Below are 72,089 nucleotides of genomic sequence, written 5' to 3' on the forward strand. Positions count from 1 at the left end.
GCTGACCATTTTTGCAAATTGAACGAGTATGGTTTTAGTCTATATTCAGACAACATAAAAAAAAAAATTATGTCATCTGAAGGCCTTTTTGGCATAGTGATACCCACATAGAAGTATTAAGAACTTGAGAGAAAGTTAGATAAATGCTGAAAAGAATTTGCTATCTTTACATGAAACTGAAAATATCACCTTCAAGTGCAAGTATTGGGACCTCTTCAGCATTTATCTAATTTTCTCTTCAGTTCTTAATATTCTCTGCAGTCGTGGAGATAGTGTTTGCGTGTAGGGATTTTGACTAGATAATCAATTTTGTTTTATTCTGAACTTTATGAAGACGTGGCATTCATCATGACTTGGCATACCCTCGGTGTCATTCTATTTATAATAATAATATTCATTCATAAACTTAACTTCATATCTTGGTTTTACTTCAAACAAACACTATCATTTTTCATAAACACGTTTAAATTAATTGCTTATTGCAAACTGTGTGGTTGTTTATATCTCCTCAAAGACAATAGCCATGATACACATGTATGCTGTAAACTCACAGTCTCACACACAAACACATCTAATCTCTTATACTCTTGGTAGCACGAATCAGTGTTTGTAATTCATTGTTTCAAAATCCAACAACTACTCTCATAAACTTTTTTTTTTAATTACTTAAATGCCACCAGTTCTGTTTTGAGCAGTGATTTGCGAGCATGAACTTTTATGCTCATCTGTGAGTAGGAGATGAAAATTAAGTTAGGAAGGAATATAAAGCATAGACTTTGTTTTTCTAGTATAAACCTTAATGAATATTTTTTGATGTGATGCAGTTGAAATGACAGGAAAATGGAGGGACTTTGGGGGAGTTAACCACGGTGATGACCAAGCATCGTTGCTTAATTCCGGAAACAAACCATTGACACAAATTGTTCAGGATGACTCATTTAGGGAATTCGAATTTAGACAGTATCTGTTTGCCTGTCAATCAAAGGTATGTCAGACTGAGTCCTATAACCTTAAATTGGTTGTGCTAAAAAAGAATAAGGTCAAGACAATGATTTCATTTAAACAATTCTATCGGACAATTCATGGACTCCTTTTGCTTACTTTCAAGTATGGTGCTTGCTTTGTTGCCGAATCCATTAGTTAACTTCTGTTAAATACATTCAACTACTTGGTCAACTGTTACATGCTTCCCGCTGGTTCAAAATGTTATTCTAATATTAACATATGGTCATTGAATAATTCATTATTATAGAGGCATCTCTCTCTCTCCCTCTCTAGCAGGACAACATTCTGTGTACAATAGTCCCTACTGAAACTTGGTTCGGCTATAAGAATTTATAAATGAAATGAAGGGCCAATCTGGGATTAAGGTTATTTTATAAAACGCAGTTTAGACCATCTCCAATGGTTATGTCATTTGCCAGATGAACACTCTAACAACTACTTTTGACATATTATTTTCGTCCAACCCTCAAATTTGATGTGGAAATAATATATTCACTTGGTCGGTTAAATTTGACCGAGGCAACCTCATATGTCTCTTATTTTTTTTTATTGTTTCTCTCTCCTTCTCCCTCTTTCCTTCTCTCCCTCTCCCTCTCCCTCTCGTTCTTCCAACCCATCCAAGTCTATTCTCTCACCTTCTCTCTCTTTCCTTCTCTTCTCTCTCTCTCTCTTCTTCCTACCCATCTATGTCTATTCTCTCTCCTTCTCTCTCTTTCCCTCTCCCTCGTTTCTTCTCTTCTCTATCTTTCTTCCTACCCAGACCAAAACCTTCAGATTCCTACCCAGATCTCTTCTCACCATGAATAGACCAAAACCTCTAGCTACGTCCCCAACCTCAACACGAGTAGCTCCTTCTCACCATGGATGAGTTCAATTTCGACTAGAAAATCAGAAGAGAAAACAAACAGACCAAAACTCTCTCTCTTTCATCTTACCCATACCAAAGCAACTCATTCATGAATCCTTCTTGTATCTCTGTTTACCCAATTACGCAGAAGATGGAAACAAAACCGTGAGAGGATAAATTTTTGTCTCAGTGATTTGAAGATGGTGGGTGGTCGTGGTATGTTACAGGTAGAAAATCTCAGCATTCGATTATAGAAAGAAAGATTAATTAATGGGTGGTTGGGTGCCACTTGATTACGGAGAGAAAGAAAAGAAAGAAGATAGTGAAAGAAACAAAAGAAGCAGAGATAGAGATGAGGATGTCCCATTTTGATAAAAAATAATTCTACAAGTCAAAACAAAATAGATTGAATATAATATATTAAAATAATAAAATATTAAAATAACAAGCAATTTTGACACATTGGTTGGAGTAAGATTAGCAAAAAAAATAAAGGTTGTCATGTCACGTGTTAAAATTTGAATTTGATACAAGCCAAAAGAAATATCTTAATGGTGTAATTTAGTATGCTTGGGTGGGTTTGATATGAAAGCTGCTTATTAAAACATCTGAGCACTTCTCACAGTAGTATTATCAAGCCGGTGACAGGCAGCTTTTTGTCATTATTTATGCACCACCATCTTCACACCAAAATTTACAAGACACCCTTGAGACTGCTTTGTAGATTTAGTTCACAGTTCAGCTGATTATTGGCATAGCATGGGAAGCTCCTTTTTAAAAACTCACAGCAATCTCAAGCTCACCCTGAGTGTGTTATTATAAGACTACACTACACAAGTGATGACTAAAAGTTTTACAGTGTTATAAAAAGAAAAGTTGTTGGCCTTTTACTTAATATGAATACTCTCTGACCATCAGAAACAAACAAACTTCAAGGTGGCCAGTCTTCTGAAGCTGTTGAAAGTTTGAAACACACCTCAGTAGCGTACTGAGCCTTAAAAGCTAACTCAGTTCCACTTAAATATGAACTCTGATGTTGACCGGAGGAACCAAGATATTAAGTGCACATATGTTACTGTAAAAATCTTAACTCTTCCATATTGTCAAGGAAAAGAAGGATACTGACCCTCAATACTCCATTGCACACATTGCACATTTTAATGCTATTGACCCTCAAAATTTAGGTTTTTTTTACTCACTCCAAATAGACTTTTGCTACTTAATCCTCACTATCTTTAACTACAATTGAAATTTTAATGTAACTGACCTTTAAAATTATTCAATCAAGCCAAACAAGATACTGGTACTCAATTCTCACTAGCTTTAACTCTAATCGAAATTTCAATGCTACCGACCCTCAAAACAAGCTACTGGTACTCAATTCTCACTAGCTTTAACTACAATTGACATTTTAATGCTACTGACCTTCAAAACTATTCAATCAAGTCAAAACTTAGGTTTTACTCAAACCAAATAGGCTACTGCTACTCACTTTTCACTATGCTTAACTGCAATTGTGTAGAGGAAGATTCATGTCATTCTATCTACTTATTTATTTATTTTGTACAATTTCATCTACATTTACTCATTCACTTCACGATATTATTTATTTATTTATTTATATATAATTTATTTTTTGTAAAATATATAATGCCTACATTATATTTATATTTCAATAAGAAAAATTCAATGGAGAAATAAAAATTTAGCTTGGTTTATCTTTGCTTTGCCATCCTTAGCATAAGGTAAGTCCTCAATTTCTCAAGGCTTGGTAAGATAAGCTTATCTCGTGTATCCAAAACTGCAGCATTGATTTATATTTCTCCACTTAAATTTTCTTATATTGAAATAATATAATGTAGGCATAATTTTGTCAAAAAAAAAAAAAAAAGGTCATGAAGTGAATGAGTAAATAAGTAGATCAAATTATACAAATAAATAAATAAATAAGTAGATGGAAGGGCATGAATCTCCTTCTAATTTTTTTATTTATTATTCAAAGTAATAAATATAAAATGACAATATTACCCTTATTTTTGGATGGAAAATATTAAATTTGACAGAGGGGTGCCAATTGACAGTTTTCGCCTAGTTCAGGGGATTAATTTTTGCAATACATGTTTAGGGTGTAAATTGACAATTATTAATTACCAAGTTTATGGTGTATTTTGACAATTATGTCTTTTTTCTTTTCTTTTTTTAATTATTTAATTATTTATTTATGTATCTATACTATTATTAAGAGAAGAGGCTTTGTTAGCCAAAATCTAAAATTTTGACAGAATTGACCCTAGAAGATTAATAAACTTTGAGAATTAATTAAATCACAAAGATAATTAAGACATTTATACAAAATGTATTTTTATTGTAAAAAATATACACTCACAACCCACTTTTCTCTCACCCATTTTCTTTTCTCTGCAATAACCAACTATTTCTTTTTTATTTAAAAAATAAATAACTTGCATGTGTGGAGAAATGCTAGTTATTATTAAGACACTTTGTCAGCCAAAGTGAGTGTGAAATAACGTTAATATCCTTAAACTATGGTTTTTAAAATAGAGTCTTTAATATATGAGGGATATTGTGGTAAATAACAAAATATAAATGTAAAAAAAATTCAAAAGAAGGAAAGGATAACTTCTCATCCCACACATTTTACTATCGACAGATATAACTGCCCACATCTTACAGATGCAACCTCGTACTTTTTTTTTCCTCCAAAAAGTAAAAATAAAAATAAAAACAAAAACAAAAAATGTTTAACACATGTATCGCATGTGTCAATAAAGACTAGTTTATTTAAATAGGAGATGCCTACATGAAAGTTTAATGAAAAATGAGAAATAGGGAGTATGCATTAAGTAATTACGGGGGTGTACATAAAATTTCTTCTCATTTTTCTCTTCAAAAAAAATAAAAAGTCTCTCACATTTGATTGCAAAGTAACTATGAGCACTTAGTTGGTTAAATAATACCTATAGTGCAATGGTAATTATCACAAATGAGTTGACAATGATCGATCTTCCTCCAATGGGATCCTCTTATATTGAAACAAGAGCTACCCAACTTATTTAAGCAAATACATGCTGGTACAAAATACAATACAGCCGTTTTCACGGCCGAACATACAGTAGAATTTGGAAGTGCATACATAGTAGAATTTGGAAGTGGATACTTAATTCATATATATGGAAAAGGCCGGGGCCTGATGTTATTGGTTTGATTATACGTAGAGTTATGCAGTCGGATAGACGGGATTGACAGCAAGGTTGCACATACCCTCTGGGGCATCACTGTTTCTAAGAATCCTCATATACCCACTTTCACCCCAACCCTCCCCCCAGGAGTTCTTTATTAACCAATAGAGGGTTCCATCTTCGGTCGTCCCGTAGCCAATGGCCGTGACGGCGTGGTTGGGCTCCGTCCCACAATTGCCGGATTTATACACCCCACTGCCGTACATCTGAAAATCTTGTCCATCAGCAGTAATGCCAATCGATACTGGTTGCATGGCCACAGCCTTCTGTAGATCGTTTTCACTGCTGGAAGGGACGCTTTCAAAGCCAGTGATCTGTGCCGCATGCTCACTTTCCTTGTTAGTATCGCATGTTCCCATTTCTGTTGCCTGGTACGGGTAAGTTTCTTCACGAGCGAGTCCTCCGTTTTGTACTACGTAGGAATAGGCGGATTCTAAGTTACCACCGCCGCACCCCTTGTTCTGATGATCGCAGTCCACAAGTTGCTGCTCAGAGAGTGAGATCAATTGGCCGGTTTTTATTTTGGTTAGCCCTTCCACAGCTGCTGCTACTGTAAATGCCCAGCAAGCACCTACATGTATATGTATACAAAAGTTAGTAACAAGGATAATATTCGATCGATCAAGTAGGTTTGACGTATGCATGGTGCATGTGATTCACCTACCGCATGATTTTTGATTCTTTATGGGGGTGACAGCTTGTTGTTTCCTCCAGTCCACGCTAGTTGGAATATCAGTAGCAGCCAAGCTTTGGTAGCTAAAATTGGATGACGTTGAATTTAAGCCGGGGGGCATTTTGAATCCGGTATGATATCTCCGGAATTCTTCGTTGGTCATATCAGAAAACTTGTTGATGTTCAACTTGTAAGTCTTATTTGCTTCATTGTTGAACTTCTCCACGTATTCGACATTCTTCCTGAAGATGCCCAAACGCCTTTCCTTCTCTGCCGCATTTGGGTAAACGCGGCCGTGCTTTGCCATCCATTGCTCGTGTTTTTCAGCAAGGGAAGCTTCATACAATGAACGAGATGTGGCATGAGAAGCCAAAGTCCCCAAGGTAATGAATATGGCAATAAACACAAGGTTAATGCGTTGAAAAGCCATATATTGTTCACAATTCTAGTACCGGAGGCCGGGTACCTTTGTGACAATGGCTTGTTTTATGAAGTGATTGGCAAACAAGCTGTGAAGAAGCAAGTATTACAGTATTGCGTTTATATAGGAGAAATCTAACGTGTATAATTGGCAAGAATATATATTCAATTTGATGTTTTCGTTTCTTCTGTGGAAAATTGGCACAAATTTCTGTAGAAAAGTGGCACAAATTTCTGTATACTTCTAAATATACAGCTAAAACAAGTGAAGTCTTTTATGTGGAAAATTAGCACAAGTCCAAATTTCTGTGTTCAACTTCTAAAGAGACTTAGAACATTACGTACGCCCGCTAATCAAGTCTTGGCAACTAGTACGTGACTATCTCTATCTATTGCCCGTAATGTAAATTCGAAGTTTCTTTTCTTTTTTTGCTTTCTGTGTTCGGCTGTTCTTTCTTTTCTTTTGATTTCTCTAGTCTTGCTTGTTTTGGCAATTGACTATGTAAATCATGCTTTGCGGAGTTCATGTGTATTGGGCTGTGTCCCTTGTACTGTTGTTTGGCCATGTGCCTTGTTAATTGATGCTACCCTTTGACCCAAAAAAAAAAAAATTTAACGTACAATGGCAAATGGTTGCTATCTAATGATAACATATATGGCCGCCATAGATCAAAAAGCTTGAAATGTAAGTAAGCTGGAAGAAGAAGAAGACCTTACAGAGAGAGAAAGAACCGATACCAAGCAATAATGAGAGTCTCATTAATTACTAGCAATGGTACCCGCGCTTTGCCGCGGGATTTGTTGTTGCTAACAATTTAAGAGACAGTTTCCTATCCCTAAAATTATTGAGTTTAAATTATTGTAGTTTTCAGAACATTCTACCAAGGCATTCTATCACAACATCAAGTATTGCAGGAAGGAGGGAACCTAATGTACTTATATAGAAATGTACTTAAAAAAAGATCAAAACAACTATGAAATTTTATTAAATGTAAAGTAATTCTGATCATATTGGAAATTTTCTTTTTTAACAGTCAGATTACCCACTGAACATGGAATACAAAGATGAGCTTCATCAAACATGAAAAAGAATAAGTATGTATTCTAAATATAATCTTTTGATCTAAGAATGAAGAAATAACAGTACATCTGATGCAAAAAAAAGAGGTTCTGTAATAAAAAAATTTGATCCAGATTTTATTCTGTTTCTCAGGTTCTGCATGTGTATCATTCCCAACCTGAACTCCCACCACTCAAATTTGATCCAGATTGTAGTTCAATCCCTGCAGTGGAAGCTACTTGATCATCGAATTTCACAATGCACATTTGGCGAATTATCCTGAATCAAACATTAAACAATTGAGCCTACAATGTAAAATTATAGTAATAGCTAGAACATTGTTTTCTCCAATTTCTGCAGCTCTTAGATTTATTTCATTTCTGCCTTGGACCCATATAAAAAAAATACCCAAAGTATATAAGCACTAATCCCAGTAAGAACTCCATAGCGAAGGAAGTGGATAAGATTGTTCTAATCATCTTTAAAGGATAAGCACATGCATAATGGACTTTTGGCTGAGTAACAAATTAATTTGTAGAGCTAGAATGCACCAGCATATGCAAGTTTCTCTCTATTGCTAAAAGATAATAATAGTGGAGATTTTAACAAACAATGTGGAGGATTCCAGTTCAAATTCCTCTTCTAGAAGGAAACATACTTGATCAGACTACCTTCACCGGTGGATTTTTGGTGTCTGCATTTTGACCTTTTTCCTCAATCAGCCCAACCAACTACCCAGAACCTCCATCTGCGATCAGTCAAATATAAATTACCCAGAAGAACCAAGCTTTCAAATCAAATAGTAGCTTTCAGTAATTACGAATTTATTATGTGCCTAGATAATGGGCATACAGGTATGCATCTTATGATTATTATCTCATCATGACTAATTGGGTTTTCTGGAATACTTGGAGCCTATACTTAAAACTCATTTTTACCATAGACATTTCCTTTCCTCCCCAGTCATTGCAACTAAATTCAATGAAGGCAGACGAACAAAATTTTATTTATCTACAGTAGCTTATGATAGACTAAGTTTAGAAAGTAACCTAAAGACTTTTAGATCATTAGTTAGGTCGGTTGTGAACGTTACATTGTTGTATACATCTGTAAGGGAGTCCAGCACCTTAATGAGGTAATGAAGAAAGCATAAGAGATATTTTTCAAGTAGGTGATCAAAATGGATCACAAAGAAGTCTAAGCACCCTAGAAATTCGAACATCACAAATACACACATCTGAAATACCAAATTCATCAATTCACAACAAACCATGGGGCATTTGAGTAGGTGATCAAAATTCAAACTTGAAAATGCAATTCGATAAATTCGAACAAAAAAAATCAAATCAAATCAAACTCAAATACAAATCCAAATTGACCAAATATACGTATGAAAATCTGGAAGAAAAAAAATGGTGTCATTAGAGCTAACAAAGAATAATAATGTCGGTGGGCATTGTAGTTCAAAATAGATCTATGCATTTTCTTGTCAAAGCTCTAATTAAGCAGTGAACTAATTAAACCACACATGAAGGTCAGAATTGACCTAATTGTGGTCTAGATCCACAATCTGATAAGAGAATACTAACATAACACACGATCATAACAATTCGGGCCACACATATCCTAACCTACATACTACTGCATATAGTATTGGCAACTAATACACTTGAAGATACAGCATGTTCATAACGATGAGATCGAGTTGGTCAAAGTGAGCATAAGTAAATTGAGAGCCAGATTTTGCTTTCAGTATTAACTGCATAAATTAATGTTGGGTTGGTGCAAACCCACAGCTTTGACATAATGTTCCAAAATTTAGACTTAAAAAACCCAACCATGGCTCATAAATAGGTATTATTCCCTCATCATTTAGACCAAAAAGAAAACCCTTCAAGAGCATTTAATCACCTGCTTTTCTTATTTTTCTGTTCTCCTGCAGAATAAAACTACCAGCAGATCCATTCTAAAGCAAGAGATATGGTATAGCCTAGTTGCATTTGTTGACTCACTCCAAGAGAAACTGAATGTCTTTTCCTAGAATATCAAAATTCTTGATCAAAATTCAAAACCCTTCTCTCTGTGGATCGTTTTTGATATCTCTCTGGATTGCTCTCTATCCCTCTTTGGATCGTTCCTCTCTGTCTGTAGATGTAGGTCAGTAGCAGTCCTTCTGGAAAGGTCAGTGGAGGTAAAAAAAACGAAGGCATTGGTAGCGTGAAATTGTGTAAAGCAAAGGCAAGGGCAAAACCGCCTTTTCCACACCCAATGAATAGGTGTGAATAGTAAACCGACTAGGAATGGCAATGGAGCGGGTTGAGGATGAGGATCACAATACCATCCCCATTCTCGGGGTCATTCTCTACCCCCATCCCTCAATAAAAATATATAGGGGATTCCCCGTCCCCATCCCCACTGGGGACTAAGCCTCCAAACCCGCCCCAAATCCCCAATAAGAATTTAATAAATAAAATAATTTTTTCTCATATTGCTTTTTTTAAAATCAAAATATATAACAAATAAATTTAAAACATGATTAAATTCATAAATCATAATTTAGTGAGTGCAAAAGTCAAAACACCATTAAAGTAAAAGTGTAGTCATTAAAGTAAAGTAGTAAATGTATATATTTATGATTTATATTATAAAAAATAAATTAATATATATATAAGTTAAATATATGTATATATTATTGGGGCGGGTTTGGAGATGGGGATCACGATACCATTCCCACCCCATCCCCAATCTTAGATAGCGGGGATTGGGGATCTCCATTCTCATTCCCCATTTGTCCCCGAATTCTCCCCCTATTAGGGGTGGATATCCAATAGAGCTCCGCCCCGTTGAGGATTTTTGTCAACCCTAAAACCGACCTTTCGTATATTGGTAATTACAACACACTTTAGACTATTTATAGCAATTGAAAAACAAAAAAGAAAACCCTAGCACATTTATTTATTACAAGCTGTAATTGCCAGCATGGCACATAGTGAACAAAGCCACATCATTAGCTCAAAGTCAACATTATCAAGACTTGTTGATGACCAGCATCGTATGGTTGACTCGTTAACATCTAAGTATCTAACTCATAGTAGTAGTGAATTCTAGAATCCTGATAAAAAATGCAAACTGAATGGATAAAAAAGGAAAATCAATATAAAGGGGAAAAGAAAGATAAGCTGGAAATTGGAATAATGATCCAGTATAGTTGATTGTAATCTTATAACACTTCTTTTAGTCAATATTTATATTGTCGATACAAGAGGAATGGGAGGAGAAGTTCAGGTACAACCGTACACAACCTGCACCAAGAAAATCAGGCTGCTGCTGCTACCTTCTAAAAGACTAAAACACAACAGATGTAAAGAATGAAAGAAGTCCTGGTGTGGCAAGAGAACAAATCACTTCTCATTTGGCAGCACTAGACGATCTTGACCTTCGACCAACTTTGCAGATCGAATCACATCTCCAGTTTTTATCTGTGAAAGAATATCTTTCCCAACTGTTGTGTATCTGCATATTAAAAATTGTATATAATGAGTTAAAAGGAAAACCGGGAATTTCTTTATCGAAATACCCAAGTTATTTACCCACAAGAAATTTAGGAGTCAAGATACAATACCCAAAAACTGAAAATTCTCCTTCATCAAATGATAATCCTCCCAAGCCAGCCTATAGGATAAAGTTACATCATAATTTAGATGAAATGATGAAGAAGAAAACAATAGTGTCACTATGAGATGGATGAATCATGAAATAACTGATGGATTCAAACTTCTAAATGTTAGGGTTCAGAGCTCCAATTAGATGATTAACTAAAACAGTGTTGCTTGCACTTACATTTCTTTTATCATAAAGATAGAAGAAAAACTGATATGGTGAGGAGTACTCGTCAGAGGCTTCACTATGTGCCATTGCAACTGATCCATAAACAGATAGCGGAAGAACTGGCAACTCCCCGTCCTTCCACGAAAAATAGAAAAGATAATGACCACAAAGTAAGCATGAATCAACGAATCAAAGTAATTATGAAAACGGATATCACATATTGATCACCACTGATGAGTTGTAATAACATATGCTTTATTGTAATGGCATAAAGCATAAGCATACCTGGACATCTAATTTTGTTCTATACAAGGGCTCAAATTGCCCAGATGGCTTGATTTCTAAAGGAACACTAGAACCACTGTTCTTGTCAAGACCACTATCTGAGAGAATAGCTTGGTCGGTCGAGCTGAGCTTTGCCCCATTGTATGCCCCATCACTTACCTGAAGATATTTAGATTATTAGACATGTTTCATCCTGTTTATTATTTGAAAAATAATAAAATTTCGCAAGGACTATCATAGCCAAATACTAAAGCTCAGACGAAGGCTGGCATTATCATCAGCTAGTTTAACTAAACAAGGATAAGAAAAATGGATTGGCATAGTTAAGCATTGATTGGATGATGTACAGCATAGAAGAAAGAGAAGTGAACTCAACAAAAACTGCTTGAGTTTATCTACTTTAACCAAATTTAATCTCTACATTTTGGACCATCTATGACATCTGTCTGATAATACTGAGGTTTTTATACTTCCTCTCAGAAATAGTATCCATGGATGTCCCTATCATTGCTTCCAACATAGACCAAGACACCAAGTCACCAAACATGAAGCTTATTAATAGTTAAAATAACCTTGTTATAAACTTGTCAGTTTGAGACATTGGACAAAAAATTTTCATAGAATATAAATTCCAAAACCACAAGTACCCAAATTGTAACATCATGTTGGTGAAATAATGTGATATTGAATGCTTGAGAAATAATTGCAAATCGAGTGTGATAAAATAAACATTAAAGACCAAATGTTGGATATGATGTGGAACTTACAAGATTAAATCAACATTTCTAGACACTTTAGTTGGCCTTAGAACATATGGATGAACCAGTGCGGATGAAAAATTTAAAGGGGTAAAGCACCAAAAAGCACATCTATTCACAAAATGTAGATAATTGCACGAGGCCAATGTGAGGTTCACGTGTTTAACTACCTTACCAGTTTTGCGAAATTACCCGCTGTTAATGGTGCTGAATATCCATCTATAACAACCTGTACAAAGGTTACCAATCAGTATTTGATCATTAAATATTTTCACAGTCAATGTGGGTGCCAGGCATTCATTTTACCTTTGAAAATATCAAACTCTGTGTGTGTGTGAGAGTCCAGGCTACCATTTAAACCTAGCCCCTAAGTTCCTAAAGCAGAGGTTATTAAGCATTCAGTATAATAACTCGATCCTTGATCTAGTGATTCTAAATCGCCCAGTAAACTACAAGCTTATGCATTGTGTTTAACCAGAAACTGCTAGGGTAAATCTTTCATTTACTTGACCCTTAAAAGTTGTTAAGGATGTATATAAGTTACAGATATTGACCTATATATAACTCTACGAAGTAAAGCTAAATAAATCTAACAGATGAACATGACACCTATATGGGGACAAAGACTAGTCTAGTTATATAATATTTCATGTTTTAAAGCTGTTCGATTATGTGTGTTACCTTCAGAAGAAACTCAGACATGAGATCTTCTGATTGGGTTTTTGAGCATCAATACAAAAGCCAAAGGTTGTACCTAGCTAGTATAAGTCTCCAAATTGTCTGGAAAAGTGGAGATAGGTCTAAAAATATACCGGCAATTTGTTTTTACTCATTCACCAAGAAACTGAACACAACAGTAACAAGGAAAAACACAAGACAGAAGATTCAAGATATTCTATTCTTGTGTATTCACTTCATATAACCATAAAGGGAACATAACACAAACCTTAAGTAAATTACTAAATTTATTATACCTGAATACTGGCTGTCTTTCTTGGTTCGCCACCAGCTTCTGGAGAAAATGTTGAACCGTAACCTTTCTCAATGATTAATTCAACAGTTCCTCTCCCTGTAAGCCTACAAGTCTTAAACAAAATAATGATATTCTACTATAGTACACAAAATGCCAATGTAAAACACACACATAACATATGTGGAGGTCTTTCAAACATAGGTTTGGCAAGTCAGTGTATATCAAAAGAATCTTTGGCGGGAGTATTGAAATGCAACTTCAAGATCAAAGATATCCTCTCATTCAATGAAGAATTCCTGAATGCAAGACTGATATGTACATAACATGGAGCAGACCACTACAGTTACCATTAAACATTTCGAAAAACCATATTTGTGTTTTGTCCCTTTGCATCATTAGCTAGAGATCTAATATAAAACAACAGGATCCAAAAACTTGCTTAAAAAAAAAAATCATTATTTATTTGGCTCAAAAATCATCCATAATCAGCTGTAAGATAATGATTTATTTGGCTCAATAATCATCCATAATCAGCTGTGAGAGGAAACTTGTAAAAGCAAAATTTTAGATTACAAATTTTGGAAATGATATATGTACTAAAACTTTGAAAGTTTGCATACCTAAATGTATTTAATAAGGGAGTTTCAAATGACTGACTAATTTAGCTTTCAATAGTTAAATGAATGTAGTATCATCACCCAAACAGATGAAGTATATCACTCAAAAGGACCTACTGAGATAAGACTGACCTTGGGTATCTCTGGTATTGCTCAGGTAACAAGAATGACAGGCCTGGAGCCTGTTGCACAGAATATCAAATTATGATTTTAGACATGTCATTGTATAATTAGCCCCTATATATATATATATATAGAAGAGAAATGAATACATTGCCAATCTTTTTTACAATTTCTATGACTACAACACAATTCATGTTATTCTTTTGAAAAAGCATCCATATGTTGATTTTGATATATCTATGTAACAAGTCTAAAACTGGAACCTAATGCTATTGATTGGTTGTGTTTACCTGTAATAACTCAAGCTCAGCAATGGTATCCAGTGAAGATGCAAGGGCCACAGATACTTTATCTGCATCCTTATCCTTTATATATCCAAGAAGAACTTGCAATCCATTCTGGAAAACTAAGAAAAATTCAATAACATTCTTATAGTCTCTGCAGTGAATAGCCTAACTTCATGCCATTCGAGCTTTCATAATTATGTCAAGTAACATGCAGAACCATACATCTACTCCCATGCTTCCTTTCTTCTCTATAGTTAATAATGGGCAGCTAGGATTTGGATAGTGTACATATTATATGTGGAGCAACATAAACAAGTTTTTTCTTAGACAAAACCTTTAGCCCAACAAGAACTTTGACTTCTGGCCAATCAGCCAAAAAAGACTAATATCATGAAAACAATAGTCACTTTACCTCAGAAAACATCTAAAAAGAATGAAGTGTAGAATTGAAAAAGTGATGTTTTGAGCCTAAAAATGTGCTCATTAATATCAATGTTCTTTTTTTTACCTATTCGTTCATCAAATATAATATTGTGTCACAATGCATGAAAGAAGTAACATAGTGCTAACTGCCTTCTCATGAATGTTTCCTTTTTCTTCCAATGGACCTTTGCATACCTTTCCATCGATAAGAGATGCATGTAAGGTGGAAGCCTTCTCCCTCAAGTCTGTGGGTACACTTGCCAAAATTGAGTCCTTTTCATCTGTTGCTATCTAAGGAAAAGAAAAAAGAACTAAGAATATTAAATCAAACATAAGTAGGCTAAAACAACATACATGCAATGTATAATGGATGTAAGAATACAAGTGCTCAGAAGAGCATGTCGTTTCTACATGTTATTATCTCCACAATTACAGTCAGTATAAAAAAGTAGGCAGATCATATGATACATAATTTGCTGCCAGGTAGCAGTCCTGGAACAGAAGCAAAGTATACCTTTAGAGCTTTTTTCACATTCCCCTCCATGGTTCCATAAGGCTTTCTCTGTGGGATTCTCAGCAAGTAAAGTATCTCCTCCAGAGAATCCTAGAAATCGAATCAAAGCAAGTGCGTCCCAAACTGATTAACTTTGAACAATAGGGAGCATTATTAAAATCAATAATCAATAACAACCTGCATGGCCTTCATGTTTGTGTTTGCAGGTATAGCCCTCCTTAAAGCTAACTCTCCTGTTCTGGGAACCTTAGTGTCTGGAGAATAAAGAACCGCGTTCGCAGGTGATATAGGCCAAAACTCCCAACCAACCAAAGGAAGCGGAGAGGATATTTGGACAACCACAAGGATCACAGCAATTAAACTCTCAAGTTTCTTTTTATATCCATTAGTTGACATGTAGGAATTGGAAAGAGTACTGCGTTGGTCTTTGAGTTCCTGCATGACTGAAAACCCATTTCAAAAGAAGAAAAACATCGCAAAGAACAACAAAATCATCTGTTCATGCATTACACGAACAAAATAATCTCTTAAGACACTGAAAATCATGTCGGAAGAATAACACTAATTTCTGGCAAGAAGTAATTGAAACAAATGGACGGAAAACCAATAAAATGTGAAAGCTGCTGAACATATTATCCCATTAAAAAGAAGCCAAGATGCTTTAGTACCATATGGCTTACTACATTCTGTTCTACATTAGTATTTAGTAAACCAGCTTCTTAAACAGTAGACTAACACGGGATCAAGCTAAGCAAGTCGATCAATGCATGGAGCCAATTTACTCCTGTGTATCAAACTTGTCTACTTCAAGTATCGATATATCAATGTACCGGACGAACCCCATCAACAATTCCATAATGACAAAAACAACAATCGAATCCGCGTGAAAGAATCCTAATTTGTAAAATTTGGGACTGAAACTAGTACTGAGGTAGCTAAATCCCATAACTGCAAGAGAAGAGGTGTATGACTGGGATCAAAACCAACCTCTGATAGATTCTTGTTGGAGATGCAATGGACTCTGGAGCGGCCCAATTTTTGTGGGTCGATCCTGTTGAAGCAGAATATGAAATGGGCTGGTCTGAAACTAAGCCTGCGAGTGGAGGCATTGAAGGAGAGGTTGTGAGAGATGGTGGCGCAGGATAAAGGGAATGCCATAGTTGCAGAGAGAGTGAGCGGGTTTTGGCGCGCCTCAACCGTTAAGGCCTATCTGGAACTTTATTGGATGGTTTTTTTTTGTTTTGTGAAGATCTTTTTTGGATGGTTGTGTATGTGAAGTCCCCCATACATAGAACAGAACTCGTAGTAAGTCCATATTTTTCACCAATAATTGTAAATCAAAGCTCCTTTTCCAATTGTTTAAGTTCTCAAATATTGTATAGACTCCAACAAGAAATTCTAAAATGGAAATTATTTTATGCATCGACGGTGCAAATGACTCAACACTTATAAGATAATCTAAACCCTTGATATTTATAATTAATATTTTTATTAATAACCTAAGAGTGTATTTAATATAATCTAACCATTTATTTATGTCGGTGCAAGTGTACATCGGTGCACTGAATCCTCCCCCATATTTTTGTAATTATGTTCCGCGTTATGTGAGTAGAACATAAGTCGTAAAGGAAATATTTTGAGTTCCTCAAGTCAACCAACTAAGATATGAACCATGAATACTTGTATGGTATACACGTATACAACTAGCATTGAAGTTGAGTTATTCTTCCTTCCAAGAGAATGAGACGTTCTAGACATTTTTTCAACTATCAATGAAGTTTTTCTTCTGGTTCTCAATGAACTCATTAATGAAATCAAGGGTGGCTTGCAACATTTTACTTTTATTTCATGCCCTTTTATGCCCCTTGTTACTGCCATATGGTGACACAATATGTTGTTAGGTGTAATGCAATTACAACTTGACACTATAATTTACGATAGCCAATGTTCAATGCGATATGTAAGGTGTTGTAACTTTTATAGAATGTGCATAATATTATGCTACTTCAATCATTTGATGAGATCGCAGTTTACTGTATATATTTCATCATTATTAAATCATTTTTATTTTTATTACATTGATAACAGTTCTTTTAGCACATTCTCAAAAAAAAAAAATAACAGTTCTTTTAGCAAGGACGAAAATGAAAAATATTCTTTTGAAAAGGAGCATAAGAGCATACCAGTTGATAATGGTCAATGACATTCAACCCGAGGCATGTTTATTAGAGAATAATTTTCTATTTCTTAGCTGAAATATTTCAGTAACTAACCAGGAATAATTGTCAAAAAAAAGAAGAGATTAGTCGGGGAATTAAACGGGCAGATCCAATATAGGAATCATTAAGCGTGATGTGCCGCGAAGCACTAGATCACCGGCCCGTACCAAATTGAAGCCCACCTTCAACTCCAAAGCGAAGCATTACTGGATCGCGTAAGCACAGTGAGAGCAACCAACCACTCTTCACACTCAAGCTCTCTCTCTCTCTCTCTCTCTCTGTAATACATACATAGATATAGATCTCCATCTGAATCTCTGATAGTGATCATGAAAATTGGCACATGGTTGTTGGTATAGATCGAGCTCCAACATGGCCAACTATCTCGCTCAATTCCAGACCATCAAGAATTCACTCGATCATCTCGTTATTGCTGGTAAATCTCACTATTTCATATTCCTATTCTCTCTACTAATTCGAATTTTGAGCTTCATTTGAATTTTCGCGAACCATGGAGCTTCTGATCTTCGTGATTTTTAGTTACCTCTCTCACTTTTAGGTTCGAAATTGAGATTTGAGTAATTAAGAGCCTCATTTCGGGCAATTTGATTGTAGAAGCAAAACTGCACATTCTCTGAGCGTGATTAAAGTTTGTTTTATTGTATTTCGAAAAGAATTGGTAGTTACTACTGCAAGTATGCACTATTTTTGTGCTTGGCGTTTCGGAACATATAAAAATGTTTAGAGTGTACTATCATGCATGTGATGCTTAATTTAGCTGAAGAACAAATGCGGTGATCGTTCTTTGTTTAGTGACAAGCTAGATCAAGTTATTTCTGGTCATACATTGTCAACAATGCTTGTAACGTTACATATGCATGAAACAAATAGCTGCGAATACTGTAGCCGTGCTGTAAGTGTGGTGCTGAATTCAACTAACAGAAATGAATAGCCAAGTGTGTTTGTGCTAATCTTATGTCCTTTTGTCAAGTTCCCATCTAACTATTTTACCATGAGGACTTTTTCAGTTGAAGATGTTAGTGATTTGTGGCCTACTGTCAAGAAGGGATTTGAGGAGCACTTGCCTTTCAAAAGAGCTTGTTTAAATAACAAGACCCGTAATCCTGTGTTTGTGGAGAATTTCCGTGCTGAATTCATATTAACAACAGATGCAAGACTTCGCAGCCGATTCCCACAGGAGCAGTCGTTGTTTTGGTTTCGGGAGCCATATGCAACTGCAGTCCTCGTCACCTGTGAGGTAAGCTGCAATCTCCTTCACCTCACTTTTCCCAGTGAAATATTTCACATGCACTAGGTTATATCAACAATATTATTAAGAGAACCTCATCTGCCAATCATATTTACATAGTTTTAACAATAATCATTTCATATTAAACAATTAATAATTGATTTAAGGACGAAAGTTATTATAGTGTCTATACCTTATTCCAATTCCAACCTACTTACTTTCCTATCAGAGACCCCACTTTATCTCTTTCAATGTTATTGCCATCACATTGCACTTGCATCTTGTGTGCATAATCAATCTAGTGTGTAACTAAAAGAACTGCACGGGATATCCAAATGCACTGTAGTTTAGTCCATAGGTTAACCTCATTTTGATTAAGTTGCCAATTTCTCTCTTTCATACTTTACCTGTTGCCGACTTATTTTGAAGCTAAGGAATTGCCTTGTGTGCGTATTATCTGTGTGTGATTGGATGATGTTCGTGTTCCTATCTGGACCAGATGGAAAAGGACTTGTCCCATGTTTGAATTTGCTAGTTAGTGCATGTGAGAAACAATCGATCTCTGTTATATCTATTTAACTGAGTATTTTTGCTCAAAATGTACTGGAGTCAGTTTGAGCTAGAACTAATGCTCTGTTTTATGGCTATTATCTCCTGTAGATCTGATATACTTGTATTTCATTTGGGGCTGGAAATTGTCTCCGTTTTTCTGTTTAAATGTGTTGTTCCTAGTCTACTAGTTCAATAACTTTTGTTTCTTTTGTAATTTTGTAGGATCTTGATGAATTCAAGTCCATTCTCAAACCACGGCTAAAACTAATTGTCCAAAATGATGAACGGGAATGGTTTATTGTTTTTGTATCCAAGGCACATCCAAACAATGATCAAGCCACCAAATTGGCAAATAAAGTATATGCCAAACTTGAAGTTGATTTTAGCTCCAAGAAGAGAGAAAGGTGAGCTAACTGCTTGTATAATTAGTGGATTTAGTAATATTGAGAAATTTTCATGCACTAATAATCACTGTGTATGATACCTTGCTAAAATTTTCCACACGTGAAGCATATCTAAGTTCCCCCCCCCCCCCCCCCCCCCAAAAGTTTGATGGTTTTCAAGAGCAGTTGTTCTCAAATGCTCTCCAGTTTAGTTATATTGAGAAATTTGCACATACGAATGATCACTGTGTATGATAGCTTGCTAAAAGTTAACTGCACATGAAGCATATCTGAGTTTTTCCCCTCAGTTTAAAGGTTTTCAAGAGCAATTGTTCTCAAGTGCTCTCCAATTCCCAACAAAAGCTTACCCAACTGATTTATGTCAATGATAATATAGAAGAAGCCTGCATAAGTCAGCTTGATGCTAGGTTGATATAGAAATGCAAGATTCAGTACTATAATTTCATGCAACACTCTTGGCCAGCCTGTACCCAAACTGTATCTATTGCATTAAATTCATGATTCCGTCAAAAATCCAATATAACAATCCCATGTGTAGTGCATGAATGGAAAATTTACTCCAGCACGTGCGTGGCACCTGGGCTTGTTATAAAAGAGTTTGACGGACTCGTGAGGTTGGACTAAGTCTGGTTATAAATCTCATCCATGGGTATTGACATTAGGAATGACCCTCCACCACAGGGACCGTTCCTAATTTTCAGCCTTTATAATCAAGTCTACATGTTAAAATGAACTTGGCATCCATCTTGTTTTTATGAATTATTGTATATCATCTATCTTACTAGCATACTTGGCTTGGGTGGGTCTTACAAATACCTATATGTTTGGAACTACTAAAACATATGTTGGAATCATTTCACAAGTGTGCTTAGCTTTTTAATCATTTTACAATGTTTGTAATGTATTTTCTTAGGAATGTAAACCCTTAATGTTCTACCTCTGCACCTTATATATAAATATCTTATAAGAAAAAAACATGTGGCTTCCTCAGGTGCTGCAAATTCGACCTATATAGTGCTGAAGAAACCTTTTGGGAAGACTTGGAATCCAAGATAATGGAGTGCATCAGAAATACATTGGATAGACGTGCACAGTTTTATGAGGATGAGATACGCAAGCTCAGTGAACAACGCTTCATGCCAGTTTGGAATTTCTGCAACTTTTTTATTTTGAAGGTTGTTCTATTTTATCAATTAAAATTTTGATTAGCATGCTTTGGCGGTAAAAAGGATATTACTTGGTGATTCAATTATGAGTTTTCTATCTAAAATCTAAATCAATTGTACCAAAAAGCTACCCAAAGAACTTTCGTGGGTTTGACTTGTGTTATAACAGCACGTTTTGAATCCTACTTTAGGCAATTATGAGGCATAAGTCCCACAAGTCTGTGTCTTCAATTCCATATATTACATTTCTTCATCAGCTTCTTACTGTTATTTGTTTCTGTTCTCAGGAAAGCTTGGCTTTTATGTTTGAGATGGCTCATCTTTATGAAGATTCACTACGTGAATATGATGAGCTAGAAATTTGTTATTTGGAAACAGGTACATAATGGATGTATCGTTTTTGATTGAGATAAATGTTATGATTTCTGTGCATACTTTCTAATGAACTTACCATCTTTACATGAAACTGAAAATATTACCAATACATGTACTTGAAGGTGATATTTTCAGTTTCATGTAAAGACAATAAATTCAGGGAAAATTAAGAGAAAATTAATATGATACAGGCAAACACTATCTCTATACCCACAGAGAAGTATTAAGAACTTGAGAGAAAGTTAGATAAATGCTGAAAAGAATTTGCTATCTTTACATGGAACTGAAAATATCACCTTTAAGTACATGTATTGGGACCTTTTCAGCATTTATCTAATTTTCTCTTCAGTTCTTAATATTCTCTGCAGGCATGGAGATAGTGTTTGCGTGTAGGGATTTTGACTAGGTAATCAATTTTGTTTTATTCTAAACTTTATGAAGACGTGGCACTCTTCATGACTTGGCATACCCTCCTTATGTAACTATGAACATCCATTGACTGCTGCAGTTGTCATTCTATTTATAATAATAATATTCATTCATAAACTTGACTTCATATCTTAGTTTTAGTTCAAACAAACACTATCATTTTTCATAAACACGTTTAAATTAATTGCTTATTGCAAACTGTGTGGTTGTTTATATCTCCTCAAAGACAATAGCCATGATACACATGTATGCTGTAAACTCACAGCCTCACATACAAACACATCTGATCTCTTATACTCTTGGTAGCACGAATCAATGTTTGTAATTCATTATTTCAAAATCCAACAACTACTCTCATAAACTACTTTTTTTTTAATTACTTAAATGCCACCAGTTCTGTTTTGAGCAGTGATTTGCGAGCATGAACTTTTATGCTCATCTGTGAGTAGGAGATCATGATTTTGTGTACACTCTTATACCTGTTCTGAAAGGAAAATTAAGTTAGGAAGGAATATAAAACATAGAATTTTGTTTTTCTAGTATAAACCTTAATGAATATTTTTTGATGTGATGCAGTTGAAATGACCGGAAAACGGAGGGACTTTGGTGGAGTTGACCACGGTGATGATCAAGCATCATTGCTTAATTCCGGAAACAAACCATTGACACAAATTGTTCAAGATGACTCATTTAGGGAATTCGAATTTAGACAGTATCTGTTTGCCTGTCAATCAAAGGTATGCCAGACTGAGTCCTATAACCTTCAATTGGTTGTATTAAAAAAGAAAAAGGTCAAGACAGTGATTTCATTTAAACAATTCTATCGGACAATTCATGGACTACTTTTGCTTACTTTCAAGTATGGTGCTTACTTCGTTGCCAAATCCATCCGTTAACTTCTGTTAAATACATTCTCAACTACTTGGTCAACTGTTACATGATTCCCGCTGGTTCAAAATGTTATTCTAATATTAACATATGGTCATTCAATAATTCATTATTATAGAGGCATCTCTCTCTCTCTCTCTCTCTCTCTCTAGCAGGACATAATATTCTGTGTACAATACTCCCTACTGAAACTTAGTTCGGCTATAAGAATTTATAGATGAAATGAAGGGCCAATCTGGGATTAAGGTTATTTTATAAAACGCGGCTTAATAGTGTAATTTAGTCTGCTTGGGTGGGTTTGATATGAAAGCTGCTTATTAAAATATCTGAGCACCTCTCACAGTAGTATTATCAAGCCGGTGACAGGCAGCTTTTTGTCATTATTTATGCACCACCATCTTCACACCAAAATTTACAAAACACTCTTGAGACTGCTTTTTAGATTTACTTCACAGTTCAGCTGATTATTGGCATAGCACGGGAATCTCCTTTTTAAAAACTCACCGCAATCCTAAGCTCACCCGGAATGTGTTATTATAAGACTACACTGCGCAAGTGATGACTGAAGTTTTACAGTGTTATAAAAAGAAATGCTGTTGGCCTTTTACTTAATATGAATACTCTCTGACCATCAGAAACAAACAAACTTCAAGGTGGCCAGTCTTCTGGCCGATGCATTTTAGTGAGGTAAATTGCAATGTATGGTGGCTTCGTACTGGCTGTTCTGCTTCTAATGCATTTTCGAGGTTCAGATTATTGCAATTGATGGCCTAAGAGTAGCAAAAGCAGCTCTAGTGACAACTCTTAACCTTAAATCTAACTCTGCACTCTTTGGGAGCAGACTGAGTCGGTTGTGTTGATGGTTACCAAAACACCTCATATGTTACTGTGATCATATTCTAGACAACTGTACCATCTCTTTAAGAAATTTTACCACTATGTAAAAGTCATAATTTAAGGTTCTCCTTCATTTTATTATGGAAAGTTCATTCATTTTTAGTCATTTCTTGCTGAAATAATATTTGTGGACTGCATCTCTGACACATGTTTAAATGTAGCTATTATTCAAGCTGAATCGCCCCTATGAGGTTGCGTCAAGGGGATACTCATTCATTATAAGCTTTTCAAAGGCGCTGGCTGTACATGAGGTATCTAAGATTCTTCTCTCTTTTTTTTCTTTTCTTTTGTTTGTTGTAAGCCAAGTATTTGTTTACCATAGTACCTTCTGCATCAGTACAAAATGATCATTTCTGACTCTTCTTTTTTGTTTCCCACCTTCCTGTTTCTTCCTTTTGGAGTTGTTCTCAGAATAGCCTACCTTTTTGTATGCGTGAAGTTTGGGTTATAACAGCTTGCATGTCCGTAGTCCATGCAACTGCTTCACATTATAAGGAAGGACTTGCAGCAGCTGATATAGAAAAGGAGTTCTACCGCCTTCAAGGTGATCTTTACTCACTATGCAGGGTCAAGGTAATAGTTCTCCGTGTTTCTGGAGTAATAGAGGAACTTAAAATGTGTTTTTGTTTATTTATTTCATGATATATCTTTGTTGGAATGCATTGATACAACTGAGATGGAGCTCAGTGTTGAAATGAGCTCTCTATTCATCAGAAATTTTGTTTTTAAGATGCTGGGACTTTATTCAATGTTTGGCATGTTATTGTGTGTACTATAATAGGTGGTTCTGCTGGACAATCATAAGTTGTCTCTGTTTTTTTTTCCTTAATATATTGTTGTTAAAGTTGCTGTAAGAAAAGGCTGTGTATAATGAAATGTATATTTTTATGCAGTTCATGAGGCTTGCGTATTTAATTGGATATGGCACAAATATGGAAAGAAGTCCTGGAAACAGGTACAAATTGAATCTTTGAAGATGTAAAATCATTCTTAGCATTCTAGATACAAGCTTTGACATGCAAAGAAGAAATTACATTTAATGCAGATGGTTTTCTTATCTTATCTTCTTTCCTGAACCTTTCAAATCATTTGTACAGTGCTTCACTCAGCATGCTACCTTGGCCCAAGCCAGCAATTTGGCCTTCAGTTCCACCTGATGCTTCTTCTGAGGTGCTAGCAAAAGAAAAGGTAGATTCTCAGTATGGCACATGCGGCATTGGACTAGCTAAAGTTTAGTTTGATATGTTCTTAGGGGAGAAATTTTTTTATTTTTTTGGGTACAAACTTTGGGGAGATAATTTGCTTCAATATAGAATCCATCAGTTTATATCTGTCTAGCATACTCGGTATATATCACCACGAAATTCTTGTCAGGAACATTTATTGTTCTTGCATTTTGTTTTCCATTTGACCTGTCAATAATGTAGAATAAAGTTGTATGCTTGAAGCCTAGCTAAAGGCATTTCAAAGCACTTTTTGTTAAAAATTTGTGGTACTTATACCTTAATATAACAAAAAACCGTAAAGTTACTTTTGAATTGTTTATTACATCAATTTTTTTACCTTGAAAGCTGAAGATTTGATCCATTTTCATAATAGATCTTCTAATCCCTCAGAACTTTTCCAATTTGGACATTTTTATTTGTAAGTATTACCGTATTAGTTTACCCTGGCAATTAAATGTATTCCATCATTTACCACCTTTGTCGAACCACCACAAGTGTATAAGTGTAACCACAGGTGCTGTATATCAAATTAATCTTTGATTAATGATAATGGATAATCTAATTTCACAATACTTCTGTTGTTGCCCCTTGGATAATTTGTTTATTTTTTTGCAGATAATTCTACAGGCAACTCCAGCTACCAAGCACTTTGGTATTCAAAGAAAACCATTGCCTCTTGAACCTTCTGTACTACTGCGTGAGGCGAATCGGAGGAGAGCTTCTCTCTCTGCTGGAAATATGTTTGAAATGCTTGATGGTCGCCAAGCTTTGACTGATGGGTAATGGAAATTTAACAGTTGAAGCAAATATATTGCTCTGTTCATTACGGATTCATTGATCCTGATTGAATCCTTGTTTCATGCTTTTATATTTATGTTTTCCGAATTTTCATTTTCGAGTTGTAATGTAGTCATAATATGGTGGCAGTTCAGGTTCAGATGCATCAATTAAGATGCCCTCATTACAAAAAGTACAAGCAAGTGTTATGTCGCGTACAAACTCTTCACCAGGAATGTTTGAGGGCTCAATTGATCGGCCCATGAGACTTGCAGAGATTTATGTTGCAGCTGAACATGCTCTGCAGAGTACAATTTCTAATACTGATCTATGGAAGTCTTTGTCATCTACAGAGGAGTTCGAGGTATGAATAGTAGGCAAATTTGTAGTTTATTATCGATGAAAGATTCTTCACATGATTGATTCCTCTATACATGGTGTATAACTTTTGTTTCTATTCAAATAATAATAATAATAGTAATAATAGTAGTAATAGTAATAATAATAGTTAAAATATCCATTTTTCTGGGTGACATCTCTATTTCATCAAATTATAAATCCTCATATAAAATACACTAGCTGCTCATAAAGCAGTTTTAGTATGGAATCATTCTGTTAATGGCAGATTACGTTTTTGTAAGTAAGTATTAAAGATGTATTATGTAGATACCTGGATCTCTAATTAAAATTTTGCACTGCACACGCTTTCACTATTTTTTCTTGATTATGAATTCTGGTGTTGCAGCAAAAATATTTGGAGCTGACTAAGGGTGCTGCGGACAATTACCATCGATCCTGGTGGAAAAGGCATGGAGTTGTCCTTGATGGAGAAATAGCAGCAGTCTTGTTTAAGCATGGAAACTTTGATCTAGCTGCAAAGTCATATGAAAAGGTCTGTGCTCTTTATGCGGGTGAAGGATGGCAAGATTTGTTGGCAGAAGTCCTGCCCAACTTAGCAGAGTGTCAGAAGACACTCAATGACCAAGCTGGCTATCTATCTTCTTGCGTGAGGCTTCTTTCATTGGATAAAGGCTTGTTTTTAACCAAAGAACGTCAGGCTTTTCAGGCTGAGGTTGTTCATCTTGCACATGCTGAAATGAAGCAACCTGTGCCACTGGATGTTTCATCATTAATTACATTCTCTGGTAATCCTGGGCCTCCGTTAGAATTATGTGATGGGGATCCTGGTACCCTATGTGTGACATTTTGGAGTGGCTTTCCTGATGACATAACTCTTGATTCCCTAAATCTCACATTGAATGCAATTTTCAATACTGATGAGGTTGCTAAGGTAAACTTTCTTGGACCTCGAAATGCAATTTCATCTCCGCCCATATCAGATTATAGGTTGTATGAGCATTCCAGTAACTTGTTATTTCACCTATCCTTCAGGCACTATGGAGCTCTACTGCTATTGTATTAAAGCCTGGTCGGAATACCGTTACTCTAGATTTACCACCCCAAAAACCAGGTTCATATGTTTTGGGGGTTCTTACCGGGCAGATTGGGCAGTTAAGATTCAGGTCTCATAGCTTTTCCAAAGGAGGCCCTGAAGACAGCGAGGATTTTATGAGTTATGAAAAGCCTCCTAGGCCAGTTTTAAAGGTGCCTTTCTCTATGTATCCATTACATACCAAATTACTAGTTCATTGCTGTTCTTTATCCTTGTAGTAACTTGCATCCGGTAGCAACACATAACTTTGAGATGAAAATTTCTTTCAGTTCATCTTGTTAGATGTACTTGTGCGTTGTACTATCTAATGAACCTTTTCTTCATAGGTTTCCAAAGCGCGACCTCTTGTTGATCTTGCTGCAGCTATTTCAACTGCCCTGCTTATAAATGAAACTCAATGGGTTGGGATTATAGTAAGGCCCATTAACTACTCCCTCAAAGGTGCTGCCTTGTATGTTGATACTGGTCCTGGCCTTAAAATTGAAGAGTCACATTTCATTGAGATGGAGAGCTACAGTGATGAATCAAATAGTTCGGTTGAGCAGTTGGCTCTTTCTGGTGATAGAGTAGAGTTTCCAGATTGGGCAAGTAATTTGCCATCTATTGTATGGATTCCAATTCGTGCTATCAGCGAAACACTTGCAAGAGGATCATCTTCAGGTTGTGAATGTGATGCAAAAGTTTTGGTTATGTTTCTATAATGTGTGTTCTACGTGTATATGCTTTCTGTTGCATCCAGCGGCTTACCTATGTATGATGCATCATGTCTTATTGCAGTGGCTCCCCAAAGACAGATCAATTTGGATGGAATGAGGACAATAGCACTAAAACTTGAATTTGGAGCATCTCACAATCAGATTTTTGAGAGGCATTACTCGTTTTACCTCATCCTGCTGGGTTCTTACTGTTATTTTGTGTTCTATTTTTTGTTCCTATTGTTCAATGTGTTGTGTTGATATATATATATATATATATATATATATATATATATATGCTGAACATATGACTTAAATATACAGGACCCTAGCTGTGCATTTTACCGATCCTTTCCATGTGAGCACACGAGTTGCAGATAAATGCAATGATGGAACTTTGCTTCTACAGGTATTTATTTAATTGTTAGCAACACTCGGTCTTTATGTAACTTTGATTATGTGAAACGGCTGCCACATTTAAACAAATCAGTTTTCTGTTATGTGTTAGACAATTCGATAGGCGTCCAACTTGAACTGGGAATTTCCCACAACCAGATACATAAGGCTTATTGTCGATTCCATATCATCCTCGAGATTTCGCTACAAATTCTGTTGTCTATTCTTTTTGTCATCATGTTGTCGTGATGCCTGATATGTGTGACATAATATAATAATTATCATTTTCATTGATACCTTACTGTCTATGGTTCTTACTGAGGTTAGAGGCATTTTTGAGGTGCACGTCTGGGTGAGGTGGCCCAGAGGTGGGCGTTTGCCTTGAAACAGCGGCCTTTAAGTCTGAGGTGTACTCTTCATTGCAGAGATGGAGAAGGCATAGGCTTTTTAGGGAATCTGGGAAGGGCAGAGTTCGGGTATGCTTAGATCTGCCTCTTTAAGTTGACCAGTCCAAAACAACAAAGTGTCCCCTGGGTGTTTTAGATAAAAACAAAACAGAGCAGTTTAGGGCATTTTGTAAAGTGACTTTGGTCACAGAAATTAGGTCATGTGTTCTAACCTTGAACAGAACCCAATCATACCGGTTCTCACCTCGGAACAGTCCCCCAAAAAAAAAAAAGTTGAAATTTTGACTTTTCAAATTCTATGATCCCACTTGGAAATCATCAACCCAAGGCTAGGGGGAGGAGACAATTCAGCACCAGTAATGTTATTAATACTTTTTTATACTATGTTATGTTTTTTATATATTTTTATTTTGATCATTCAGTTCTCAAAGGCTTTTACCTACCTCTTCAAGACTTGAGCCTCGCCATATACTTTTGTGTTTGAATACGTTGTTTAGGAACTACCAAAGTTGAGACAAGTACATCTTTTTATCTTGCTATGAACAAATATGTTCATGAGGACATACTGATAAAGCCCTAGTTTGGTGTTTAGATCTTCAAGATGACCGTCTGTGCAATATGCATGTGTTGAAACATGGTAATGTCTGTCTTCAAAATTGTAATGCGTAACCATTTATCTTAATCTGAATTTAACTTTCATTCATGGCTCTGTATAATTGAAGATTGCACTCTGCCATGTTAAACTAAGCTTCTTCTGGCAACTACCAAAATAAGGGCTTATAAATTCATGAACAAGAGAGCTTATCTAATAGGATATAATGTATAATTGAAGATTGCACTCTGCCATGTTAAACTAAGCTTCTTCTGGCAACTACCAAAATAAGGGCTTATAAATTCATGAACAAGAGAGCTTATCTAATAGGATATTTGTAAAATCAATGAATTAAGGATTGACTGTCATAGATTTGTTGTACTCATGATGATTATAAATGTCTTCATTAGTTTTAGTTCTTTGGCCTTTTGACATCCATCTTGGTATTACTTCCAGGTGATTTTGCACTCTGAAGTGAAAGCCACATTGACGATTTATGATGCTTGGCTTGATCTTCAAGATGGATTTGTTAATACTGGACAAAGTGATGGGAGACCAACTTCTGCCTACTTTCCACTCGTTGTTTCTCCAAATTCTAGAGCAGGAATATTATTCAGTATATGCTTAGGGAAGACAAATTCTGAAGGTATTGTGTTTTTATGTTATAAATGTTGGCATATTTCTAAGCTTCAGGTCTTCTGAGTCAAACCGAAGAAAATGCATTCTTGTTGATGAGTGTTTCATAACATTACCATTAACATGCAGTATTGTCATGTTTTTAATATGAGATTAAGAAGAGCCTGTTGAATCATATTTAGGGTGTATTTTACTTTGCAAGTATTAATTTTCCTTATAAGGATTGAGGGCGAAAGAAGTAAGGATGATCTGTATAGCATCAACATGACCTTTAAACTATCTGGTCTTCAGTCTGATCAACCTGATACTATTAGTTGAGCTGATTGGTCTGCTTGCGTGAGAGGAGGATAATATCATGACTTTTTTCCCTATAGGAACTTGTAGGAGCTTACTGTAAATTGATTAGGGTACAAAAAAAAAAAAATTATGGTAAAAGCTAGCCTCTTTGCAAAGTAGGATAATAGTCATCTAACCATTTACTTATTTATCTTCACCCTCCGGCAATCTGTTAAGATTGGTACTTCTGCGTCTGCCGCCAACTATTGCTTGCAATTCGGATTTATTTTAGAATCATTTAATATTCAAAATTCTCTTCATTTGACCTGTAAACCAATGCATCTCTTTTTAATTTTTTTTTAATTTTTATTTCTTTTTGTTTTTCTTGCAGATGAAGCTAAGGTTGTTCAATCAGATAGTATACTAAATATTAGATATGGAATTTCTGGTGATAGAACAGCTGGAGCGCACCCACCTGTGGCTTTTGGGCCTGAGGGTGCTGGACAGGATCTGATTTTCAGGAGTGCTCTTGTTTTGCAAAGGCCTGTGCTTGATCCAGTCCTGGCCGTTGGTTTTCTTCCTCTCCCTTCTAGTGGCCTTAGGGTTGGCCAGCTAGTTACCATGAAATGGAGGGTTGAAAGATTAAAGGATTTTGAAGAGAATGAACTTTCCCATAACAATGTAAGTCATGACGTGATCTCTGTGAACAAGTTAGATATGATGACTAAATCTTAGGATGCTGATAGTTCACTCCTTGTCTGATTCATCTCTATTTCTGAGTGTGAATTAGTATCACTTTTTAATAGAATTTCATATAGCTGCAGACGTGCAGTGTTGTTCGTTTAGTTTCGCTTAAAAATTTAGGGTGCTATAGGTTCTGTCAATTTCCAGGAAATGATTCATGTGTTGCATCATTATTTAGCCATAATCAATGTTGAGAATATACACATTCCACATGGGAAAAATGGGACCTTTGCCTATGGGTTTATAAGGGTTTGGGCCACTCCATCCATTGCCAATTGGTTTTGGATGTGAACCCCAGATTGCTTTATCATGGTATCAGAGCGGGTTACCCACGTGTGCATGCCTTATGGCCACACGGGCTCCACGTCACCCAAAGTTGTCCACGTGTATGGCTTGAAAATTCGCCACACATGCAGGGGCGTGTTGAGAATATACACATCCCACATGGGAAAAATGGGACCTTTGCCTATGGGTTTACAAGGGTTTGGGCCACTCCATCCATTGCCAATTGGTTTTGGATGTGAACCCCTGATTAGTCAGTATTGTCTTTCATAAATTACAAAACACCACATAAGATGGTATGTCGTCTTTCTTATCTTTTAAGATTTTCAATAGTTAAAACAAAAGGTAATAATAAAAATAAATAAAAAAGTCCTGTAGACACTTGGGAATCATTAGTTTAAAGGACCTTAAACAGATAATCAGTGGTCTGCTGAACTGTGTTTGAATTATTTTCTAGGTTGTTGAGGTCGCTTTTCAGTTATAAAAAGGCAAAATTGAATAGTTAGAATGCACCTTCGACTTTATCTTGCTCCCTTTTGTGTTTTTGTTTTCCTTTTTTTTTTCTTTGTATAAAAAACTTAGAATTTTTAAACATAGAAAAATACAAGGACTGTACAAGGGAATCCATGGCCTATGGCTGAGAAGAAAATACAGAAACACAGAGATTAGCAACCAGAAAACACAAGAATCCAGCCTCACTTCACAACAGCTAATAGATTCATCCTAATAGAAGAAGAGGAATAATCCCTAAGAACAACAGTAACCGGTGCTCATAATGCAGATCAATGTATTGCACTTGATCCCAAAATATCTACCACGCCCACTGCCTCATCAACCCTCAAAAGTTCTGTTACACCCCATCCATAAAACCCAAAAAAATTGCCAGCAACAAGCAGCCCCATAGAGTTTCAGCTTTCTTTCCTTTCCCGAAGCCTGGAAATGAGTGCTCAAGACTCCTTTGGAATAGCCCAACTAGCTCCAGCCTCCTACACAACTTTCACCACAATTAGAAGGAATAAGGGCACTAGAGAAAAATATGATTCACGCTATGCTCCCCAGCTTTACATGAAATGGCATTGATGAGGCCAACCACTTCTGTACAAGATCACATCTGCTGACCTCCCAATAGCAACCAGCCAAACTGACACTCTTACTTTTGGAGGGACCTTGAACAGTTTGACTGATTTTATCATTGATTACTGCAGTAACTGGAGTTCAGTTAGACTCTGGCTACCTTTTTAGTCTATTTCCAGTTCTGTCCTGTTATCTTTGGTAGATGTGGAATGCAGATTGTGAATAAACTGGGCAATCTGTGTACTATAGGCATTTATAACCCTGTATATGAACTGTGAAATTCTCAACACAGAAATATATCAACAATTTTTTGTTTGCCAACAGGATGAGGTGTTATATGAAGTCAATGCAAACACTGAAAGTTGGATGGTTGCTGGGAGGAAAAGAGGGCATGTCTCTCTCTCTGCAAAGCAAGGTTTATGAACTGCTTAGTTATATGTATTTGTTTTGGGGATTCCCTATTTGATTTTGCCAAGGAGATTGTCTTCTGGCTAATAACTAGGAATTCGGTTTTCTCTCTGTTGACACCTTCATGAAACGTATTTTACCACTGACAGGTTCAAGGATAGAGATTTCAATACTATGTGTGCCTCTGGTGGCGGGATACGTTCGCCCCCCTCAACTTGGTTTGCCAAATGTTGATGAATCAAATATAAGTTGCAATCCTGCAGGGCCTCATTTGGTTTGTGTCTTGCCTCCAACTTTGAGTTCGTCTTTCTGCATTCCTGCATGATTGCTCTCAGCAGAGTTTCCTCTCCTCGATTCAAGTTGTCTCACTTTTAGGTCATCATAATTTCCATCTGTATGGTCAGCGGGACATGTTCGGAACTTCGGATACAGTATAGAGATAAACCTAGGTTTCCCATTTTGATATACTGGGAATTTGTAAAGCTGTAATCTTTTGTTTCATCAGATAGTTGGAAAATGAGCTTAGTTGAAACTAGTTTGCATTAGGAAGATTCTTCGAACATTCACTGTGTCCTATCACTTGACATCCTGCCTTTTGTATAGCGGAATTTGTAATTTTCCTGTACAATTCAGTCCTATAGAGAGATCCACAGCAGGACATTCATTCTTTTTGGTTGTAAAATTCTTTGTTTTGATGGAACATGGAATTCAGAAGTTTACTGATAGTGCTGGAAAAGTTATTTGGTTTGTTTGATGGCTTATAGCTGGTGTTATGGAAGCCGATGCTATCATCTCGTTTCTGGTAAAATTTTAGTAAATGAAACATCTGATGAAATCAACATGATCTATGTGGACTCTCTTCTATAATCTGGACAATCTGCAACTCTTGGATGTTGGAACCATTCCTGAGAAACATGTTTTCACATAATAAGTTTATACCAATCCCTAAAACATGACTTTCATATTTGTAAGTTGTAATAGGACGAGACATCTACTTAGATTCAAACAAACTTGCTCCCTGAAAGGCGTTGTGGTGTAACAGTCGACCTGAGAATCTAGGGGTAAACCGGTGTTTCGATGTGTGCCGCTGCCAGAGTGGTACCAAATAGCAGATATGTACTCAAAATAATTGGGGTTAAGGTCGGCCAGTAAAATGGTGAGGGATGAGCTTCATTGTCGAGAGGGAACCAGCCCGGATCATCCAGCTAAGGCCCTTAACTGACCTAATCAATCGGCAAGTGGCCTTCAACTATAATTAGGCCCCGTTTGGAAACAGAATTTTGATTTGGATTTGAATTTCAAATCTTATGTATTTAAAATCTGCAGAATTGAAATATGTGTATTCTAAATTTTGCAGTTTAGATTAAAAAAGATATATAGAGATTTAAAATTGAAGATTTAGATTTTGTAATATTAGAACAGCATCCATCTCAACCAAATCAACCATCAAAGGCTTCAGAGCAATCTGAAACTTGACTCGGAGGGGATGAAGTCAGCGGCGGAGAGCTCAGCCACCATTGCCGTCGTCAATGAGTCGTCGGCGACGCAGAAGAAGAACAGACCAAGTGAGAGAAAGAGGTGATCGATAAAGCCGAAGACAAGACGAAGATCGACGGAGAAGTCCAGGTTGCCGAAGAGCGAGTTCAGCGACGAGTGATCGGCGGGTCTGGCCTTCTTGGTCGCCAGCGTCGATGATGGCTGGGTCCGGTCTCTGTTGGAGTCGAGACAGTAGGTTGGGCCTGGATTTCTTCAATCCAATCCCATAAGAGATTAGAGACTGCAGTGAGAGAGAGTAGATCGAAGGATGTGAGAGAAACCTTGGAGAGTGAAAGAGGAGAAAAGAACAAAGAGAGAGCATGATATGTTTTTTCAAGGAATCCAAGACCTGATGATTTGAAATAACTAGGGTCCCCTAGTTATTTGAAATCATCAAAATTTGCTATCTGAAATCTCTGGGGTGATTTTGAAGAAATCCAAATACTCACTAAAAAAGACAGCCAAACAAGCAGATTTGGATTTGGGGGTTTCAAATCCAAATCCACACTCCCAAATCCCTATATCCAAACAGGCCCTTATATTATTTTCCTCTCGGAAATGGGTGAGATATGTTTTCGGACAAATTGTTTGTAACACAAAAGCCCTCAAATACGAAATTGAAAGTGAAAAATATGGGTTAGACACCTCTAGTGACGAAGTTTGCATTGGCAAAAACCCTGCAAATACAATTTTATTATTTTTTTGGAGAATGTGAAAAATATTATTTAAGCCTGCAAACATCTAGACGAATGTTTCACGAGAAAAACTCTTTTTTTTTTTTTTTTTGGAGAAGAATGAGAAAAAGACCTTCAAATGCAATAATTTTATTTTTGAGACAAAAAAACAAAGGGGTTAGAAACCTTCGCCGACAAATCTCATATCTCTTGAGATTCAAACAAAACAAAAGAATTGTTCTAATTTCACGTATTTTGAACTGCACTTGGAAGTTCCAACAAAATAATTGTTATGATCTTAGCATGCTTTGATCGACCAGAAAGGGAACAGATGCTATGTTGAAGTGAGAAAAGGAAAGAATAGTCAAAGCTTCTGTGATGATGAAAGTTTAAAAGGCCTCTTGTTCAAAATTCACAACTAAAAGGAAGAGAAAAAAGAAAGGTCCCACCGAGATTTGAACTCGGGTTACTGGATTCAGAGTCCAGAGAAGAGAGTGAATAAAAGGCCTCTTGTCCAAAATTCACAACTAAAAAGAAGAGAAAAAGAAAGGTCCCACCGAGATTTGAACTCGGGTTACTGGATTCAGAGTCCAATGTCCTAACCACTAGACCATGGGACCATTGAGCTTACATCCTCCTGCAGCTGAATATAATCCATAGAAGTAGAAAAAAAAATCCTCCCGGCCAGACTAAATTAATCCAATCGAATATCGTCTTAGGCCAACTTTGTTTTCAGAACCAAATATATATGTTGAAAAACAAGAGACAAACCTGACGGATATTGCCCGATGACAAATAAGACATGCAAACCCACATCCGAAAACAGTGATAAAGTTTTATATTGTCTCAAACATCCAATTCATCACACCAAGTTAGCATGCTATGCGTTTGGATTAAAGCTATAACGAAGTATATAGCTTACAGAGTCAGAGAAAAGTTAAGGTCGTGTAAAACTGGCTGTGGGGTTGGATTGGCTCTTATCAAGAACATCTTAAGTGGTATTACCAGCCATTCTGGAGGAGCTGTTGATTTAGCAATTTCATAACATTTATCGCTTGGGATTTGTAGCACTCTGATACTTCTCCGATTAAGTACCCCCCCTCTTTACAAATAACCTAGCAGCCATCGTGTGCCCTAGGCACTTTGAGGTTTCCCTCAGCGAAAGTTGTATTCTCTCTTCCCATCCCTCTCTCATGGATCTCATTCCTTAGCTAGCTCTTTCTCCTTTGGTGTTTCACTAGCGGGGGTGGTTTTTAATTTTGTGCCTTCTCATCCTTAAGCACCCTCTTAGTAATATCATCCTTACAGATTGTCGAGCACTTGTGGAAGAAAAGAGCAGGAAAGCCATTTAAGGAACATCATAGCGACGACATGGCATGGATCACGATCTCCCTAATATGAATTAACGATGCTTCTGGTTTGTCAGATGACCGGTCTTAGCTGGTTTTGTCTCACCAGTGGAGGATCATGGCTGTGAGGTTGCATTACAATAAATTGCTACCAAGATGTTGGCAGCACATTCATAGTGGTTGCAGGTTAACGGCTATGGTTGCAAGGGATCCTTTTTTGGGCCTGAGAGCTTAGTAGTTCTAATCATGCTACTAATGAGTTGCCCGTATCAATTAACAAGTTATGGTAACTACACAATTAAATTTAAATACGGGGATTAATTTAGAGAAAATGCCTATTTATCCAAATTTGAGCTATACTAACTCCACTTACCGAAACATAATAGGGGGAGGAAGCGTTTTGACAAGATCCCCCGAGCACGGATTAGTCTCTGGGCCTAGGAAGCTTTTCAGGACACCGTGTGATTGACAAATCAAAAAAAAAAAAACTCCACTTACCCAAACATCTTATAAGATCACCCACTTACTCAACAAATTACATATTTTTTGCCCTAATACCCAATTAAGTATTTTTTATTATTTTTTGTTTACTTTTGAGACAATTTTATCCTCCATCCTTTTGTCACTTAGGGAGAGAGAAGTCATCGGAAACTTCACCGCAGTCCTGTCACCAGCCACCAGTCATGGGACTCCGGTCATTGGTCGCCAGAAATCTCGCCAGAGGTCACCAAATGTCCCACACAAAAAAAAAAAAAATTCGGAGATCTCATAGGTCACCGGAGAATATTATTGTCTCCCAATAAAACCCAATAAAAAGTTTATTGCCCCACAATAAGAAATTTATTGCCCCTAATAAAAAGTTTATTGTCCCCCAGTAAAATTTTTATTGCCCCCCAATAAAATGTTTATTGAAGGTCAATAATTAGTAAAAAAATGAAGATGTTCTTGATTTTGAAAGTTTTCAGAAGTTTATTGACTCCCTAATAAATATTTATTTATTGACTCCCAAAAAAAAATATTATTGCCCCGCAATAAAAATCAACATGATCTATATGGACTCTATTTTAGTAAAGTCCGGCGATCGGCGATAGGTGACCGGCCTCCCGCGAAGTCTCCTATGGCTTCGCTCTCTTCCATTTTCTCTCTCTATGTGACAAAGGGGTGAGGGGAAAATAGTTTTAAAAATAAACAAAAAACTAAAATAAAAAAAAACTTAAGTGGGTATTAGAGAAGTACTTATTCGAGTCATTGTGGGTAAGTGAGAAAAAAAAAAGTGAGCGGCGTAAGGGGGAAAAAAGTCTCTAGAATTAGAGTAAATATTCAAAATCCCTATTTTTGTTTCCCATCCAATGTGATTTTGAGTTGATTTTTATTTTTTATTATTACATAGAATTGAGAATTCATAACAACTAGCTTGTTATCAAACTCAATACGATTAGACTCTTGGCCTTTTGCCTGCACTTTTGATAAGCTAGGAGTTTGTGTTGACTCTCTATCTTCCCAGATTGCTTTCTTGTAGGGTTAGGAACGGGTCGAGCCCATATACAAATTTGCTGAGCTCGGGACCAAGCCCAAACTTTTCGGGCCAATCCAAAATCGTGTTATCCATAAGATGGGCCTAAACTAAATCCGAACCGAAAATTTTCTGGCCGGTTTTCTGGGTTTTTGGGCTCAAACATGCCCAAGAAAAATGGAGGGGTTGATGATGTTACAGAGGAGGTTCGGAGATTGATGGAAACAAGAGCTGCGACGACGCCGAGGAAGCAGAAGAAGGAGTCATTTCGTTGCCCCTGAAAGTAGAAGAAACCAACTCTTATTGGGTGTGTGAATTTGGGGTTTGGATGAAGAAGAGCTCCCTCTTTGTTTTTTTATGAGAGAATCGGGAGTTGGATCTGCACATGAAATTAAGCTCTATTTTGTCGCAGATTTCCAACGATAAGTCTCGGAGGACCTGGGCGATTTAGGTGGTGGCGATAGTGCTATTCCTTATGATCGCAAAGGGATTCAAATTTGCTCACCACCAATATTTTGGTGGTGATACCACCACTCAATACAAAACTGCCACATGTTATAAAACATAATTATAGTTTATCATGATGTTTTATTAAAAAATTATATTTTAAGTATTCAATTAATTCTATATGATGTGGCAAGTTTTAATAGGGTGGTGATATCACCACAAAATAAAAGTGGTGAGCAAATTTGAATCCATGGCGAAGGCTGTGGTAGTCAGAGTGGGGGACATAAACGAGAGCGTATTTATTGTTATTTTACCAAAATGAACAAATCAATTCTAAGTTTTCAATCCAAAAACAAAAGGTCTACATTAAGCTTTCAATCCTCATTGATTCTTAGGTCTCATACCCAACAACAATAGCAAATACGCTTCCAATCGGGCCCAATGCGCTTTCAATTTTTATTTTTATTTTAAATTTAGGATCAGGATCGGACCGGGTTTGATGCGGTTCAAACTCGGAGTAATTCAGTTTGCTATACTTTTTTTTATAAAACCCAGACCTAGCTGGTTGGTTAAGACTGATTTTTCGGGTTTTTGAGGTTTTTTTGCGCACCCCTAGTCTAGATTAAGTTTCTTGAATTCATAAACTCTCATTTATAGAGAAATGACTAATGCGAGTAGACTATATGACATTGAACTAATTTCACATTGATTTAGATAAAATTATCTTTAACATATTGGAAATTATTCTATGCACCGACGGTGTAAGTGACCCAACACTTATAAAATAATCACAACCCTTGATATTTATTATCAACTTTATTTTTAATAAACAAAAAATATATTTAATGCAATCTAACCATTTATTTATATTAGGGCAAGTGCACGTCGGTACTCTGAATGCTCAACCCATATAACACGATGCTTGAGAAACATATTATTAGTAGAAGCTTTGTGCCACTCAACGCATTTAATGTTTTAAACTACACCATGCTTTTCTGCTTACATAACTACAATTATTGAAGATGTGACTTAAGAAATAGGTCATGAATTTTGATCAAAATGGATTTATAACAACCAGATTAATTATGGAACTGAATTTCAAAAACCCGAGAAAGTTATCCCGAATGAACTCACTTAGATTCCGATCTTCCCTTCCCTTCCCAATTTAATTTGTTTCCCTGTCATTGCTCTAGGATGGCGACTAGACAACGACACGAGTAATCAATCTACTTTATTATCTCCATACAACCAATATATTCTCAACCAAATCCCACTCTATGGAATTAGTTCTTTCAGCCAAAAAATATCAAGAAAGTATTTAAAAAGTGACAATGACATAATTATTATAGAAAAATCTCGAAATTATCGAGATAAGAGAAATTAGTAAAACCTCCAATTTTGTTTTTTGAGCTCTTGATGGTAATTCTGTTTTTGACCTCCAAATATATCGGCCATTCTGCAAGCTAGGGGTTTTAGCTTGTAGTTTATTTATTTTGTGTAATTGCGATAACTCCAATATTTATCACTCAAATTTTGTTACTTGATCAATTTTTTTATTTTTTTTTTCAAAAAAAATAATAATTTTGTTTATGCAATATGCATGGTCCCAAAAGAAGAAAAATGAAAAAAAGATAGTGGATTGAAGTTTGATGAATGAAAGAGGGTTAGCCAAAATAATTGGACAATTCACATGCTGCATTATTTATAGAGAATCATAGATAGAGATATAGAGAGTGGACACTAGGCCACGATAAGGCACATGCTGCTATTAAATTGTCTCAAGAAATTGCCAATACTATCACAAGAAGCTCTGCGTACATTTATATGAGTCACTCAAGTCACACTACATTTATACGGTGGACAGATGCAATGGTTTTAGCTACCAAGTTTGATGAGCCTGTTTGATTGGTTTGGTTTCATGGTTCCATTGATGAACCTGAATTATGTTGCCAAAAATTTTGAATTTTAAGTTCAAATTTTCTAACTGTGGTCCTAAGACTTGTACTTATGAGTTATGACTATTGTTTTATTGAATATGAAATTACATAGGTAGTAACCTTTTATTGTTATGTCCTTATTTAGTGAGTCATTATGTGTAATTTCACTCATTATGAATATAATTAATATCTCTTTGATAACAATAAAATGATATAAAATTTGTTTGGTTTTCGATTCTTATTTATTAATCGTTAAATTAGATATAAAGATTAGTTATATATATGCATTTGATACATTATCTCAATCTCTTGGTATAGCTTCAACAAATGAGAAACAAGACTTGCATGGGTCCTCACCTTGTTGATACAACAATGTACTTCAAATTTGTAATGCATCACAGTGGATCAATAGCAACAAAACTTGGAATTGAAAGAGGTACTTGCTCTTTCATAAACTTCACGAGATCATTGAATGATATATTACGAAACCCATACGAACAAAATAGTGAGAAGAGTTGGAAGGGAATTTGGATTTAAAATCCAACCAATCTCATTCTCCCACCCAACAATAATGTTTCGTTATCAAAGATCGATGATTACGACTTCACATCAGCCCAACCCTACGTAGTACTATCCATCATAAATTCACAATTCACAATCTCCACAAACAATTGCACCCACCATCTCTTTCAAAGTTTCAATTCCATCACCTTCCACATTATCTTTGTGCTCATTAAACTCAGGAAATTTAGACCCCAGATCAAAATTAGGGAGCAAGCAAAATCAAGCATCATTAGCAGTAGTAAAAGTTGGTACTTGGTCTTGAATTGTGTTGAATGAAAGTGGTGCATTTGTTTTGGTTTTGAGTTTTCAGAAAAATCTATTGTCTTTCAATTAAATGAAACTTTTACTTCTTAAAATTGTCTGAATGAACGAAAATTAGACATATTACTTTCCTTTCAATTTCGAGTATAACTACAAAAACAAGTAAAATGAGTATGATTTATTAAACGAGCTTCAATTAACAAGCCAAACTTCTTATAGAATACAAGCGGCTCACGAAGTTTACGAATCAAGCATCGAGTACTCACCATTTGAAAAGTTTCATATGGTCAAAAGTGGAACAAGCCAAAAACAACCTCCAGTTCTATCCAAACAATTTACAACCCTAACCAAATAACTTGATTCATAAACTTCAAACACACATGAAATCCCCAAAATCCCACTAACATATAAAATCTAACAACTCACAACATCCAATCGTCACACTCACACGTTAGCTATGTCACAACCCATTAGCACCAACACCATCACTATGAAGAATCTGCTTGTTGGCTAGTCCAGAAAAGAAAAAAGATCACAGCTTTAGAATCTCCTACAAATCGAACCCAACTTCTTTTCTTTGCAGAATCACGAAAAATGATGACTACACAATCCACATGAAATGATTCATGTTAGCACACATTAAAAGTTATTCACACAAAATTATTGATTCTAGTACATAAAAATTTATACAAAATCATAGCAACGCAACCAGCTTCTTCATTACAATTCCATTAACACATAAAAAACCCCATAACAATAGAGTATAGATCCAACAAACTACTCATGATGAACTAAAATTATACATGTATATTTAGCATCTGGCCATCTGGGTCAGCTTCGCCTCTCCAGACATTACAAAATAAAACCCGAATTAAAAACCCATTAATTGTTTGATTAATCCCATCATTAATCAAGCTCTTAAAAGTTGTAGTTGTTGTGTATTTTATATAGGTAAAATTATACTATTTTGGATGTATATGGGCCGGGTTTGGGCTTAAAAAAAATCAGCATCTCCAGTCCAGCCTCACCTCTCCGAGCCCAAAATAGTGGTGACTGGGCTTCCGAAAGGACACGATTTGACTGCTGACCATGAAGGCCGTGACCCGCTCCGAGACCCGAATGTCCTCCATCTTCAGCTCCTGCAGCCTCCGCACGTATTCGGGAACGTGCAGTAGGTCCCACACCACCCCGGACCCACCGGGCTTTAAGACCCGGACCATCTCACCGACCACCCTCATCCTCTCGGCCGAAGCCTCCACCGTCCGATGCCCGTACTCCTTCCCTACGGTGTGGACGAACACAGCGGATACCACCACGTCGAAGTAGTTGTCCCCGAACGGCAATCTCCTGGGGTCGCCCTCACGGCAGGTCACGTACTCCCCGACACCTTCCAGCTTGGCGGTCCGCAAGGTGGAAAGGCTCGTCATCTTGGACCGGTCCAACCCGACGACCCGGCCCGAGCTGCCCTCCTTCTTGAGCTGGGTGGCGACGGCGTTGAGGAGGATGCCGCGGCCGCAGCCGAGGTCGAGGGCGTGCTTGACGGTTGACCAGTCGTTGACGGAGGCGACCATGCGCTGGACGACGTCGTAGTGGAGGGGGAGGGAGGAGTGGAGGAAGTGGAAGGAGGCGAAGAAGAGGCAGAGGGCGGAGAGCGCGGCGACGGAGCCGGTGAATCCGGCGGCGAAGCGGGCGGAGCCGATGGGGAGGAGGCGGTGGAAGAAGAGGGTGATGGGGTCGAAATATGTGAGGTAGAGGAGGGACAAAATGGTAAATAGCACGGCGTGGAAGAGTAGGAACAGTATGGTCTGCCACTGGTCGAGCCCGTATATGGCGTAGATCTGGGTCCAGTCTCTGTTGCCTGATTTCCCCATTTTCCAATCTCCGAAACAAAACTTGCAAATCTGTCACAACGAAAAAACAAAAACAGTCAGCAACCAACTGAAAACGAAAGATCTGGATTTATACACAGTAAACAGTAGCAGCTTTTTTCAAGCAAATGCTTCACTTTCCGGACCTTTTCCCCGGCAACCGGGCCGAGCCGGAGACTATATACAGATATGGGTTGCGAAACTTACAGTTGATGAAGAGCTTGGATCAGATCAACCGAGCGGAGGGAGAGAGATTGTGCGAGGATCCCAGAAAGAAAAGAGAGGGAGATGGGGGATTAAGAGGAGGAAGAAGAAGGTGTCATTCAGTGCGGGAAATCTGCACAAGGTGTCAGTAGTGTAGTTGGAAGACCATAATGAATGATGATTTCAACACGTTTTTGGGTTCGTCGGGTTGTGGCTTTTTTCCCAACCGTAAAGAACGAATCAAAGAAAAGAAGGGTTTATAAGGAGGAATTGGGGATTGGGGCTGGAACCCAAAAAAGGGTTTTACTAGAAATTCTTACTCTCAGAGACAGAGAGTTCCAGTGGGTGGTGTGAACTTGTTTTTTTTTTGCACGGGGTTTTGAATTTAAGAGAGAGAGAGAGAGACAGGAGGAGAGGAATTTTGCTTTAAAAGTTGGAAGGAGAAGTAGATATAGATGTTGGGTGGTTAACCGGGGAACCGGCTCGGCAGGTTACTGACCTTTTAGGAAGGTGGATATTTCTGGTTTAAAGTTGGAGATTTTGAGATTAATAAGTGGGTATATCTTTGTAATCATGATTTCTTATGGCTTGTTAATGATGATTTCTTTCTATCTAACGGTAAAATTCTCTTCTTATGTTTACCCAAAAAAATAAAAACTTTATTAACGGTTTGATTGTGGTAATAATTTTTTTTTGACTAAAAGTAATAACGGAAAATGAGCATTCGTAGTTGGTTCAGTTGGCAAGGGCAGACTTAAGGTGTAATCTCATACAAGTTCGATTTCTACTACCAAAAATCTCTCATTTGGTAGGCAATCTAGAAAATGTCCTGCATAATTTCATACCAATGGATTGGGCTGGGACACTGGTCAATTTCGTAAGTCATGTTGGGTTGAGGTCGTAGGTTTGCCCTAACCCTGATAATGTATGGAAGTCTCCTTCTTATCTAAACTTTTTTTATTAAAAAAAAAAGAGAAAAAAAAAAAAGAGCCTTCGAGTTTTGTACCTTTACTAATATCTTGTTATAGAGAAATACTTTATATACTAGATAAGAAGGTTGTTCTCTAGTAGGCATTCTCATCGACTCACGCACTTTGTCATCTTCTTTCATTGCCTCCATAAGCAAGGATAGAGAAATTTGAATCTAAATCAGTTTCGAAAATTATAATGTGATATTTTAGGATATTTCATGAGTTACTTTCTACAATCAATGTACCAAATTCTTGTATATGCCTATCGTGATTGGCCATTGTTACTCATTGAATTTGGGTGGTAAGGGTGGAGTATGAATTGTTCATATCATAAGTTTCGTTATTGTTTCACAAACCTATAACAATTATCTGGTATGTTAACAATTTTACCAAGTCTGGTCGCCCTAACTCTAAATTTAGTTCAATGAATTAATATCAAATTAGCAAACATTACATGACTAATCCAAGTCGGTGCTTTGATTCCACTATCTTTCACAACTTCGCAAAGCTGAGTTTTTCAAGATACCTTCCCATAGTTTCAAATCATCCACGTCCTTCTGCATTGACATTTTAATCTCCCACCATATTTTCATGGAAGCTTCACCATTTCCACAACTCTACGCATTGAAATACATTCTTTTTTTAGTACGTAGTTTAGACATTGAGTCCGGCAACCGAACGCGTCTTTCTTGTTGCAAAGAACTGTTCAATCTGCCAGTGAATCTTACTGGGCATATCTTCTTGCACCTTTAGAACGTACGTTGAAGCCAAAAACAAAGCGTAATAATAAGAAAAAATCGAATTGAAAATGAACTGGGGACAAACTTAAAGTTTGTGTGTCCTATTAGAAATAAAAAAGAATTTTGCTGCCGTTGTTAAAGTTTTTTTCCGGCAAGTTTGAATATTACGTATGAAATTAGGATCCGCAAATCATGGACGTGGGTAATCTTGACCGCAGATAGAGGGCAGCGGAGGGTCTCCTTCCTTTTGAGATTGATGTTTAAATTGACTAGTTCCTTTATTTAATGGCATTTTGACACAAAACTCCCTTCACCAGTCACTCACAGCTCCAGTCCAGTACGGGACTACTACCTTTCAGCTTCAGTTGTTCCCTTCAGAATAGGCCATATGCCTCCACCCAAATATATCTCTATTCTTACTCTGTTATCATAGAAAATGAAATATTTCTTAAAAGAAAAAGACTTAAGACCTAACTGGGTGGTTTTTTATTTTTTATTTTTTTAATGACAGGAGAGGTTTTTGGTTCTAATTTTTTATCATTGTTCATACAACAATTTGTGATTGTTGATTAAATTTAGATAAACATGCTTTTCTTTTTTCTTACATTGGAAGGAATTGAGCTTCTAAAAACATCTAACTATTACCCTCCTTAATCTCCTCAACCTCTCACACTACTTAAGCTTACTATAATAATAATTTTAGTAAACTATGTTTGACAACTATTGAGACTACTTTAAACGAGACTTCATAACAGCGTACTTTGTTATTGACTCGCCTTATTCTATATTGTTTGAAAAGAATGTGCAGAATAATAATGTATATCGCACGTTCACGTCAGCAGTTACTTCAAAAGATTATTTTCCCTAAAGAGATGGTTCTCAATCTTGTAAATCACATTTGAGATGAAGTTCTTTAATGGTATACCTAAAAAGGACCCTAGAAACTCTAGGTCTCTTTTCAAACTTTTCGACCATCCCCTTTGTCAATGAAGAGACCTTAACCCCAGCACGGGGCAACCACATTAACAAGGGACATCATAGTCTTACATAGTCGAAAATTTCCCTAATGTTGTGAAATGATAAGTCCCTACATACCTAGCGTCCGCCTCACCGTCCTACTCCATCCAAGCAAGCTGAAGGTCAACATTATAGCTAGTCTCCGAACGTCTCAAGCAACACGGCATAGAATGCTTGAAACCCTAGGACGACCCAAGATGACATTTCTCTTCTTTTTTTTCTTGACCAAAAGCATATCCAACGTACGAAATTAATCATAAACAAATTAAAAGAAAAAAAGAAAGGTCACTGTGGTAGTTGAAAATATAAAAAAGAAAGTCATGGAAAATTAAATAGAGCTAGGTCCCATTTTTGTCTTTGGAGAAAAGTATACTTGTCCCCAACGACGCTGATAACGCGGGATATGACATAGACTGACACCGTAGCCAAAAGTCGCTACCCAATTTCAGCTAGTGCTAAACAGCACCGACTGGAGTGGATTGGTAATCCCATGAATTAAAACTCTTAATTATAACTAATTCCATAACCAGCTAAAGTGTTGCATCACCTTTCTGATTCAATCAAAACTTGGTCTTGAAGCGTGAGCTCTTTGATTAATTGTGTCTTATGTCCAGTGTATAGTAGCTCACTAGCTCGATCTGATTGATTCGATCAAAACTTGGTCTGTAAGCATGAGCTCTGTGATTAATCGTGTCTTATGTCCAGTGTATAGTAGCTTCATCTGATTGATTTGATGTAGCTATTATTTCAAGTTATAACCAAACAGTGTTTTTGGCTCTTTAAATTTAATTTGGTTTTGGTTCATTAAAAAAAAAACGATACGATTTTAATTCTTATATCGACTTATCGAGTGGTTGATGTTATTAGAGTTTGGTCAATTTCAAATTAAGATAACTCATTAATCATTTTACATGTTAGAAAATTGGCCGTGATTTTTTTTTCTTTTTGCACATTTTACAATATAAATAAGTTAGATGAGTGTTGAATCATGCGACATGATTAGTGTTGTAACTTGTAACTCATATTATAATTAACGATATAATTAATTATTTATGAAGGCACAATCTCACAACATAAAATATTTATTTCACAAACAATATTACTATTGTCGACGTACACTTAATCACCTTGCATCAATATTACTATTATTACTCCCGCTTATTCTCCACAATCAATCTCATAATATAATTATAGACTCGAAATTAACAATACAATTACGGACGTGTCAAAATCACATTTTCTTCCCAATCGGTCACCTCCCTAATCTTATCTTTAGACTCACTAACATACCGACATCATGCAAAAAAAAAAATATTGTTAGTTTCTTCCCATATTTCATATTATCTAATGAAATCATTACAAAATCGATCAGAGTATTTGTTTTCCATGAATGCTGCAAATCTGCAATCCTACTTCATTGATCACTCTAAATGGCAAAAACCGAATTAGTGTCATGATTGCTCAATGTCATGTTAAATGTATGCAAACCGAGTAATCACGCAAAGCCTGCCTCATATTCTTAAATGAACACGTACTGTTATGAAGCCATCTAATCGTATAATAGCTAGCTGGAATTCGCCTATCACCACTTGAACAATGTAAGTTATCGATCCTTCCATGAAGGTATTCATAAACAGACCGACCCATCTGAGTTGAGTCCTCCCTCAAATCCGTAAAGACTAGATCAAAATCGGCAAAAACCTATAGTATAATTGTAGAGAGGTATTTTATTCCAAGGCGGGAAGCACTAGATAGAAGTAGATAGCAGAAAATTCTCATGAGTCATGACGCGTCTTTAGAAACCTAACAGTATAAACTAATCAACCAGGATTAAGATCGATTCAAGTCTACAGATCTCATTAAGGATTAAGAACAAGAACATACAAATGATACATATAATAGTTCAAACCACACATGATGGCATCAGAAACCATCCCCAGTTTATGATTAATAATAGCAGAGACATTTTAATTTGACATGTTAATCAAGATTCAACATGCCTTGGTATTATAAACATACGAATACATTTCTCTCTCTCTGCCGTCTTTATTGTTTCTAGACAATCTTTCATTTGTTTAATTTTTTTTTTTGCGATAGACTTTCATTTGTTTATAATTGTTGTTGTGCATTAGATAAGTCGACATTTTGTGATTAAAGAAAGATGAAAGATGTAGGCTTTGTTGAATTTCAAGATGGAGAGATTCTGTTTTGTATGTTCCCTAGTCACTGGGGTACTGCTACTCTGCTGGTTGGTTCGTACTTCATACAAACTACAAAGAGAGTGGTATTTACTGAATTACTGTCAAAAGTCAAATTCATTAATTTAATATTAGTAACTTGGGTGATTTGAAAAGCACAAAAAAAAGAAAAAGAAAAGAACTTTGGTGATTTAGGAATTAGGAGTATTCATAGCCTTGTTTAAGAGAAGACGAAAAAGAGTATTCATAATCGATAAATTGAAAAATCTGAATGCAAACTTAAATAGGTGACATGACTCGATCCGCATAACCTACTTGATAAACAATTTCTGCCGTTCAATTCGATCAATTTAGCCCATTTTCCAGCTATCTTGGAGACTGATTCTCAAATTGTGCACAGTAATTTGATTATGAGAGATGGGCGTAATACCTCAACCTTGGGGCGTTTTTATGATGATATTGGTGCCATTCTGGATGCTCATTCTAACTTGAAGGTTACTCACACAAGGAGGTCTGCAAACACAGTAGCTCATCTCATGGCTGCATGTTCTAGTTCTTTTACTGAAGAAACTTTTTATTTTTCAGCTCCTTCCTTTCTTCTTACGGCTTTGGCAGCTGATTCTTGTAATATGTAGTTTGTTTTCTATATTTTAATAAAAAGTGACCTCATTCTATCCAAAAAAAAAAAAAATTCTTATAATAAAATTGGTTACATATCTTCACAAAATCATACGTATAATAATATAACGATCAAACATGTATTGAATTGTATATGTCTCGACAAAACTATTCAATAAACATATTAAGTGGTCATCTACGGGCTAAAACGTTAACCCCAGACCACCTATTTGTTAATCTTATTTTTGCGAGATCACCGGCAAATGACCTTTTTTTTAATTCCTCTTTAGTTTCGTTCATTTCATACAAATTTTGAGTTGTGTTGGAAATTTGACATTCTTGCTTAACAATCGATTCAGAAGTTCTACACCCTCCTTCAGTGAGAAATGTTTTTGTTTTCATGGACAATATTTTAGTGAGGCATAATTGTCAAATTGCTACCCTAGGTTTCACCTTAGTGCTAACTTGCTACCTTAGGTTTTATTTCAGCTTATTCGCTAGCCTTCCATCAAATTTGCTCATCTAAGCTTTCAAGATTAACCAATTTATTTTCATAAATTTCAAAATTAGCCATTTTCTACCTTAGATTTTCAAAATTAATTCATGTTTGGAAGAAGAGATAGACAAATTAATCTAACAAAAATATAGCAAATTGGCAGAAATAATACTTAGGGTAGCAAAATGGCTAATTGTGAAAACCTAGAGTAGCAAATTGGCTATTAAGCCTTTTAGTGATGATTACGTACATTTGTCAAACTATTGGTTGGAATGAAAAAATGTACTCCTTTTTTCCGTACGTAAGACTTTCTTTTAGTGGATTTTTAGAAAAATTGGATGGTTTTGAAAGGGATGCGTACCCAATTGTACTTGGTACAATTCCACCTTCAACAAGATGAAGACGATGATGAGGCTCCTAGTTTGATTGTTGTCCACAATGTCAAACACTCGAAATTTCAAAACCTAAAAAAAATATTAGTACGACTTGTGCTTGGCATTTTTCCTGTAAACTAAGAGCTGCTACTGCTACCTAACCATTTATATATATAGACCCATTGGATCAGACCTAACATTGACTAATGTTAATTGGTTTCTCTATTTAATCCAAAGGAAGGTGTCACATTTCGAAACCTAGGCCTGCAATTATTTCAATCTAGAATGAATTCTCAACAAATAATACTTATTTGGATCGAGGAAAATGGAGTTGAATTATTAATGAATATATGATATGCTATCCAGCCAAGTTTCCACTTTGAATGAATATATCTGTTCATGGATTCGGAACCGAAAAGTCAATTCCGGCAACAGATGCATCCATGGAATTTCAGTACCAACTGCAGTACTGCACCAGCAGTAGTTTCTTACTAGAAAAACTGCACCAGTAGTTGGCAGCCTGCAACTAATTAGAATATTATTATTTTTCGGTAAGTTTAAGCTATACAACTGAAATTTCAGTGAGATAAGTAAATAAGTTCAATGATTTCATCTCAGAAAAAAAGAAAAAATGCATAATGACCCACCTCAAAGAAAACGGTAAAAAAAAGTCAATATTTAAGCAATTTTACCTTCACAAACTTGTCATAGCACAATGCTACAAACAAAAATTGAAATCTTGGAACAGAAATAAAATAAATTGAGCCAAAGATCTTGATCTTTCTTTAACTCTTCTACGAGTGATTTTTGTGTGGTACAGGACTATTAGAGCAACTCCAACAGATTCTCTATATTTTGATTTTTCTCTACTTTAGGGAAAAATAAGCCTCTTTTGCTCCAACAGATTCCCTATAACTATCTCTATTTTAGGGAAAGTGAGGAGAGAGAAAACCAAATTCCCTATATTTACAGCAAACTCCAAAATTTTAAAGAAGAATATGAAGATTTTATAGATTACTGTAAACTAGGGAATCTGTTGGAGTTGGAAAAGAAAAATAGGCTAAAGGTTTGACTTTTGCTTCTCTATAATACAAAAATTATAGGGAAGCTGTTGGAGTTGCTCTTACGTATCCGTGGTTCCGACCACTACGACGCCGATACGTGCATGCTAGGGACAAAAAAAAAAAAATGAACGAATCTTGACATGAATCAATCAGATTATCCCGAATTAAGCAGACAGGGTAGGACTACTGGATAATTGCAATAAATAGATGGGTCTTGCAAAAAAATGAAAGGCTGTGATGACAAACCTAGGTCACCACCAAGTAGTTCTTCATATGTTGCTCAATTAGTTACAGTTAAAAAAAAAAAAAATTGTTTTTGCCCACGAAAATCACTCCTCAATTTTTTGTTTTAGTATGTGGAAGAGGGCAGGATTGAAAATAGCCCCAAAAGTCCCCATTAAGGTGTATTTGCTCCCCATTGAAAATTAAGAAATCCTTGAAGATATTATTTACTTGCCTCATCCTTTAATAATATCTCGTTCAAACATGTTTTATGAAAAGCAAACCTCAGTGTATATAATCTTGCCAAGCTTGGTCACTCGCTTAGACCCTCTGTAGTTTAGTTTCAGTAGTCTTTTCGTACGAAGAAAAATACATAGATAAAAGAAAAAGGCCCAAGAAGTAAACTACACATTAACCTTAGGCAACCAAGGGCTAGGGACCTAAAACTTCTCTGTTTGTCATAACTATCCTCTATTCCATTTGGTGAGACAAAGCCCATATTTAGGCCGAATTAGTAAAGGCGATTGGCCCAAGAAAGATGAACTCAAATGCTTTGCTGCCATAACTCATAACTATCAGAACAAGAAAGTCATTACTCATACCACCTCTAGAAGCCATCAACTGGGTGCAGCAATCCAGAATGCAAGTTCATTGCAAAATTTTCAGTTGCAGATTTCACTGATAAAAATCGAGAAGAATTACAATGGTGCCATTTTCTTGAATTAGAGCACATTGGTAACCATACACTTCCCTTGTAAACTTGACCCTCACGTTAGCATGTTTCCTCAGACCAGAGTTGATCCTACCAGACACCTCATGATATTGATCAAATACTATCAAATTCAAAAATGCAGGTGAGCGCCGTCAAGAATCCTTCTCAGCAATTCGTTTGCCCTGAAATATCATAAAGAGACATAAATTTCCCTTGGCCTTTCAGTAAAGGATGCATACAAGCAAGCAGATTAGAGAGCGTGTGTGTGTGTGCGCATGCAACCAAGTTTACCACGTTCAACCTTAAGCAGATTTTGATACAAATTCAGATATCCTTAATACTTGAATTTACATCAAAATTTTGTGAATATCCAGCAATTGCATTTCTGAGTTTCAGTGTTTACACATACTTATTGAAGTCAGCCTTGTCAAACAGCATTTCAACTGTTTCTGACACTATATGCTATTAAGAAAGAGGGTGTTGGAATATACCCGAGATGATAACAATATGAAAAATGAACCTATTTGACCAGATTCCACCAAAATAACTTTGATATAAACAAGCAGGAGTTCTCACTTCTCATGAGTTTAACAAACTCCCAGCTACAACTTGTAAGGAATGCAAAGAGAGATTTTAACAAAATTTAGTTTGTTTGCAATAGTTTATTACGCTTTCTATTTCCATCAAAGGCGTTAAATAACAATGGTGCTATAACTGAAATAAAGCTCTAGACCAACTGAAAGTGAGAACTCATACACATCAAGTCATATCGGAGTCTAGGACAACTAGCTCATCTCAAAGCCATTGATTCAGTGATATATAACTAATTTAAAGTTCTGTTGCAAAAAGCAATGCCAGATAAATTTACCTCACCAAATACGCAAATTTACCACCACAACAATCTATCGGCACGGTACAGAAAGCCTCATAAATTAGAAGAGTCCCAGCTGGCATAAACAGCATCAATGATTTTCTCATGCAGTGTGGCCCCAGAACAAACAATTATTCCTCTATCAAGGCCTTCTAAGTATGGTCCCTTTGAAAAGTCCAGGGGCCGCCCTCCAGCATCAGTGACCACACCCCCAGCCTCTTCCACAATGACAACACCTGCAGCATGATCCCATATCTTCTCCTTGTACCCTGTCCTTGCAAACTTCATGAACAGCTCAGCATCTCCCCGAGCTATGGCTGCATATTTCACCATGCTATAGACACGCATGGGCTTCTTTCTACCATCTCATATGAAACAAAAGTACCAATTTAGAAAACGAGTAAAACTATACGCCAAAATCTTCCCACACGAGTAAAAATGGCAAACAAGGTTGAGTTTGAGATTCATATTATAATGCAACCAAACAAAAAACAAGAAACTCAATCATTAAAGAACAAATAAAAATCACAAGAGGGAGGTAAAGCTAGGTTGTTTTGAGTGGTCTCAATTTGTTTTAGATAGCATAGTGATCTACTAAAAGAAATCACATTACAAGGAAATTGCCTCAAAGAAAAACAAGGTGATTATGAATGATTCTAAACTACAGGAAATGACATATGCTGTCAAGATCCTATTCCCTTATATCTGATTAAGGAAAATAAGTTAACAAAAAGATCAACAATCTCTGCCATACATGTGATAAACCGAGTACATACCATTAAACAGCATTTTGTGTATTTAGAAAGAAATGCCTCAAACTAGAAAAACATACTTTTATACCTCTTGTATGATCATAGTAAGTAGGAAACTTACAATAAAAGTGCTCCTTCTAATTAGTACCTCATGTTATTCTTTTTTTGTTTTCAGTTCACTTCTAATTAATGCTCCCTCCAAAGTCCTCATTCATTCTAGTCTGAAAATCGTTCACATGTATAGAAACTTATATGTGAAAAAATTTACCTTAGCCCTACGCTGTGAGCAAGCTCTTCTGTGAAGGAGTGGTTTGAATTTGCTTTCTCCACAGGTTCACAACTAGTAGCCAGTGCTGGGTCATCGATGGAAGAAACCCGAATAAGTTTAGCAGAATTTGGCCACTCAAACTTCTTATCTCCATGGATGGGTGGCTGCATCCATGCCTCCCCACTATCTTTTCTCGCATACATCACACAACCTCTTTCCCATATATCAGGAGAAGGTGGAGACGACTTTGACATGGCTTCATGGTACTGATAATGATAATTGAGCAATTCCTTTTTCATTGGGTAATTAGGGCACCCTAGTACCCCAATAACAGCTTTTCCATCCTCAATCAAGGCTAGAGCTACAGCATATTGATCCCCACGCACAAACCCTAACGTTCCATCAACAGGATCAAGTACCCAGTGCCTTCCTTTGGGGCCTCCTACTGAGTTGCATTGGCTGATAGCCTCAAGAATTTGAGATGTCGTGAGGGCTTTTGATGGACCTTTAAGACCATACTTAGGTGCTCCAGCTAAGCATTCATTCACAGTATTCACAACAGCTTGCAGCAAACCTACTGAGTCAGCCTTAGAGAGAGTTTGTACATCTTCTTCAGCAATAATGGATACATTTTGACTCCCAAAGAATTCAGATAGTATCCAGCTAACAGTGGCTTGGACACTCCAATCTGTTAATGCCCAATCCCGATGAAATTAGTCAAATCCATAGTAAATACAACCAGGGATTCAGGTTTAGAAAGTCCCTGTTTCTAAAATATAAAATCAAAGGTGCATTATACTCATCTAGAAATAAAGTCTATCCTTTAAGCATCTGCAAACTTATTTCTTCTCTTAGTTTGGGCGAATGTTAGGACTATCATCCAGGCCTTCTAGAACTGATGGGATATTTAGCTATTGCTGCATGATTTCATACTTGAAGAATTCAAAGTAAACAGAAAAGAAAAGGAATTCACCCCTTCTTCTAACAATGACCTAACAATATGGCACCAAACGACAGATATGAGCATCACAACCCTGAATCGCCACAAAGAGCATTGACTGATCCATTAATCATATTACACCTAACCTTAAAAAGGCACTACATTGCATAAGTGTGCCAAAAATAATGAAAATCCAAACAGAAATATTCAATCGAAAACCAACAAGGCTAGAAAGCTGCATCACTACTTCAGTCATAAGAATCATAACTCATAAACAAGTTCAGCTTTCCTTCACTCAAGTTCACAATACATTCACTACATAGTATTCTTTGTATCCTTCACTTGGTCACCACCAAAACACAGAACAAAACACACTTTTTCAGAGCACTTCCAAAATCAATTTCTTTCAATTTCAAAAACCAAAAACTACATTTACAACACACACTCCAATATGTAAAAGCAAAATTCCATAAACATAATCAAGAACAAAGGTTAAATTCGAAACTTTCAAAGTACCAACCTGCAATTGTTACAGGGGAATCATCGTCTTTGGACTTCACCTGGTCAGTGCTAGCTGAAACCAAACCCTCTTGAACTCTCTGACACAGAGCACAAGCCATGTGCACCACTCTAACGGCCACGTCCAACTCCTTAGCGTACTTATCGTCCTCCATACTCCAATTTCAGCAACTTGAGAAAAGAAAAAAAACCCAGATGGAAAACTACCAGTTGCAAGACAAAAAGACCACGACAATCGTTTTGAGATGCCCAACTGGGGATTTGTGCAAATTAAGGTTCCTACATTCTTGGGTCGTTGATTGTTGGTGATGATTGTAATGCCGTACAATGGCATTCAGTGAAATCATAGGGGCATGAAAACTATTCGAATTGGGCTTGTTTTGGGGTTGTTGGCGTCTGGCTCCAGACAAAGTGAAGAAAAGCGCATGGAATTGATAGTGTGTAAATGTTTCGGTTCAGTTCCAATTTGGAGGGTTCAGAGGACCACAGGTGTCTCTGTCACACACTCAAACTTTGGGGTGTTTGTGGAGAATTGTGGGTGATAGCTTCTTGGGCTACATGGGCTCATTTCCTAGCCACTTCAATGTCATTTTGGTGTGAAACCAATCCATGGGCTAGTACTGTGATCTTGAGGTGTTCTTTTGATTATAGAGGGACATCGATTTGGGATGGAGCGAGACACCGAAACCAGAACTCAAAGTTTTTCATAAATGCTCTTATATCAGTGACCGAGGGAAAATTTGGCGTTCGGTTTCCTGTGTTTTTATGTTTTATGAATATTGTAGGGTGAAAATGCATTCAAAGAACATATATTTTAAAATGTGGTAAAAGAAACTAGAAAATATTTTCAATTTTTACTCAAAGTAACTGAAAACAACAACTCGACGTTTAGTGAATATATATATATATATATATATATATATATATATATATTTGTAATTATCTACTGAACACATTTTTAAATTTAAAAAATATAATTTCGTTTTCTCGTTTTTGTTTTAAAAGTCTTTAAAAAAATCATTTTAAAAGACGTTCCTGAACATGTTAGGTTTCTAAAATGCTAAGCATAATAGATGATTGGATGAGGTAGAGCGACTGGTTAAACCAAACACCTAGAGTCGATATCATGATTGGCAACGCAAGAGTGCTCCAAAGGAGGAGGAAGACAATTATTCAAGAAGCCGCTAGGAAACCTTTTTTTTTTTTTTGAATAAAGGGCTGGTGCGTCTGCCCTCAAGCCTTGATTAATGAAACTGTCGAATACAAGGGGGGGCATTGAACCTAGGAAAATTCTACAATGTGTTAACGTATAACATGCATACAATTGCCTTAAAAGTGGTAAAATGAGTCCTCAAAATAGTAATATTAGCCCTCAAAGTGGTAACATGAGTCCTTAAAGTGGTAAATTTTCTTAGTTACCACATGAGTCCTCAAAATAGTAATATTAGTCCTCAAAGTGGTAACATGAGTCCTTAAAGTGGTAAATTTTCTTAGTTTACCTTATGAGTCCTCAAAATAGTAATATTAATCCTCAAAGTGGTAACACAAGTCCTTAAAGTGGTAAAAATAGTTAATGTATGAGAAATGTTAACATACCATAGCTTTACCCATTGAACCTAAACCCCTTATTACAATAAGCATCTAGAGAACGTCCTGAAATACTATCATGCGTCTCTACCAAATAACTGTATTCAACTAGGCACCAACTAGTAAAGAGTGCTCCACTGGCCGCTAGGAAACCTTAGCAGAATGTGAAGATACTATTATTTAAGAGCACTCCCATTTGATCAACTAAAATAATAACAAAAGATAATATACCAGAATATCATTTAAATAGTAAGAAACTTTATTACAACCATTTTAGCAATTAGGGACGGTACTTTATGTCGACGGTTCAGTGTGGTTCCTATGTCAATGATAATATGGATTCGGTGACGCAGTCGAAGTAGCTGAAGTTTACAAGCTATAAACCCTAAGAAAGATAAATATGGAGTTTACCAGAGAATTTGATAAATCTCTCAATTTTTATTGATAATAATATGAACGCCTAATATGAAAGATAACAGTCTACAATCGTTTTAAGGTTATCTAATACTAGAAAACAAATCATAGAGCAGCTAACAATCAAGCCTAAAAGCCCACAGATTAAATCAAAACAAATCCAAAACTAACAAGAAAACCTAAAATGTTGTAAAACTAGTAAAAATGCAATTTTAAGGCCTGAAACGATCTCAGAAACCCGAAAAAGCCCATACATCATGGCAAAGCCATGTGTTTGACTCCTGGCATAGTTTCCTTCTGGAAAATGTATAATAATTAGCATTCTGACATCGAACGCTAAATCTATAGTGTTCCTGTTTTACCCTTTGCTCAATCAATCTGCTCTTCAATCCTTTCAGCCAAACACTCTACATCATTAGGAATGACATAGCAGTATCTTGTGTTATCTAGAAGCTGTGCCGATTTAGGCTTACCCTTACAACAGAAGTAGATGTCTGTTTTCTATACAAGAAAGTGGTCGGTAATTTTACATGGTGTTTGAGGTTGGAGTATCCATATGATGATTGTGCAAATATGGTATGGTCAAGCTAGCCATTGTTTGATGGATTTGAGACTGGGATCTTCATCCTCGAAGAAACCCACACATGGTGCTTAAACGTTGGGGTTGATAATAGTGATTTCTACGGTTATGCCCTTAATTTGTGTTTCAGTCAAATATGCCAAGGCTTTTTGAATCAAATGGGTTGAGCTCAAATTCCAAAGGTTATACCTGGGAACCCTTTTGGCAATCTAAAATGGAGTCGTGATCCTAATAGTTTTTTCTTTTTTTAATACCCTCATTTCGGATTGTTTGCTGTATTCCAAAGGCTTTCTAGGCCTAGAAATTAATCCGCTAGGGGCCCAGACGACCAACAGGGCATTGCAACCCCTTCCCTAGCCACATTTATAATTTAGTAAATAACACTAAACTAGCTTAGTATTCGAATGCAGCACGTGCGGGTTCTACATGTATTTATATTTATACCAGAAAACGTATAGTGAGATGTGTCATCTTCGGTCTTATTCGGGTTTAACTTTAAATGGAATTCAAGGCTGGGGAACAACTCGAATTTTATACATATATATCAGTAAGGGCCTAAAAACTCGGAGACTCTTATTGACTGAACCGAGAATAGTTAGATCGGGCCTTGAGTCCAGATTTTTTATTGTATAATTTCAGGTTATCTGCATTGTATGTATTTGACTAGTAGATATTATGTGAAATTACTTAGGTTGTGACTCTTTGTATCTTACCCTAAAAGAGTGGATCCTAATATATTTAGTTACGCTCTTAATACTCTATTGTCTTCTCATAACTAAAAGAAAAAAAAAAACTAAAAGTAAAAAAAGTATAAAAAGAGAAAGGGTTTAGCTATTACAACCCTACCATTTTCTTAGTTCACCCTCCAAGAATTTGAATTATTGAAAGACTATATTACCCAATTGCAAAATGACTAACAAGTACACTAATTTTCTAAAGGGTGCGGTTATTGCCGCCATACCATTTCTTAGTTCACCCTACAAGAATTCGAATTATTGAAAAACTATATTACTTAAGGGCAAAATGATTAATAAGTACACTAATCTTCTAAAATCCAAATCTGTAAAAACTAAATACATAACCAATTAAATACAAAAAAACTACTTAATTTTTTCATTGGACAACATTAATCTTCATCTTCTCCACCCAAATTTGAATTTATTATTTTTTTAAAATCTTTTTGTTGCATCCTCATCTTAATTCGTGATTCATATTACAAAACTATTAGTGTTAACTTCATCATCTTTGCAATATCCTTTTTAAAACACCAAAAAAAAAAAAAAAATCTCTTCTTCATTTCTCATAGTTGTTAACTTTTTTTTTTTTTTTTTTTTTGAATCAATCCATCAATGATTGCATTACTAAACTCAAGCTAGAATGGTCATTACATACCCCTCCGCTACCATTCAGAGATAGGCAAGAGATTGTGGAGATAACACATGGTACATAGTACTAGACCATTCATTGACATCCGGTGCTCACTTATTAAAGCAAACCTATTATCTATGATAACACTAGGACATAGACATAGGCATAGTTCAAAATAAAAACTAAATTTTCTCTTTGCCCTTGGTGCTAGGGCTAGGAGATTTTTTCGAGTACAAGACACTCAGAACTTCTTCAGCATTAACATTCTTTGCTGTGGATGCTTTTGGTGGGTTTTTGTTTTTGGCTCAAAGAGGTCTGCCCCTCTTCTTCTTACTGTTTTGCTCCTTCTTTGCATCTTCAGTTGGCATGGCCACAATTGGCATCATCACTTCTTTAGGAACCAACATTCCTCCCGGGGTTTCAATGAGGCCTAAGGACTTAGCAGTAAACTTTGATGGGAACTCAGGCATTTTGATCTTCTTTGCTTCATTATTACTTGCATGTTTGCCCTGCATATCCTCAAGAAAGAACTTGAGTTTCTTTGGAGAAGTGAAAGGAGATGAAGGTCTGCCTCTCTTTTCATTATGCTTTCCATTCTCGATGGGGACTAAGGCAAGAGCTTGGTCCTCATTCCCTTCCTCACTCTGCATACCCGGACATAGATGTGATTGCTTGATGACAATAGGTCTACGACCTTTCAAGCTCTCCGGGTTACCAAACAAGTTTCTTGCTACTGGGAGAACCTGCATTTGAGTGCCTTGAAATTTAAATAGGCCATTAGTGAATACTGGCTCCTTAAAGCCAGGGAAAGAGCTCACCAGATTCAGGTGTTTGGGAGAAGCTGCACCCGGTTTAGTCTTGGGAGGAGTAGCTATCAAGCATGTTCTGGCTTCATGGAAAATAAGATTACATTTTCGACATCTTCCAATTAGGTTTTCATAGAAGAAGGTAATTTCCTCTATCACCCCCAGAGCTAGCTTGATGGTTTTCTTGAGAAAGAAGGGTTTTGTGATATCATGGGCTACATGAATACGAATCGTACCTGTTGCATCAAACAACCTACGATCAAACTCCGGAAATCTGCCCACAATCGAGGCGACATTGATGATGGTTTCCTTGACCTCTAACGCTGGTGGGATGTTGGTAATCTTCACCTAGAAATACAACGTGTTTAGATTGATCGATTGCAGCGAGGAGATCCCATCATAGTTTTGCAGTATGATTGGAGCTCTGTTAAAGTACCAGGGACCTCCCTTGATAACCTTGTTCTTGCCTTTCTTGAGATCAAACACAAGCATAAAACGGTTCTGGGATCGGTCCTGAACCTTGAATCCTTGTTCTAGCACCCAAATGCGGCGGAGATGCCGCTGGAGATCGGCTCCAACAAAAGGTTTCGCCGTCAGAGGCCTGGCAAGCAGATAGGCCTGAGAACCTCGCCTCACGTTGGCCCCAGCCATATGAGAGAGATCGACAACATCGCCTACGGCGAGGGCCAGGGCTGTTGCAAAACTTGCAGTGACATCATCGATGACAGACATGATGATTGAGCGGGAATGGAGATGGGATCGGAATGCAGCAGTTGCTGTTTAGGGTTTGGTTGGAGAGCGTCACAGTATGCCTTAGGGTTTTTCTCTTCTTTTTAATTTCTCATAGTTCACTACTACAATAAGTTAATCAGACGACAGATATTTAGAGTTGTGTGATGACCAGCCTCACTGTGGTCTAAACGAGTGTTGTGTGATTGAAAAATCACACAACGGTGATTTCACCGTTGTGTGACAATACTTTGCTCAACAGAATACCTATTTCCGTTGTGTGAATTATGCGCAGGCATGTGTCTGGCATGGCATGCGCGGGGATGTGTCGATACATTCAGACAACAGAATAAGGAATTCACTTTGTCTAAGATTCATAACACACAACAGATATTACTGATTCTTTGTTGTCTGAGATATGTAACACACAACTGAAGTGAAATTATCTCCCTTGTGTGTTGATTACTCAGACAACAGAGATGATTTCATTTCTGTTGTGTGTTATGAATCTCACACAACAGAACTTTGTTATTTTCTGTTGTTGGTTGTTAGTTCACACAACATCTATATTGTCTTCACTGTGGTGTGAATATTGTAATTGAATTGGGTAACATCTAGTAACTGTTGTACAAGAAGCCTTAATTTTGAATCCTTTTACAATCATACAACACATTGTTTTGTATTATGTTGTATGAGATCAATTATTGATTATTATAAATCCATTATGGCTGAAATTATTCAAACTCAATGCTAGAGATTATTACCAATGAACAATAATTTTATATTTATACTAAAAATTAACTTTGATACATCAAACAAACGATTCACCGTATACAACAATTTTCTTGCTACAATATGACGAAAACTATAACCATATACAATCAAGAATCTAGCACCCTCTGAATAAGTTGTGCAGCAAGTTGCCTGTCATTCAGGCTCATCTTTTTTGCATTGGTAAACCCCCGGTGGACCTTAACATTCTGAAACCACAAAAGTGAAACTCACTCATTCTTGGACCTGGCATAAGTTTGTATACATGGATATACATGGATCAATGCCTACATGACAAACCCACTCTATAACACCCGAAATAAGTCTTAGACAAATATATGCAAGTCTAGAGCAATGCATAGTGAACAAATCAAACCAGGCTGGTGCATGAACTCATATCACAAATTCAAAGGCAGTAAAACAAAAATTAAGTCATTCATTAATAATTTCATTGCACTAGCAACCAAATAACTTCCATGGTATGGAAAGGTACCCTCATAGATGACAATGACCTCAAAGTGCTTCTGAGAACTTCTACAGGCCACTACAAAGCATACACTAGTATATAAAATGAATATTGAAAACTAGCTCATAACACAACAATGTATTAGCAACCATACAGTAAGTGACATTTTATGACAATACCTCTGAAGCAGATATTTGGTTAAAACGCCGGAACCAGGAGCAAGACTTGTTTGTATCCATGGCTTAACCTGGTGTAAAAGCGCACATAATGTGACAGGACCCGCCCCGAATTTCACCCTGAAACCCGAGGTGGCCCTGTGGGGCCCACCTTAGGGATAACTCTATCAAAAATTCGGCAGAGTCACCTCTAAAATGGACTACCCAAAAACCTGTAAAACACACTAAACACTTCAAGCAAACCAACCTTATGCTCCTGGAGCCACCCTGCTCCCAATTACCAACAACTCCACTTTCACAAAACACAAAACTCAAAAATACAAATCCCAAGGTTATGCAGAGCAATACTACTATACACAAGGATATAACAGAGGAGTAAAGGATCAAGTGATCCTACACTGCGGAAGTAGTGACAACTATGCCTCAAATGTCATGTACGCCCGACCTCCACTAATTCGCCTGCAAACTGGGCATTAGAAACCGAAAGGCCCAGGGGAAAGTAGACGAAAAACGTTAGCGTGAGTGGACAAAAATAAACAATTTAAAGGAAAAAGGATTTCATACTTTCCCACATTTATTCTCTTTAATAACCGATGCATGCAACAATTAGAAAAATACATTTAGCTTTAAATCCAAGAATTCCAAAACGATAAATCGACTAGCCTCGCTAGTCACCACATTCGAAAACTATATCGTAAAACCGAAATCTCATTTCTCAAGAAAGTAAGACCAGCCCCGCTGGCTACAGTGAAAATCGGACTAGCCCCGCTAGTCAAATAAAGATAAAATATGGGGAAGAAGTTTCACCATACGAAAGAAGGGAGCCTCTTAGGCTCGGGTCGGAGTGTCCCACACTCTGGAGCATCCCATGCTCTGCTCTTACTCGCCCACAAACACATAGTAAGCAGGGAGGAGTACTAATAGGCTAGCTAGCAATATAATATATATAACGACCCAGGTATGGTGGGTAAAAACTTATAAATTCCAATAATCCCTAAGGCTTCCCCAAGTCTCACGAATAAAGAAAAACACGGGTACGATTCCCAACCGTACCCGGAAATACTTATAAAATCGTATTGATTAACAGCGTGTCCCACACGCTAAAGAAATAAATAGATCGTCAATGAGGCATTCCCAATGCCAAAATCGTAATCAATAAATAATCATAGAGGTTTATTCCAACCAAACTCAATTTATAAATAAAGTCTTAAATCGACGAGTATAAATATAGTATAAACAGTATAAATCCTGAAATCACCTCGAAAACCATTCGTCGAAAATCAACCTCAAATATAAATTCGAAACCGAGCATAACAACTTTATATCCAAAACTCACAACCGTTATAAATCATAAATACTTCATGAGAAACAATATTTAAAAGTAATTCCATAAGATAATTCACAATTATCTTTATATGCTCGGTAAATACGTTAATAAAATAGAACAAGCTTTAATAAATAAATGCATGCATCACTTATTTAAAACAAACGTCCACTCACAGTACTATTGGCAACCACGCAAACGAGTTCCTTCATCTAACCGTAGCTCGCGACATTGCCATGTACACAATTATATTTCCGTAAACGGCAATCCGATAAAATAATTACGAACTTAAACGAAATCCGAAAATCCCTATCTTTCAATACTTCTCAAATTCAACCCAAATCTCTTCCACAATTCCAATTCCTCAATTTACATATTCCATAATGAAAACGAGGGAAATCCGACGGCCGGATTTCGCATAATTCCACCACAAAACTCCAAACTTCGAAAATTCACAAACAATTCCAAACTCCTCCAAAATTCACCAAACTTCACATATATGCTCTATGATAATTATAGAATTTAACTAGCCAGAAATTGAAATTAAAAAGCTACCCTAGCCGCCGCTACCGCCGCCCACAGTGGCGGCGGCGCTGCCACCGCCACCATCTCCGATGGCCACCAAAATTTGGCAGTAGCACCTTCTCAACACACCCATTAATTCTTTCAACTGTGACTAAGTTAGAAAATGAGCGGAAGTACCTCAACAATTAAAGAGAAGTTTGAACCCGAATTGTGAATAGTAACTCAGAATTTCAAACCTTCGATTCGACCTCCACACTGCAAATCGTGGCTCAAGGCTAGGGGCAACATGATCCTTGGGAAAAACCGCTCCTTCGACGCCGGTTTGGTGGCCGGAGATGGCCGGAATCGCCGGAAATCGACGAAAATCCCAAACTGCTACAGTAAACTTTTACGGGCCGATGCCTCGTTTTCCGGCCAAACCGCCGTGAGCTACCACCACAGGTGCCAAGAGGGGGCGGAGGCGAGTCCAAAGATGTCGGCTTTATGCCACCAGGTGGCCGGAGGAGGGAGATGGCCGGAGTTGCAGAGAGAACCGAGGAGAGGAAGAAAAACGCGGGGGAGGAGGAGAGAGAGAGAAAAAAGGAAAGTTACCTGCCAACAGTAAAAATTCAAATATATACTACTTACCATGAACAGTAATTTTCACATTTTCGCTTATAACTTTCGCATACGAGCTCCGATTTTTACGTACCACATATGCACGCGCTCGGTTTAACGTCCTCTACAACTTCCATGAAGAACATTTTCTCAAATTTTGACCCGAACAAAAAGTCAACTTTTAGGGCCACTAAAAGTATCGAAACAGAATAAAAAGTGAAAGTAATTGTCGTTTACCGTCCAAATGACTAGTAAACAGGTGAATTTAGGTTCGGGACGTTACAATCTCCCCTCCTTATAATAATTTCGTCCTCGAAATTTCATACTGTTAAAGTAGAGATAGCACACATGTACTAATCTGCAATGCAACATCCTCAACGAAGGTAGTACTCGGATCATAACAAAGTGGGGATGATATCGCACGATCGATATGCAAGTCTGCTAAACTCATGTAGAAACTAACTTTAGATCTAGTCCAAGAGGTGGCCAAATAAAATAAGGGAATCGACATTTAAAAAGGAACAGTCCTCAAGCAGAAATATGACCAGTCACTGTAATCTTGAATACTGCATAAGGAATAATCGTCTCGCCCGTCAAGAAAACCAAGATGTGGAAATAACGATATAACCCACAACCAGAATGAACTTCTTTTCATAGTCTCCCAAAAGACTAATCAAAACAATATCTCATCCAATGTTTCCAAAACCTTGAAGCTTGTCGACTTATCCTTGGTCAAATTTTTCTCTTACAATCACAAGTCAACTACTTTGACAACCCCAAAGATTTTTCCTATAATTCCAACTACTCAAGCAAATCAAAACATGCTTATAGTTCAGATAGCACGAGGTATTGACGTCACAAGCCATTCGGTCGAAATAGTAGCATTCGTAACCTCTTCAAATACGTCACACAGTGAAGATCCACCCCATTCTCCAATAATATTGTGATAATATATCAATTCCATACTTAATACATTTCCCTTCGTACGTGCGTTCATGGGGGTAACCCAACCGCTACTAATATGCCACAAAATAGTCGTTGTTAACCAACAAGTCCAAAACAATTAACTTAGCTACCCCAAAACAACACTTGAAATTTCTCCAAATCTGATCCAAATCTTGTCCAACAGGAAAAGAAATTCAACATTTAAAAAGGAAAAAAAAAATCCTCAAGTTGGAATCTGGTCAGAGGCAACAATCCCAACAAAATTCACAGCATCCCTTGTTGACTCAACAGTTTTAAAGTATAGATATGCCCTCAAGCATTACCAAAAACTCTTAGCCATTGCTAAGCAAAAATTCGTAAAAACTCTTTTGCTCAAAACAACCAGGAGAGAAAGTCGAATAAGTGCCCAAATAGAAAAACTCACAAAGTCACTTAATTAAACAAATAACACTTGTGTACCACAGAAACGGAGTCTACTTCCCAAGATAGGAAAATATGATATCGAAGAGGTTCATTGTCTGATGTTACAAGAATTACTAGAAATCAGTTATGTAAAACAACGGTGAACTTGCAAGTACTAGAATATAGCCAACTCCTTTTATTTAACTTAAGGCCAAAACTGATAAACAACAATTGCCCTTACCAAAAAGAGGATAAGATAACCACGAATCCACTCCTCAATCGACGCTTAACTTATAAAATTTCAGCTACAACAAGAATTCCTATGACTTCCTTGTGCTAACCAAAATTACACCAAAAACTTTCCAAATCTTCTCACTAAGAATTATTTCAATAACATAACTCAATCATAGTAGCTCAACAATTAGTACTTAAATATCTATTGAACCCTTGATAGAACATAAGCCCAATCAATTTATTTCAATTCAACTCCTACTTCCTGTTCAAGTCGTCTTAACTTTAGATAAGTGGTGACCGGATTTCACTCATACCAACAACTTCCTATACATTTCCAATTAAAGGTCACCAGGGTGGCAAAGTTCGCTCAATTCCTCCAAAGAAATCCATTACACATAACCGATTCAAACAATAATCAATCCCCCAAGGTAGCTAACACAATTCACAAGATCTTTCCTTTATATAATTCATAGGACACCCGTCCAACATCTTGTAGCACACCAAGCGATATCCGGATCCTAACGTGGTCCCACCACAATAATGATCCACTTTGCTCAAATAATCATCACTGAAGTACGTCACTTAAAACAGACTACAATACCTTCCACCCAAGATAACAAGAGTCTTGGTCATGCCTTAACTTAAAATATTTCCAGAGCCAACAGAAAACTTATTTCCATAAAGTTATTCCTTCCACCATCCACTAATATAATATCACAACCCATTCGTCCGGCAAACTTCCACTAAGAGTCTATCACAATTCAACCTTCAAGGCTCCGTGATTCAAAACTCAAATCAGATTCCGTATCACAAAGTAATTCCGTTTGAATTTCTATGGACACCCAACAAGGTCATTACCGCTATTCCCCACACTTATGTGTAACTGTTTCACTCAAAAGCAGATAACCAAGGACACCCATTTGCACAATATCACATACGAAGAGTTGATTCCAACTCTCCCAATTATTTACCGACCAAAACCGTAACTCTAATATAAAACCTTAAACATTCTTCCGATTCTCGAACTTCAAGCACATAACTGCAAAAGCCCATTCTTGTTAATCTCCCTGCTCGTTATCATCCAATACTCGGGAAGACAAAACTATAAGTTGTGGTATCAAAAATCAATTTCTTTTATTCCGAGCAAAACTATGCTCATACCCCTTGGTTAGGTCAACGACCCAAATCGACAATTGTTAAAAAAAATCTCATCCTACTTACAAGTCTCATTTACTATTATCACTTCTCACTTACCAACATCAGTGACCAAAGTCACTTGAAAACAAAGACTCTAGCCATAACAACCCAGAATAATTATTCAATTTTCTCTGTAAATGGTTTCCAACACTGAGGTTCCCAAAGAACCACCAAAAACTTCCAATAATATTTCAAATGCTACTTAACAACCAATCACATCACAAAACATCTTTCCCGAAACTTGGTTCAAAGTCAAAACCACCATTATTACCAAGTCCATTTCTACCCACAATCCTGATTCCCGAAGCAATCATATCATCTAGAGACAGCCCAAAGCTATTGTCGCTCGTCTCAGACACTCAAATACAACTCGAACTCTGGTTTCCGCACCTTAATCCCTGCCCCAACAAACTTGTTGGCATCAAGGAAAAGACAACCACAACATTTTCCTCGAATCACATTTCGTAGCACAACTCGAAACTGTAGAGTAGTTTTACTCTACCATCACCAGGGATAGGCACAAGATAGTTAACCAATCGAATACGCAAAGAAAGTCCTAGGAGGTCGGCGTACAAGAGGCATAGCACCAGAAGAAAACCAACTGACTTTGTACCTTACACACTTGATGAATACCACAGCACCGAAGAGTACACGATGGGGAACCGCTGCAGTCGGGCCATCACTCGAGAGGTACTGGGCAACACCAAGCATATAAGGTAACAGAATAGAAACGAGTCTACAGAACCTAACAACCTAATGCTCTGATACCAAATTGACAGGACCCGCCCCGAATTTCACCCTGAAACCCGAGGTGGCCCTGTGGGGCCCACCTTAGGGATAACTCTACCAAAAATTCGGCAGAGTCACCTCTAAAATGGACTACCCAAAAACCTGTAAAACACACTAAACACTTCAAGCAAACCAACCTTATGCTCCTGGAGCCACCCTGCTCCCAATTACCAACAACTCCACTTTCACAAAACACAAAACTCAAAAATACAAATCCCAAGGTTATGCAGAGCAATACTACTATACACAAGGATATAACAGAGGAGTAAAGGATCAAGTGATCCTACACTGCGGAAGTAGTGACAACTATGCCTCAAATGTCATGTACGCCCGACCTCCACTAATTCGCCTGCAAACTGGGCATTAGAAACCGAAAGGCCCAGGGGAAAGTAGACGAAAAACGTTAGCGTGAGTGGACAAAAATAAACAATTTAAAGGAAAAAGGATTTCATACTTTCCCACATTTATTCTCTTTAATAACCGATGCATGCAACAATTAGAAAAATACATTTAGCTTTAAATCCAAGAATTCCAAAACGATAAATCGACTAGCCTCGCTAGTCACCACATTCGAAAACTATATCGTAAAACCGAAATCTCATTTCTCAAGAAAGTAAGACCAGCCCCGCTGGCTACAGTGAAAATCGGACTAGCCCCGCTAGTCAAATAAAGATAAAATATGGGGAAGAAGTTTCACCATACGAAAGAAGGGAGCCTCTTAGGCTCGGGTCGGAGTGTCCCACACTCTGGAGCATCCCATGCTCTGCTCTTACTCGCCCACAAACACATAGTAAGCAGGGAGGAGTACTAATAGGCTAGCTAGCAATATAATATATATAACGACCCAGGTATGGTGGGTAAAAACTTATAAATTCCAATAATCCCTAAGGCTTCCCCAAGTCCCACGAATAAAGAAAAACACGGATACGATTCCCAACCGTACCCGGAAATACTTATAAAATCGTATTGATTAACAGCGTGTCCCACACGCTAAAGAAATAAATAGATCGTCAATGAGGCATTCCCAATGCCAAAATCGTAATCAATAAATAATCATAGAGGTTTATTCCAACCAAACTCAATTTATAAATAAAGTCTTAAATCGACGAGTATAAATATAGTATAAACAGTATAAATCCTGAAATCACCTCGAAAACCATTCGTCGAAAATCAACCTCAAATATAAATTCGAAACCGAGCATAACAACTTTATATCCAAAACTCACAACCGTTATAAATCATAAATACTTCATGAGAAACAATATTTAAAAGTAATTCCATAAGATAATTCACAATTATCTTTATATGCTCGGTAAATACGTTAATAAAATAGAACAAGCTTTAATAAATAAATGCATGCATCACTTATTTAAAACAAACGTCCACTCACAGTACTATTGGCAACCACGCAAACGAGTTCCTTCATCTAACCGTAGCTCGCGACATTGCCATGTACACAATTATATTTCCGTAAACGGCAATCCGATAAAATAATTACGAACTTAAACGAAATCCGAAAATCCCTATCTTTCAATACTTCTCAAATTCAACCCAAATCTCTTCCACAATTCCAATTCCTCAATTTACATATTCCATAATGAAAACGAGGGAAATCCGACGGCCGGATTTCGCATAATTCCACCACAAAACTCCAAACTTCGAAAATTCACAAACAATTCCAAACTCCTCCAAAATTCACCAAACTTCACATATATGCTCTATGATAATTATAGAATTTAACTAGCCAGAAATTGAAATTAAAAAGCTACCCTAGCCGCCGCTACCGCCGCCCACAGTGGCGGCGGCGCTGCCACCGCCACCATCTCCGATGGCCACCAAAATTTGGCAGTAGCACCTTCTCAACACACCCATTAATTCTTTCAACTGTGACTAAGTTAGAAAATGAGCGGAAGTACCTCAACAATTAAAGAGAAGTTTGAACCCGAATTGTGAATAGTAACTCAGAATTTCAAACCTTCGATTCGACCTCCACACTGCAAATCGTGGCTCAAGGCTAGGGGCAACATGATCCTTGGGAAAAACCGCTCCTTCGACGCCGGTTTGGTGGCCGGAGATGGCCGGAATCGCCGGAAATCGACGAAAATCCCAAACTGCTACAGTAAACTTTTACGGGCCGATGCCTCGTTTTCCGGCCAAACCGCCGTGAGCTACCACCACAGGTGCCAAGAGGGGGCGGAGGCGAGTCCAAAGATGTCGGCTTTATGCCACCAGGTGGCCGGAGGAGGGAGATGGCCGGAGTTGCAGAGAGAACCGAGGAGAGGAAGAAAAACGCGGGGGAGGAGGAGAGAGAGAGAAAAAAGGAAAGTTACCTGCCAACAGTAAAAATTCAAATATATACTACTTACCATGAACAGTAATTTTCACATTTTCGCTTATAACTTTCGCATACGAGCTCCGATTTTTACGTACCACATATGCACGCGCTCGGTTTAACGTCCTCTACAACTTCCATGAAGAACATTTTCTCAAATTTTGACCCGAACAAAAAGTCAACTTTTAGGGCCACTAAAAGTATCGAAACAGAATAAAAAGTGAAAGTAATTGTCGTTTACCGTCCAAATGACTAGTAAACAGGTGAATTTAGGTTCGGGACGTTACATAATGCAATATTTATCAATAGCCTCCATACTCAAGGGGTGCATCATTACAAGAATGGATATAGTATCTTTAAGAGAGTAAATTGAAACAAATGCTTCTGATTCAATGTTTTAAACAACCACCAATCCCTTTTTCATATTCAAATCGATAACACCTAGTAAATGGAGTTAACCAAATATAGAATTAGAGAAAATTGCACACAGTAGCACAACATTAAATTATATAGAACTCATAACTAATATTAAGATTACTCATGTTTTGTGTTTATATTGTAGTTGTGTACTTGTGCTCATAGCTTATGTTTTGCGTTTATATTCCATTTGTCAAGACACTTAAAACTTTGCAGTAGGTGTTGGATGTGTTTCTGCTCGACAATATTGAAATAACTAAGTAGTAGTTAGTCCATGAATATGCATAAGCATCATATTGAAAGTCAAAATACTACATAATAGCTTAAACAACATCCAACTAAGCTACGTTTCAAAGATACACTGCAAGTGTGATAGGAATATAAAAGAATACACAAGAGCAAATGTTTTCTCCCTATGCAAAAGGTATAGAGCACTACCCAACACATGGGCATCAATTAAACTCAGAGTTTTACCCAACATTAGCAACTAGAACAATTTCACTACCCAACTAATAGACTAAACTACTAAACTTCAAGAGAATACGAGCCTGATATTTAGCAGTCTTTCGTATACATCACACAACCAATACCAAAAGGGAAGGCATACAAAAAAAAAAGATTTATAACCCTATTTTAAAAGCATGTCTAGGTCCATGTTTCGTGACAAAAGAAACACAACATAATCCTATACACATGAAGAGACAAAAAGTCAAAAATACATACCGAAGTAGATATTGTCTTGTTCCCATAAGTTGCATGGATAAGACATCTGTATATCACTATCTTGACTAGCAGTTTTCATTTCATTCCTCTGCACCTTGGACTTCAAGGATGCTGAAATAACAAGATTGAAAACTAATTAGCCATTTGAAATAATACTACCCAAATACTTTCAAGATAAGCCATCAATATGTAAAATAGAAACTAAATCTTATGCCTAGGATTGATAAGAATTACTGGTCGGTCCCCAGCAGCATCAGTCATAGCTTGCAAATCCTGTAAATTTAATTAGAGGATGTTTAACAGAAAAAAAAAAAAAAAAAAACAAAAGTAAAAGTAAAGCATGCCAAGCAAAATTGTTCTCCAAATGTAATGGTGGAACATAAACTCAAGCTACCTCAATAATACAATTCTCGACAGCATTCTGAGGAGCTACTAAGATAAATAGGTCATTAATCTCATCTACATATTTGGCACCTGCACTTGCAAAAAAAGAAGCTAAGGTCATGGCATACAATCATTTATTAGAGAGCTGAATGATGAACTCAACAGGAACACAAACACAAACACAACACTAAAAGAATGAAAAGTGGACTATACTTTCCAGTCCTTGAAATCAAATAGGAACACAAAATGTCTATATACCACCTCACGAGATGCCACAATCCATTACCTAAAGAAATTTCTCTTGAGTTGAAAAGGTTTGAAGGAACTCCTCTTGACTGTCAACATGGGTCTCACCAAAAACTTTCTAGAGAACAATACCAACTAATCATGAGAACTAACAACATAGTAACTGAACTGGTGATATAAAATGATAATCAATCCATACCTCAAGAGCTGATTTCAAATCTGTGATTCCTTTGCCTCCCTTACAACATTTAACACAGTCAGTACAACATACTTTTTTTTTAAAAAGGAGGTACTGGGAAGGACCACAAGGAGGCACGCAATGGCCTTTTTTACTCGAAGTCCAGCACAGTGCCGCGCCAAAGACGCAGCGACACCCCCCCTCTGGGCATCGAGTACACCAAATAGGTGGGCTTGCCCTCCCCGCATAGTCTTTTCCATACACAAGGCTCGAACTTGAGACCTCTGCCTCAAGTCCCTCAACTTGCTTAAGGAGCACAGTCAACTTGCCAACTGAACTGGACCATACTTGACAAGCACATGCAAACAGAAGTATACCAATAACAAACAAATAGACGCAGAAAGAGATATAGTACAACAAAATGACAATGCTTACATCAGCTGTGCCCTCAGATGCAATATCAACATATGCATCAAACGATATACTGCTAACCCATATGGTAATCTGCATTTGATAAAATATTAAAAGAAGTTATTCTCAATCATATCATTTAAGCTAAAAAAAAC

At 36.8% G+C, this 72,089-nt stretch overlaps 5 protein-coding genes and 1 non-coding gene across 7 annotated transcripts; 1 reads left to right on the forward strand and 5 right to left on the reverse strand.

Moving 5' to 3' along the window:
• Positions 1-4,855: 4,855 nt before the first annotated feature.
• Positions 4,856-6,279, reverse strand: LOC112164038 (zingipain-1). The gene is made up of 2 exons (XM_024300282.2): positions 5,777-6,279; positions 4,856-5,683 (listed from the first exon to the last, which is right to left on the reverse strand). The coding sequence occupies exons 1-2, from the start codon at positions 6,213-6,215 to the stop codon at positions 5,091-5,093; spliced, it is 1,032 nt and encodes a 343-aa protein (XP_024156050.1). The 5' UTR covers positions 6,216-6,279; the 3' UTR covers positions 4,856-5,090.
• A 4,161-nt stretch (positions 6,280-10,440) lies between these two features.
• On the reverse strand, positions 10,441-16,297 carry LOC112164035 (peptidyl-prolyl cis-trans isomerase CYP37, chloroplastic). Of its 2 annotated transcripts, none has more exons than XM_024300279.2 (12): positions 16,061-16,297; positions 15,251-15,508; positions 15,074-15,163; positions 14,755-14,850; positions 14,140-14,247; positions 13,859-13,908; positions 13,111-13,213; positions 12,312-12,365; positions 11,379-11,537; positions 11,106-11,228; positions 10,888-10,937; positions 10,441-10,778 (listed from the first exon to the last, which is right to left on the reverse strand). In XM_024300279.2, the coding sequence occupies exons 1-12, from the start codon at positions 16,229-16,231 to the stop codon at positions 10,667-10,669; spliced, it is 1,374 nt and encodes a 457-aa protein (XP_024156047.1). In that variant the 5' UTR covers positions 16,232-16,297; the 3' UTR covers positions 10,441-10,666. The 2 variants fall into 2 exon arrangements, with proteins under 2 accessions (XP_024156047.1, XP_024156048.1); XM_024300280.2 differs by having other exon boundaries at positions 15,251-15,516; positions 16,061-16,199.
• Positions 16,298-17,397: 1,100 nt separating this feature from the next.
• Positions 17,398-32,965, forward strand: LOC112164866 (trafficking protein particle complex II-specific subunit 130 homolog). The gene is made up of 21 exons (XM_024301202.2): positions 17,398-17,728; positions 18,321-18,550; positions 19,316-19,497; positions 20,489-20,672; positions 20,951-21,041; positions 22,044-22,204; positions 23,414-23,503; positions 23,664-23,825; positions 24,146-24,207; positions 24,350-24,440; positions 25,094-25,257; positions 25,406-25,619; positions 26,001-26,546; positions 26,648-26,860; positions 27,035-27,368; positions 27,486-27,576; positions 27,728-27,812; positions 29,255-29,444; positions 30,102-30,391; positions 32,135-32,225; positions 32,368-32,965. The coding sequence occupies exons 1-21, from the start codon at positions 17,665-17,667 to the stop codon at positions 32,541-32,543; spliced, it is 3,711 nt and encodes a 1,236-aa protein (XP_024156970.1). The 5' UTR covers positions 17,398-17,664; the 3' UTR covers positions 32,544-32,965.
• A 2,011-nt stretch (positions 32,966-34,976) lies between these two features.
• Positions 34,977-35,048, reverse strand: TRNAQ-CUG. The gene has a single exon. It is a non-coding gene; the product is annotated as a tRNA-Gln (tRNA).
• Positions 35,049-41,114: 6,066 nt separating this feature from the next.
• LOC112166250 lies at positions 41,115-42,984 on the reverse strand. The gene is made up of 2 exons (XM_024303044.2): positions 42,575-42,984; positions 41,115-42,400 (listed from the first exon to the last, which is right to left on the reverse strand). The coding sequence occupies exon 2, from the start codon at positions 42,368-42,370 to the stop codon at positions 41,504-41,506; it is 867 nt and encodes a 288-aa protein (XP_024158812.1). The 5' UTR covers positions 42,371-42,400; positions 42,575-42,984; the 3' UTR covers positions 41,115-41,503.
• Positions 42,985-50,799: 7,815 nt separating this feature from the next.
• Positions 50,800-54,776, reverse strand: LOC112201906 (PAP-specific phosphatase HAL2-like). Its single transcript, XM_024342829.2, has 4 exons — positions 54,335-54,776; positions 52,875-53,562; positions 51,852-52,212; positions 50,800-51,165 (listed from the first exon to the last, which is right to left on the reverse strand). The coding sequence occupies exons 1-3, from the start codon at positions 54,486-54,488 to the stop codon at positions 51,909-51,911; spliced, it is 1,146 nt and encodes a 381-aa protein (XP_024198597.1). The 5' UTR covers positions 54,489-54,776; the 3' UTR covers positions 50,800-51,165; positions 51,852-51,908.
• Positions 54,777-72,089: the final 17,313 nt, after the last annotated feature.

This window comes from Rosa chinensis, chromosome 5 (genome assembly GCF_002994745.2).
Source record: "Rosa chinensis cultivar Old Blush chromosome 5, RchiOBHm-V2, whole genome shotgun sequence".
NCBI lineage: Eukaryota > Viridiplantae > Streptophyta > Magnoliopsida > Rosales > Rosaceae > Rosa > Rosa chinensis.

Excerpts from the sequence above, each read along its gene's own strand:
- LOC112164038 (XM_024300282.2), bottom strand. The coding sequence starts at position 6,215 with ATGGCTTTTCAACGCATTAACCTTGTGTTTATTGCCATATTCATTACC. Across the intron at positions 5,684-5,776 it reads AAAGAATCAAAAATCATGCG|GTGCTTGCTGGGCATTTACA; the intron begins GTAGGTGAATCA and ends ATATACATGTAG.
- LOC112164035 (XM_024300279.2), bottom strand. The coding sequence starts at position 16,231 with ATGGCATTCCCTTTATCCTGCGCCACCATCTCTCACAACCTCTCCTTC. Across the intron at positions 10,938-11,105 it reads ATCTTTATGATAAAAGAAAT|GCTGGCTTGGGAGGATTATC; the intron begins GTAAGTGCAAGC and ends TTTATCCTATAG. Across the intron at positions 10,779-10,887 it reads GGAGAATTTTCAGTTTTTGG|ATACACAACAGTTGGGAAAG; the intron begins GTATTGTATCTT and ends TTTAATATGCAG.
- LOC112164866 (XM_024301202.2), top strand. The coding sequence starts at position 17,665 with ATGGCCAACTATCTCGCTCAATTCCAGACCATCAAGAATTCACTCGAT. Across the intron at positions 23,826-24,145 it reads ACTCACTATGCAGGGTCAAG|TTCATGAGGCTTGCGTATTT; the intron begins GTAATAGTTCTC and ends ATTTTTATGCAG. Across the intron at positions 32,226-32,367 it reads CTCTCTCTCTGCAAAGCAAG|GTTCAAGGATAGAGATTTCA; the intron begins GTTTATGAACTG and ends TACCACTGACAG.
- LOC112166250 (XM_024303044.2), bottom strand. The coding sequence starts at position 42,370 with ATGGGGAAATCAGGCAACAGAGACTGGACCCAGATCTACGCCATATAC.
- LOC112201906 (XM_024342829.2), bottom strand. The coding sequence starts at position 54,488 with ATGGAGGACGATAAGTACGCTAAGGAGTTGGACGTGGCCGTTAGAGTG. Across the intron at positions 53,563-54,334 it reads TTCCCCTGTAACAATTGCAG|ATTGGAGTGTCCAAGCCACT; the intron begins GTTGGTACTTTG and ends GGGCATTAACAG. Across the intron at positions 52,213-52,874 it reads GCTCACAGCGTAGGGCTAAG|AAAGAAGCCCATGCGTGTCT; the intron begins GTAAATTTTTTC and ends ATGAGATGGTAG.